We start from the raw sequence: 55,662 nt of genomic DNA on the forward strand, positions 1-55,662 counted from the left end.
GATAAAAAGTCTAAAAGGTTTGCTCAGTCACAAATTAAATTTTGGCCTTCGTTTACTGAAAATACCAACATATCTGAATTCAAGGCGTTTTTCGGGTTGTTGTATCTTCAGTCCATCTTTAAATCTAATCATGAAGACGTCCGTTCTATGTGGGCAACAGATGGGACAGGAAGACGTATTTTTCGTGCTACTATGAGTCTGGCCAGATTTTCGTTTTTATTGAGCTGTCTCAGATTTGACAATATAGAAACCCGAAAAGAAAAAGTAAAAACTGATAAGTTGGCCGCTGTGTCGGAATTATTTGATGAGTTTGTAGCTAAATCAAAGTCATGTTATTCACCGGGAATTTACCTAACTGTAGACAAAATGCTTGTACCGTTTCGAGGAAGGTGTGGATTTCGGATGTATATTCCGAACAAACCTGCAAAATATGGAATTAAAGTGCAGGTTTTGGCTGACGCTAAAACGCATTATCTCGTAGATGCAGAGATTTATGCCGGTTCTAAAATAAAAGTTGATGGTGCAAAAAAGCCTACATTATCAAATCCAACAAGAGTGGTTCTTAGGCTTGTGGAGTGTGTTAAAGGCACCAACAGGAACATCACCGGGGACAACTGGTACAGTTCAGTGGAACTCGTCGACGAACTAAAAAAAAAAAACAGTTTGACGTACGTGGGAACCTTACGAAAAAATAAAAAATCTGTACTACCTGAATTTTTACCGAACCGAAAACGTGCAATTCATTCATCAGCGTTTGGATTTACTTCTTCAACCACTATAGTGAGCTATGTGCCAAAAAAAAAGTAAAAGCGTTATATTACTTTCTAGCATGCATCATGACAATTCTGTCAACGAAACAACCAAAAAGCCGGAGATAATTCATTTTTATAATGAAACAAAATCTGGAGTTGACGCATTAGATGCGAAATGTGCATTGTCTTCAGTATCCAGAAGAACTAACCGTTGACCAATGGCAATTTTTTTTTGCTATATTGAACATTGCAGGTGTAAATTCTCGAGTATTGTACCAATTTGCATCAAAAGGTAAAGAAATAAAACGATACTCATTTATCAAAACTCTTGGAAAGCAATTAATAGATGAACATTTGCGACTCAGAATGGCCAACAAGAAGGTGCACTCAAACGTACGAATCCTCATTGCTGAACTTTTGAGGGTTGCGAATCCAGTTTCTGAGCAGCCTCAAGTACCTCCTGAAAAAAGTAAAAGAAAAAGGTGTGCCATATGCCCCACCAACAAGGATAGGAAAACTGCTATCCAGTGTGACATATGTAAGTCGCCCATTTGCAATCAATGCTGCAAGAAATTGTTCCTTAAGTGTTCTGAAAAATAATTTCAGGTTTTTTTCGATTTATGTACTGTAATATACCCAAGTAATTTTAAATTTTTGAATAAAAGTTTTTTTTATTGATTTTATCGAAATTTTATTATTATGGGTCCTAAGGACCCATCAGTAGGACATATGTAATAAAAATGTGTCGGTAGTAGTTCAGGGTTAAACCACAAGGATTTACAATAACATAACCTCACAATATGAACTACGAAAAACTAGACAATATAGGTAAAAATAAGAAACTAAACATAAATAGAACGTTAACTAATCAACCTAAAACTACAAAATACGTGCAAAACCCTTATATCCCTTTTTCTACTAAATGCAGATCAAACAACAAGCAATGGTTCAACCTGAATTGCAAAAAGGCAGTAAACACTAAAAACGCAGCATACCGCAAATGGCGTCAACATCCTTCCACCGAAAATTGGAGGAACTTTTTAACCTCCAGAAATAGCTGCAAGCGAATTATTGATGAATGCAAAGAGAGTCATAACAACAGGATCAAAAACAAATTGCTAAACTGCCCAAATGGAACAAGATCTTTCTGGTCGGTATCGAAAGCCGTTAGTCAAGGATTTGCTAAGTCGGCCTTGCCACCCCTAACAGCAGATGATGGTTCTATCGCGGTAACAGCAAGGGAAAAAGCCAACTTACTGGGTAAACTCTTCGCGTCCAATTCTACTCTGCACTCGCAAGGCAAAACACCGCCATATTTGTCAAGGGTGAATTCATCGATGGGAGAAATTTCATTTCCCCAACGAATTATAAATAAAATTCTTAAAAGCGTAGACACCAACAAAGCTTCTGGACCCGATGGAATTCCAGCCCTAGTACTAAAAGGTTGTGCAGACGAATTGACTTCTCCCTTATGTAGACTGTTCACGGCATCGTATAAACAGGGCTCATTTCCAACAAGCTGGAAAACTGCTCAAGTGCAAGCTGTACCCAAAAAGGGTAAGAAGACGATGCCGTCCAATTACCGCCCGATTGCACTAGTTCCAGTAATATCGAAGATTATGGAGAAAGCAGTCAACCAACAACTGTTAAGATATCTGGAATCATCTGGACTAATCAGCGATCATCAATACGGCTTCCGAAAGCTTAAACCCACCGGCGATCTTCTGGCTTACGTCACACACTTGTGGACGGAGGCCATGGAGAAGCACGGCGAGTCCCGCTCAGTCGCTCTTGACATTTCCAAGGCATTTGAGTGTGGCATGAGGGACTACTAACCAAGCTTTCCTCATTCGGCATACAAAACTCATTATTGAATTGGATCAAAAGTTTTCTTGAACAACGAACAATCCAAGTAGCCGTCGATGGACACCTCTCCGACAAATTTAACATTAACGCTGGAGTCCCTCAAGGATGCATTCTATCCCGCACCCTTTTCTTGATATATATCAACGATTTGCTAGGAACCACTGTCAATCCAATCTACAGCTTTGCGGACGGTAGCACACTTATTTCCACATTTAAGTCCGCAAAACCAACGACAGCCGCAACTTCTCAGAATCTTAGGCAGCAACAAGTAGCTTCAACCAACAACGATATTAGAGCAATCTTGGAGTGGGGTGGTAACAATCTGGTTAGTTTTAACGCTAAAAAAAATGCAGGCTGCAGTATTTACGATGAAGACTAACGTTGATGGCCCGGAGCTGGTTATGGCAGGGAAAACATTGCCAATTAAATCATCTTTACATCTTCTAGGAGTCGAAGTCACCAACAGTGTGTCCTGGCATGACCACGTTACCGAGATTGCTAGGGCAGCTTCCAAAAAACTCGGAGTGCTTTTCAAAACGAAAAAACTGTATACACCAGAACATCTGCTGACTCTTTATAAGGCTCAAATACGCCCTTCCCTCGAGTATTGCTCGCATGTCTGGAGCTCTGCACCCAGCATAGTTTAAAGCTGCTAGATTCTATACAGAAGAGAGCTATTCGTCTTATCGACAAACCAGAACTGACAAAGAGTCTGGATAGCCTGGAGCACAGGAGAAAGGTGGCTGATCTCTGTTTATTCTACCGTTATTATCACGGTAAGTGCTCCTCTGAGCTGGCAGGCCTGATTCCACCCAGGGCTGTTCCGGCAAGAAGGACGCGTCTAGCAGTTGCGGCTCATGAACATCGAGTCCACCAGCTTACCCCAAGGACGTCGCTGTATCGGGACTCATTCATCTGGAGAACATCCTCTTTGTGGAACGGGCTTCCACCTCACATATTTCCCGACGCATACAACCTGCAGCGATTCAAGATAAATGCCCACAAATATCTTCGCGCAAGCACCACTCCAAGAGTGACATAGGACTTTCCTCTTGTGCTTGTGTTTACCATAAAAAAAAAGTACAAAAACTATAATAACAAATTTAATAATTATTCTTATTTGGCCAAAAAACAAGGATTTGGTGGAAAAGCACCATCCCAGATGAACTAATTTTTGGACGAATAAAGATATTTCTTTATCTGTTACATTGTAAATGATTTCAGGAAATAAATTAGTTTATTACTATTATTAAATGTTCATAACAATACTATCAAGGAAGGTTATATTACTTCCCCTATCATACCTAGAGATTCTTTGCAATTCCACACAGAGCATGTGCATTTTATCTCTTTTAAGATTATGTCTGATGTAACTTATACAACAAAAAAAAAATAGTGAACTAGACACATATAATTATATATTATATTATTCATATATCCGAATAACCATAATAATAAATTTTATGTGTGGTGCAATTGATGTTGATAGTTGATCAATTTAAAAAATTGAAAGCAATTCTGTGATAACTCTGTTTGAAATAAGCGCCCATTTAAGTCAATTAATTATGAAAAAAAAACAAATATCAATAAAAAAAAACATTATATTTACAAAAAAAAATATTATAAAAACAAAAATAAAATTAATCTGCATCGGACCAATCCTCGCATTCTATTTCTATATCTATTTCCGGTTCAGGAGGAGCAGCTGTTTCATCCCCTTTTTCATTTTCATTAATTTTATTAGGCATTAAGACCGAAAATATTTCGCTCAGGTTTACTTTCATGTATGCGGAAACGCTTAGGTACTTTTCAGGAGCCTGACGTAGTTGGCTAACGGCGTTAAGTAACGATTCGTCGGAGAGTTGACCTGTAATAGAAAAAATATATTTTAAAACACAACCCAAAACCCATATGCACAATGTGGTTAAATTCGGTTAAACAAAGTACAAAACAACAACAAAAATTGGAGGTTTTTACCAGTTAAGGACCTGTAATAAAGATATTGAAAAATTCAAAATGGGAGTTATTACAAGACCCTTCAAAAAATATACATTATTATTATTAGACCAAAAATTGACTATGGAAGTATAGTTTATATGTTTGCAAGGAAATCATATATAAATACAATACAAAATCTATGCTTTAAAGTGTGTACTGGAATTTTCCCAACCAGTCTAACTACCAGCTTAACGACTGACTATGAATCAAATTAAGTATTTTTATTCAATAAATAGCTTTTTCTTTCTTTTCAATTTCTATATTCAAATTAAAGTTAGTTAGGATTTTAATCGATAAATAAAACCTCAGCTCATGGGTGTATAAAAAAACTATTATACCTCAAGTAAATTATGGCATTTAAGATTTATTGGCCTTAGATTAAATTAAATATAACGAAAGTTATCGTTAAAGATTTCAGTTCGTATCTCTTCTAAATACGTGAATAATTCTTTATGTTTCTTCTTTTCAATAATTAAGCGTATGAGATAGTATTTTCTAAATTGATTTTCACTGTAACAGTTACATAATACCCAATAAACTACGTAACTCATTAAAATTGTACGGTCAGAAATAATGATATTATTATTATTAGGTCAAAGAGTAAGGCAACAATTTTAAAAATATCGATTAAAAATAAACAAATTTAGTATTTTAATACCTACCCTTAGCATAATTCTGCCCGTCAAACAAATAAGAAAAGTAGCTCAGCTGACTATACAACTGCTTCTCTGTATATGCCCTCAATAATCTATTATTGAGGCATAACATACAAACGGAATGCCCCTCTCTACGCATCACCGGAACACTAGTAATCTCATTTCCGCAAGTAATATCCTCGCACACCAACTTGTTTTCATAATATCTCTCCACGTACTCACCACACCTCAAATACAGTTGATTCTTAATATTATAAATGTAGCTCAGAGGTTTCACGTTACACTCAGAATTACTACAGGCGACCAAAAACCCCACATCCGGCTTGGATACCGTATTTTCAGACTTGCAAGCCATACAAAGAAAAGTAAACTGGTCAACGTCACGGAACTTCACCTCGGGTCGCCTAATATCCTCGCCAATAGGCAATGTCGGTTTATTAGCGGTGGATCGTTTAAATGACGTGGGGTCCAGCCCTAAGTGTTCCGCGATAAAGTAAGCGTCCAGTCCCTCGATTGGTCCGCATATACGAGTTACGACCGGATGCACCTGATTGGCCAAGTAGTATTTAGAGTCGATTTTCAGTTGTTCGTTTAGTTTTAGTTCTTCGGGGTGATAAGCGCGTTGAGTGGCCGATTTGGTGGTACCGTCCTCGCAGATGACGTAGGAAACGGTGTCGCCGGCACGGAAGTGACCGCCGCGTTCTTTGTTGTATCTAAGGAAACGAGAAAAAATTAAAATTATTTTAATATTATTATGAAAATGTAAATACGTTAATTATTCTGCTAGTTTTTGTACAATTTTATTAGTATTGTGTAGTTAAAGTTGATTCGTAGGGTTTCTTTAGGGTTCTACTTACGTTTGGTTTATTATTTTCATCTATAGTGTTTAGTTTTTAGGTAGTTCATCTTGTTTGAGAGCCCCATTTTGGCCCCAATTTAGGTTATTTAGGTTATATTATTGTAAATCCCTGTAGTTCTAATTTTCTAGAATTTGTATACTTGCTTGCTTTGACTGTCAGTATTCTCCTAAAATTATTGGTCTCTTTGGGCAAAAACAATGAAGATAATTCTAAATATTTCGAAACTGTTCCATCGGGTTTTAAAAAGGACGCGCTTCGTGACAAATCATTCAGTTTTAATTGTTTAGTCAGTTTTTACCTTGGAAACAATTAAACGACAGTCAAAGCGAGTTAGGTTAGTGTTTTTTGACGTTGACAATAAAAGTGTGTTCCCGAATTTCGTTACAATTGGTGTCAGAAGTAAAGGATATTTGGAAGCTCATTTTAGTGGATGCCTTTAACAAGAAGTCAGGCCAAGATGGAGACCGAGAAATTGATGGAGCTGCTATTAAGGAAGTTTGACGAGCAAAAAGTAGAACAAGAAGAACGAGACCGTAAACAGAAGGAAGAACAAGAACAACGAGACCGTAAACAGAAGGAAGAACAAGAAGAACGAGACCGCAAACAAGAAGAACGAGACCGTAAACAGAAGAAAGAACAAGAAGAACGAGACCGCAAACAAGAAGAGCGAGACAAGAAACAGGAAGATTTACTAAAGACAATTAAATCTGACCTGAAGAAGGAAAATGAAGACCTGATAAGGACCATGAAAGATGACCTAAAGAAAGAAAATGAAGACCTGATTCGAACCATGAAAGATGACTTACTTAATTTAAAAAATAATCTTAAAAAGGAGCAGGAGGAACGAGACAGAAAACAAGAGGAACGAGTTTTACAACTTAAAGAAGATCTGGAGAAGAATCAGAAACAATTAATGACTAACTTTGAAGCAACAGTAGAAGAAGAATTGGGGCAAGTACAAAAAAAGATCCAAGAACTAGAGATGAAAGTAAAACGGACTCCTTTTCATCCCGATCCTGGAATGCAAACAATGATGAAAGTAAAGCCACCAAAATTCGACGGCAAAGAAGCTTGGAGTACCTATTTGAATCAATTTGAGGCCGCTGCTAGGGGAAATCGCTGGGATAACGAAGAAAAGGCAATCAATCTTAAGCTAAGCCTTAGAGGAGAAGCTACAGAAATATTAAGAATGGTGCCATCTGAGGATCAGCTCAATTTCGACGTACTGGTGCGTACCTTAGAGATGAGATACGGTGAAGCCCATCTACAACAAGTATACCAGGCTCAATTGAAATCTAGAAGACAACAACCCGAGGAAGGACTCCAACAGTTTGAGGCCGATGTTGCTCGATTTGTAAATCTGGCTTACCCTTCAGCCCCAACAGAGTTCCGAGAACAAATTTCTATAAATTGTTTTATTGACGGAGTTTGAGATCCAGATACTAACCACGCTCTAAGGATGGCTCATCATAAAAGTATATCAGAAGCTTTGGCCCATGGACTAGAGTATGAGGCAGCTTTTCAAGCAACTAGAAGGCAGACACGAATAAGACAAATCAGAACTTCGGAAAGTGATCTCGAAGACCGCCTAAAGAAGCTTGAATCATTATTAGCGAAGAAACCTAAAAGACCATTGCAATGCTGGAATTGCAATGAGGAGGGGCACCTTAAACGTCAATGCCCCAAGCCTTTAAGAGATCCAAGGAACCAGGAAAACTTCAACTTCAAGCTGGCTGGGTGCTACCAAGCCCCACGTATAAAACTAAACCGGCTGCCACATCCTGGAGAGAGCTTGGTAGTACCGGGAAAAATATGCGGCCGTGAATGTGAGATGGTAGTGGATACAGGATCAAGTCATACTATCGTGAAGCCGAACATCGTAGCACACTGTAGGCTCTCAGCACCACCCAATTTAATTCTGGAGTCTGCAAATGGAAAAAGGATCCCGATTCTTGGATTGCACGAAGCTACAGTCACCATTGGCTTAACAACATTCCAACAGCCAGTACTAGTGGCAGAAATCATGGATGATGTCATATTAGGATTAGATGTTATGAATGCTCAGCAGTTTAAAATGGATGTATATAACCGGATATTGACGACGAGAAATGAAGAGATTTTTATGCACCACCTATATGAAGATAAAGTAAATACCAGAGTCGTTAAGTTATTCAAGGATGTTACTATACCAGGAAATTCAGAGGTGGTGGTTTATGCTACAACTGGAGGAAAAGAGGGAGAAACTGTTTTGATTGAGCCCATGGAAAAATGCAAACTATATGGTCAAGGAATTTTTCCAGCCAAGACGTTAACTACGCAGAAGAAATCTACTATTTTGGTTCGAATGGTAAATTTAAAAGGATATGATCAACACCTGAAACAAGAAGAGAACATTGGCGTATGCTCTGAAGTAGTGGCAGTCATGAAAAATGCTGATAGAAGTCGTTATTTAAACAGACCTCTTCCTGTATGTTTACAAAATCTATTTGAAGAATCTTCTGCCAATTTAACCATGGACCAGTGTAGTAAATTGCGACGTCTTCTTGAAGAAAATCAAGATGTGTTTTCCTTGCACGATAAAGACTTGGGAAGAACTGACTTGGTGCAGCATCGAATTAACACTGGAGACAATACTCCGATTAAACAAGCACCTCGAAGAATTCCGATAGCTAAACAAGGAGAAGTTTCCTCAATGCTTCAAGAAATGAGGACACAAGGAGTGATAGAGCCTTCTCAGAGTCCTTGGACATCTCCAGTTGTGCTAGTGAAGAAAAAGGATGGATCCACTAGATTTTGTGTAGACTATCGGCGACTGAATGATATTACCAAGAAAGACAGTTATCCCCTACCAAGAATTGACGACACCCTGGACACGCTATCAGGTTCACAATGGTTCTCAACACTCGATCTAAAGAGTGGATACTGGCAGGTAAAGATGCACCCAGAAGATAAGGAAAAGACCGCATTCTCGACTGGAACAGGACTTTGGCAGTTTACAGTAATGCCCTTTGGACTCTGCAATGCTCCAGCTACCTTTGAGAGACTTATGGACACAGTTTTACGTGGAATGACTTGGGAATCATGTTTAGTTTATCTGGATGACGTTATCATACTGGGGAAAACATTTGAAGATCATTTGAAGAATATTCAAAAGGTATTTGTTAAACTGCGAGAGGCCAACCTGAAGCTAAGTCCTAAAAAATGTTGCTTATTTCAAAAAGAAGTTCGATACCTTGGCCATATAATATCAGAAAAAGGTGTCAAGACTGATCCAGATAAAGTAGAGGCGATCGAAAAATGGCCACGACCCACTGACAAACACCAGTTAAGAAGCTTTCTGGGCCTTTGTACCTATTACAGAAGATTTGTAAGAAATTTCGCTAATCTTGCAAAGCCTCTACATAAGCTCACGGAGGACAAAGTGGTATTTAGTTGGTCAACAGACTGTGAAGAAGCATTTCAACAGTTAAAGAGAGCACTATGCACATCTCCAATTTTAACATATCCGATTCCTGGACAAACTTTTATTTTGGATACCGATGCGAGTAATGTTGGAATTGGGGCCGTTCTATCACAAAAATATGAAGATGGTGAGCAAGTAATAGCTTATTTCAGTAAAACATTATCAAAACCAGAAAGAAACTATTGTGTCACTAGACGAGAGCTATTGTCAGCAGTAAAAGCTATTGAACATTTCCATAAATATTTGTATGGTCAACGATTTATCCTTAGAACCGACCATGCTTCGTTGAAATGGCTGTTTCAGTTTAAAAACCCCGAAGGACAAATAGCAAGGTGGCTTCAACGATTACAAGAGTATGACTTTACAATAGAACATAGGAAAGGCGCATATCACCAAAATGCCGATGCTTTATCGAGAAGACCCTGTATTGAAACATGTCAACATTGTTTTAAAAAGGAATCAAAACAGCATCCAGAGATATTTACTTGTAATCGTATTGGCCTTCACAGTTCTAAAGAGCGGGATGTAGCTAGTTTAATCCAAGATCAGTGTGATGACCCAGTATTTGGTCTTATTTACGAACTGAAATCTCGAGAAATTTCAAAACCAGAATGGAAAGACATTTCTGACAAATCTCCAGAACTTAAAGCTTATTGGTCTCAATGGAATTCATTGGTTATAAAAGATGGATTATTAAAAAGAGTCTGGGAGAGCGTAGATGGAAAAGAAAAGACATATCTGACAGTCCTTCCTCGAAAACGTATTCCGGAAGTCCTTGAAGCTGTTCATGGTGGTGTCGGCGGAGGACATTTTGGAGTTAGTAAGACCTTGGCAAAAGTGAGAGAACGGTTTTACTGGCTGAACAGTCATCAAGATGTTGAACGCTGGTGCCGACAGTGTGAGCAGTGTTCGTCAAGCAAGGGCCCAAAAACCCGGACAAGAGGAAAGATGATGCAGTATCTTGTTGGTGCACCTTTTGAACGAATTGCCATAGACGTAGCAGGACCCTTTCCTACTAGTAGCTCCGGAAACCGATATGCTCTTGTTGCTATGGATTACTTTAGTAAGTGGCCCGAGGTTTATCCGATTCCAAACCAAGAAGCAACGACAGTAGCTGAAGTGCTGTTCCAGAACTGGATTTGTCGATTTGGTGTACCCAGAGAGATACATTCAGACCAAGGAAGGAACTTTGAGTCACAAATATTCCAACAAGTATGCCAGTTGCTGGGAATCAATAAGACCCGTACAACCCCACTACACCCTCAGTCTGATGGAATGGTTGAAAGATTTAACCGCACATTTGAAACCTATTTAAGGATGGTAGTAAACTCTAAGCAAACCGACTGGGATACCTGTATACAACCATTCCTATTGGCATATCGTTCTTCTATCCACAAGTCAACTGGAAAAAGCCCGGCAAAAGTTGTCTACGGTGATGAACTTCGTTTACCTTTGGACATTATTACTGGAAGACCCCATAAGTCTGAAACCCTGGAGGAGTACGTCGACCATTTACAAGAGCGTTTACAAATTGTTCACGAACAAGCACGGGATAAACTTCATCTAGAAAGTAACAGAATGAAATCACGTTATGACATAAAGGCAAATTCTACCGGTTTTAATCCTGGGGATAAAGTCTGGTTATACAATCCACGGAGGACGAAGGGCAAGTCACCAAAGCTCCAGAAGGATTGGGAAGGTCCATTCAATGTGGTCACCAGAATCAACGACGTGGTGTACCGTATCCAGCGACATCCGACAGCGAAGATGAAAATTGTAAACATCGTCCGGCTAGCGCCCTATCATGACTCAGGTGGTCCCATGTTTGATCGGGACGATCAAACTTGAGAGGGGAGCAGTATTATGAAAATGTAAATACGTTAATTATTCTGCTAGTTTTTGTACAATTTTATTAGTATTGTGTAGTTAAAGTTGATTCGTAGGGTTTCTTTAGGGTTCTACTTACGTTTGGTTTATTATTTTCATCTATAGTGTTTAGTTTTTAGGTAGTTCATCTTGTTTGAGAGCCCCATTTTGGCCCCAATTTAGGTTATTTAGGTTATATTATTGTAAATCCCTGTAGTTCTAATTTTCTAGAATTTGTATACTTGCTTGCTTTGACTGTCATATTCTCCTAAAATTATTGGTCTCTTTGGGCAAAAACAATGAAGATAATTCTAAATATTTCGAAACTGTTCCATCGGGTTTTAAAAAGGACGCGCCTCGTGACAAATCATTCAGTTTTAATTGTTTAGTCAGTTTTTTCCTTGGAAACAATTAAACGACAGTCAAAGCGAGTTAGGTTAGTGTTTTTGACGTTGACAATAAAAGTGTGTTCCCGAATTTCGTTACAATATACTCATTACAAAATTAGTAACTGTTTTTGAATATTTGGCAACATTACAAGTACAGGATGGGGGCAAAAGTCACGAAGGGGTTTGAATAATTAATATTGTTTTTTTTCAGAACTTGTTCCGTTCAATTGATAGCTCTGCTACGAGGCAATTTGTCAGCACGTTTTGGAGATTCGGGAAAACCGTCGGGTATGTACCCTGTTCCGCGAATCGACACTTTCACTATATTAAATTATCAATAACAATGGAGACGTTTCAATGCACGATGTCGCCTCCCCCACGATGCATCCGGCATCATCCGGCCTGGTTATCGGCGTGAATAGGATCGGCTACCACCGGCAAGGGGTTGGGAAGGATCTGAGAAAGGGATTTAAAGGTTAGGAAGGACGAACAACCACGTGTTGATGGGATGAAGTATAACGCGGAAGTGGGATAGAAACTTTCATAAAGTTTAATTCTGAAATGCACGTTGTACTAACGGCAAGGGGTGAGAAAGGGTCAAGGAAAGGAATCCGTAGGATAGGAAAGGACGAGAACAACCACGTGTTGACTGGGTGAAGGATGATGCAGAAATGTTTTCAGAACTTAATAAAGTAAATCCGGGACATTAATTATGGAAAAATATAGCATTAACCAACGGACCAAAATCACAGAATTTTATTCTGAAGTGTTCTTGCCTTCATTAGACATTTGCAGAAGTAGCATAAATATAGGGTGAGTCTTCCATTTTTCTACATGTAACAAAATGATAAACCAGGCTGTTTTTACCAATTTTAAGTGGACAAGTCCTGTATGGTCTCAAATACAATAGGTCGTAAAATTCGGAACAATGGTTTCGAGTTCATTTTTATGACAAACGACATGCTAGTGTCGTCCCGACTATGGATATTTATTTTAATTTTTAAGTTAAATAATCATCTGTTATGAAAAATTTATAAATAATGTTGGATTTTACCTATTATCTATTAGATAAAGATTTTTAGAAAAAGTATGGTTGGTAGGTATAACCTATATTTATTAAATTAACAAGAAACATTTCTTAAAAGCGGAAAAGTCTCATTATAAAACTATGGCAAATAAAAGGAAATATAAAAATTTGATTAATACCGCAATTTGATTGTTTTTTAAATGTTTAAAAAATTGTTGTAAAATTTCATTTTTTTAATACCAACCAATAAAAAATGCAACTCTCCAAACATATCTTGTCATTTATAAGAAAGGTACATTCATTCTAAAAGATTATCGAGGGTCCACATCTTTTCTTCTTTTATAGCATGATTCACAGCATTGCTCCAGTTTTCTTGGGTAACGTTATTCACTGCTGCTTTCAGAAGTTCTCTCACATCTTTTAATTTAAAGGTTTTATTATTTCTAGCCACAAATCCTTCTACTTAAGCCCAAATTAACTCTATAACACAATGGTAAGGTGGCAAACGAAGTACAGTTATATTGTGTTGTTTTGCCATTTCGTCAACAACGTGTCTTTTATATTTTGATTTATTTTCTGTAACTATTGTCAGAAGCTCTACTTTGTCATCTCCAAAAGGTATTTCTTTTTCGGTAAGCCAGTTTTTTATTTCCCCTTTTCGCCAGCAGGATGATGGTAATTTTTCTATTAATCTTGAATGGTAGCTGGCATTGTCCATAACAATAATTGAATTTTCGGGAATTGACTTGATCATTTCGGAAAAATAATCTTCAAAAACATCAGCGTTCATTTCTTCGTGGTAATCCTTAGTTGACTTCGATTCGAATTCAAACAGACCGCCATTTAAAAATCCTTTATAGCTCCCAATTTGTGTAATTATTAATCTGTGGCCTTACCAGAAGGAGAGTTCAAGCCAGTCGATAAACCTTCGAAAAAAGCCTGACGGGAGCTTCCAACATTTTTATCCTGCCAGCACTTCCTCACGGTGTGTCCTTCGTTAAGCCAGATTTCATACAAATAATAAATGTTTCTTCCTTCCTTTCGATACTCCTTAATTTGCCTTAAATACTTTCTTCTCCAACAGACTATTTCTTCTTTATCTATTAAAATAGATTTTCTATTTTGCTTTTGCCAAGAAAAATGTAATTCGTGTAAAATTTTCCATAATTTTTTTCTTCCCATTTCTGGTACATTTTGGTCTTCTTTTATAAGTGTCAAAATTTTGTCGATAGTTGGAATTTCATTCTTAAAATAAAATGAATGTACTGTCCTCCTGATGATATGCTTTGCTGTCTCATCAACTGCTATCGGCTTCCTACCGGCAGTTTTCTTTACACTCTTCTTTGGCAAGTTCTCACGGTTTTCACTTTTTATGTCACTAAGAAGTCTGTAAATTGTTGCTTTACTTATGCCTGTCATATTGGCACATGTAGAAACTAGATTTCTAACAGTACTTAGAGGCATTTGATGCACAAGTGCATCATGTACGTTCAGTACTATAGTCCTTGCTTTAAAATCTAAAACACCTTTACACACTACGGGGCTAAACTTTGACATTCTTACAACAAATGCGCAACAATACTGAAAAATAAATTAAGTTTTTAGGATATATCTACATTATATACCATAAAATATAACTACCTGTTTGCATTTAAGATTGCACAATTTAGATACCTATAATAATATGCTTATACCTCCATATTTACCTACCTAAAAATTATCTACTTATAAGGGTTAAAAAGAACTTGTTCATTAGGTACTTTAGTAATTCAAAGAATGTATGGCTAAAATTGGCCTATTTCTTGCACTATTAAATAAACCCAACAAATGAAAACATTCAGGTCTTAATGTACTTGAAAAGTGGGATGCCAATGGTTTATGACCGTTTCATGGCTATCGACCCTTTCGTGTGCTCCTACGGATTAAGAAATGGACTATAGCAATTTTAGTTACGGCTACAACATTGTTTGACTATATTACTTTATTCAAGTAATAAATCGGTAACTGGTATTACAAAATATCTTATAAGTTTAAATAACTGCCAAGTAAAAAATAGTAGTAAGAAATACGTAATATTAACTTAATACTTGACTATATAGTAATTATTACTTTGCGGTAACTCTGATGGTAGCTGATACCGCTTAGCGACCTAATTACCTTTACAACATCGTTACTATAAAGTAGAAAATATTGGTCGATGGAACGATTAAATGGGAACTTTTAAGTAAGCGCGATTACAAAGTTAAATTTCAAGTTCTTGCGACTACATAGGAACATCAAAATATTACCACGCAGTAATACACTTTGAAGTAATATTATCAGTAACAAGACCGAAATAGTTACCCTTATTTCTTCTTTAAAGTAATATTTACCACTTGGCTAATAAAGCAAATTACCTTTAAGTAATTATTTCTACTATGCAGTAAAATATACTTTATAGTAGCATTTTTTTGAAATAATTTACCTATTCCTAAGTCATTTTTACTTTGAAGCAACAAAAAAAACTTCTTGGTAACTCCATTTTGTGAAAAGGTATTGCACGATTTTATGAATTTGCTAAAATCGGAATACTTCTACATTTTATGCAATTTTTATTAAATTATAGACTTCTTATATTCATAGGAGTAAAGAGGAGCGAAAAAAATTATCTACCTTCTTTAAAAAATTTAATTTAAATATTTAGACTTGGTATATTTTTTTGTTAAAAGTCATTATTTTATGAGGCGTTCTTTATTTTCGTCCTATATTGCCTATGTTTAACAGTAAAATTTGCTTCGTTTACATTTTTCCACTCCGGTAAGCGATAATATCAGCTATATTAAATACAATATGAAGTAGATTAACCCCGATACAACGCCATCACTTAGAATAAAGGCGGACATATAAAATTATTTGTGTTGACAAAGAAAGAGAATAAAAATGTTTGCATAATATTGTCTCAGTAACTTCTTAGTAACTAGCACTGCACAATTACTACTTTATGACATCCCGAAAACCACTATGGGAGGTTAAAAAGAAGTTTCCTGGACGATAAAATTACGTATTTGCTACAGCAAAATCATTCCCAATTTTGGTAAAAAAGTGGTAACAGAACGGTGCCTAAACGGTTCCCGCGACTAGTAACCACAACTTTAAAGTATTCTTTATAGTCGCGATTACGTAGCCAAAAATGCTAGTTGGGTTTGTACCTTGGATGACAAAATTAACAGCCATTAACTTAAAAAGTTTTTGAGGTACAAAAAATGTATATACATGAAACTGTTTAAAAATAATTAAACGTTATTTTCAATAAAAGGAAAAAATTGATAAAAAAAGTGGTCGAACAAAAAATGCCCTCGATCCAAATTTTTAATCGAAAGTGACGTTTCTACGCTCAAAATTAAACTCAAGAATTTCACTATTTTGCTGTGAAAAAATTATGAAAATACTTGCAGTAGTTCCCAAATTAAAACTAAAAATGTGCGCAAAAAAAATCATAAAATTACAATTTGGTGGCTTTTGTACCTTGGATGACAAAATTAACAGCCTTTAACTTTAAAAGTTTTTGAGGTACAAAAAATGTATATACATGAAATTGTTTGAAAATAATTGGACTTTTTTCTGCATAATTTTTCAAAAAATATTTTCAATAAAAGTAAAAAAATTATAAAAAAAAGTGGTCGAACCAAAGTGAAATATCTCCTCTTAAATTTATCCTCGGAAATCCTATTCTTTTTTCGTGAAAAAGTTTGAAAAAAAAAATGCTTCCAGTAATTCTCAAGTTATGATCAAAAATGTACATCAAACTACAATTTGATCTTGAAATCTACAAAGATCTACAAGACCTTAAATGATAAAATCGCCTTCAAACTCAAAGGTTTGTTTTGAGAAAAAATACTTTAAAATTACAAGAAAAATTAATCGATTTACCGTAGAGCCACTTGCACATGAGGTAAACTATCAGCACTTGGGTAAAGACGTGGATCTTTAGTCAACTGTTTCGTTATCACCAACAAATCAATCGGGATCTTATTCTCCTTCATATCATCTTTGATTTTGCTCAGGTAACTTTGAATATTACTTATTCGGTCATCTTCTGACTGGCTACTAAGAATTTGTTCTGAAAAAAAAAGTCAAATTACTCAAAAACAGTTTATTTACTTCAGCTTGGAATGGCATGCATTTTTATCGTTACTTACCCAAAACATATTTTCCAGTTTCAGCTGCCAATTGGGACCAATCCCTCCTCACAATATCCAATCCTTTATACTCGTTTTCCTCTCTCAATGTCCCATCTTTGTTTTTACTTAAGATAACTGCTGCATATTTTTTCTTCTTGAGCAAAAGCAAATACTTGAATACTCCATCAACGTCCAGCTCGACCATTTTGTACATTTTATTAACTTCCTGTTTGATTTTAATGCCAGTTTTGAGCACCTGATCGTAATCGTACATGTTGGTGTTAATCATAATTGAATCGGTATCGCCGTATACGACTTCGAAGCACATTTTTTCGACGAGGTCTTTTGTATTGACGAGAATCTCGCGACCCTTTAAGGTTACGAGGGCTGCCAGGTTCTTAGCGTAAAATCTGAAAGTTATATTTTAATAATTAGTTTGTTAATTTACTTTGTTGGTTGTCAATTAAAAATAAGAAAAATACATTGTTTTCTAAAAATTAGTTTGTTTTTAAACCGATTTCATTGTATATTTGCGTGATTATGTGAAATAATATGTAGGTATTGAAAGTAGTCATCCGTTTTCTTCTTAAAGAGACTTACAAAAAAAGTCTTGAAGCTATATTCAGATTTAAAATACGTTACACGTGTTTCGCCTCTAAAGGCGTCATTAGACCCAATCAACATCTTCACGTTCAAATTACGGAACTATTTGTAATATTCAGCGATTAAATTAACCAAAAAAAAACATCTTAGGCTACTATTAAAAAGTGAAACTAATAAATAGACAACACTTAATACCTTACCTAGAATTAGCAAAACCCAGACAACCATACATACTATTGGCCGTCAGTTTTAAGGCCATTTGTCGAATGTGATACTGCATTTTTAAGTCCGGACTAAGATCTGGTTTCGCCATAAGACTTTTTACCTAAAGCGGTAAAAGATGATGAACCATAACAACTTAAAAACAAGAGTAACTCCTGTACCTGTTTTCTACTGTCAACAAGCTTCCGAATTTCCACCGGCAATATACCTGGTGCTACATTTTTATCAGGCAATTCAACATTTTCAAGGGTCGTCGTTTTTTGTCCCACCGGAATCGTCGTAAAGCAAATGTTGTATTCCTGAATAATACTCGGATACAAGGAATTGAAGTCCATGAGGAGTAGTAGTTTGTCATAAAATCCTACTTTTGGGTCCAACACGAGACCACCTAAATGTAAGTATTAAGTAAGAACATTGGTAAAAGGTATTTAGAAGTCCCAAATGCGAGCCAACGTTTTTAATTTAAATAACGTTTTTGGTTCTATGGTTCTATTCTGGTTTTCATATTTGCAATATTTTAGAATTTTTACAACATACCGCATTAAAAAAATAATATTTTATAAGAATTATTGTTTTATCTAAGAAGCTCGTTTTATACAAATTATAATCTGATCCAATGTAATGGTTATATATACAAATTTACCTGAATATGTGGGCTTCTTTTTAGAACCTTTAGGTTCTTTAGGGTCTGTTTTAGCCTCCTCATTCCCTGGATCTTTCCATTTGTTCTCTTTGTCGGGGTTAATGTAGCCTTTTTCGTGAAACGCATGTAGTAATAAATATTCATTTCGTTCCGATCTGCCGCCCATTAGAGTTCTTGACATCACATTACCTAATATTTATATTTTTTTGTTATTATCAATGATCAGTATTAATTTTAAAATTTATTGAACTGTAAAATATAGGTAGTAAAACTTTATTGTGCAGAATGACACTCATTTCCAGTAAATTATACCAATGTCATTTTACACTAAAAAATTTTAAATAAATAACTTTTCTCCTATATTTGGAGTGTATATTTGACCATGTGGGTAACGTATAGAGCGGGTAAAGTATGTTCGTTAGCACCAGGAAACCCACATGAAATTAATGTTTTTTTATTGTGTGGCATTAATCCTCTATTAAAATAATGTTTTTTGCCAAATTTTGCCAAAGAAAGCCTAAAAAAATATAAATTTATTAAATGAAAAAAAACTAAATCCCAGAGTGATCAGTCCAGAAAAAATGATTCATAAAGATCTTCCCTCCACCAGCAAAGATGAAGTATTACTATCACAGATTTAAGTTAATTAACGTATACGAGTGTGGGACTCGACAAAAATGTTCTCCGATATTTTCAATCGTCGTATATGTAAATATATGTTTCTTAATACTTGTAGCTTGTTCTAATTGTAAATTAGAACTAACAACTGACTATGATACTGTGATACTTTGACATTAATTGAATGTGTAAAACAATCAATATACACATATTCACTAAATTTGATAATGGTAAACCTTCTATAACTAATCGTTTAATAATCGCCATGTACGTGAGAAAACCGATACTCCGATATACATTATAAACTTTAGCTCGCCTTGAACTGAATTCTTAAGTATTAAAATGGTCAAGTTAGCCTAAGGAGCTTCCTATCTATGTATCTGGCAATATAGTTTTTGTTTGGTGGACAACTTTACCTTTCGTAGTATTATCAGTACTTCATCAAGTAAAATTAATAGATATGTTTTGCTTATTTCAATCTCTAAAAAATATAAGTAGTTTCAAAAGAATTTTATATTTACACAAGGTTTGAGTCACTTAAATGACGCACCAAGCATTCCTCTCACTCGGAGTTAAGTGAACAAATTTGAGGAAACTGATTCAACACTAGATAAACCAAAATCCAGACGAGCAATTTTATCTAGAACGTGGAATAAATTAATCAATCTGTTCGTGATGATTCCGACTTCTCCATTCGAAGTAAGTGCTCGCTATACCGCATTTTGAACAAAGACCTAAAGCTGCACCCATATAAAATTAAATTGGTACAAGAATTAGAACCCCAAGATGCAATTCAGAAGCTAGAATTCGTAAACCAAGCAATTGAGCGCTTACAAACGTTTACCAAGATGTTATTCTCGGATGAAACTAATTTTCATCTTAAAGAACGCGTAAACAAGCAGAACTATTGCTATTGAAGAGCAACCAATCCCAAATGTAAGCATCAGAAACCCAAAAGTGACATTGTGGGCTACGATTTGATCGTAAGGAATTCGGTTTATACTTTTTGAACAAGAAAGAAGACGCACTCTTACAGTGAATTCAGAGCGTTATGTGAGGATGTTAAATGAGTTTTTACGGCCTGAACTGCAGAATTTTCCGGACTATAACCAATACGGTTCCATCAGGAGGAAACATCGTCACAAACATCCAAATGGCAGAAAAATGTTTTCCTTCGTAAAATATTTACAGGAAAATTAACCTCGAGAAGAGGATAAATTAGCCCGCACGCAGTACTGATTTGAGTCCCATCGAATTTTTTCTGTGGGGTTTTTGCCTCAAATCTAAAGTCTAATTATTAAACCAACTTCCCTGATGTAATAAATAAAACATCATCATCAGGGCTTAAGACACTAGCAAAGCAACGACACTATTTGAAAAAAGTACTTAAGAAACTATAGGCAATAAGTTATATACGGTTTTTTTTCGAATAGTGTCGTTGTTTTGATTTCTTAAGCCCTGATGATGGCCTACGGCAACAATTTTTAATTTATTAAATACGCTGAATACAAATAGTTTGCTTTATTTATTAATCAACCACAGCTTACTGATATACTGATTATTGCCCGATGTAGTTAAAACAAAATACTCGCTACGAAATCAGAGCTACCACGGAGCCTACCTGCCCATTAAAAATTTTAAAGTTAGATTGAATAAGTGTCGAAAACTCAAGGGAAACATTTGGTCTTTAGATTATCTTTTAAGAAATAAATTCCCAAAGAATGTATTTTAATAATTATTAATTTTTTTTTTCAATAAATGGCTTATTTTATTTTTTATCAATGTTTGAACATAACATTTCTTTTGAAACACCCTGTATTACATACGTTAAAAACCTACTCACTCTAGGTAAATGCATTAATTACATAATATTTCAATAGCATACACCGCCAGTATTGGTGATTACGTCATAAGGTGTCAATATTAACTTAGTTAATACAGGATTAATTACGCTTTAGACGGGATCTGGAGAATTCTAACTTTTATTCATTTGGTTAAAATATTTAAAAATGACTTGTTCTAAATTTTTCTTTCAAAACTTTATAAGTACGAGACTGCTGACTGAGACACCCACCATAATTACAATTGCCTTGGACTCTTAATAGAATTCGTCAATATTTTCAGACGTCTTTTGGACTACTACTTAAGCAGGGAAAGACCAGGCAGATTGTGATGGTTCGATAATGTCGAGTTGCAGCATGTTATCAACCTCCTCATCGATAATCTTTAGAGTGGCGGGTGAGTATCTATAAGGGCGCAAACGAATGGGTTGGGCATTACCAGTATTAATCTGATGCTTCACTAAATCTGTTCGACCAAGCTTACCACCCATTAAAGAAAAGTATTTTGAAGTAAATTTATCCAAGGCGGATCGCTGTTCTGGGGTTAAAGTTTCCCGAGGAATAATGGCTTCAGTGATACAGATTTCCTGAGACGGCACACCAAAATACCAACAACCATTTTGCAAATCAGGAACGACACCAATAGTTTTCCAAAAATCGGTACCCAATATCAAAGGACAACTCAATTTCTCCACTACCAAAACACTGCAAACCGCTACCTTATCATACAAAACAATAGGTAAGTTAATTGCGCCAATCACTTTACTAGAATTATGATTTCCAAAATTGCACTGAGAAAAAGGTGATGATAACAATTGTATGTTTGAACGTTGTAATATATGCTATATGCTTAAACCAATAGCAGTAACATTTGCTCCAGAATCCAATAAGCCAATAAATTTAATATCGAGACTTCGAGATAATGACGATCATCACCATTGCACTGTGCGAAGGCGTCGAACTGATCTCTCAACTAACTAACAGTTCGCCCTTGGGTTTCCCGACCTACTACAATTTGGACATGAACGGCTAGTCACATTTTCCCGACCGCAACGGAAGCAGTGTCGACGAAAGGGTTGTGGACAAGTACTACTCAAGTGGCCAGTACTACGACAATTCCAACAAACCACCGGACCACGAGAATTCTGAAGGTGCGGTGAAGAATTCATTGTATGTACACGAGGGTTTCTTGGTCGCTGATACATCAACTCAGGCTCGGCGACATTATTAGGGTTTACTGGAGGAGGTTGCATGCGTTGAGTTCTCAATTGGATGTTCTCAATCTCTTGTGCTGCAAGTTCCAGCTCTGTGATGTTGGTGAAATTGTGAAGTGCAAGTCGATTTTGCAATGAGGGGAGCAAATTTCGGCGTATAATGCGAAGTTGCATTTCTTCGGATGGAGGTTCATGTCGAACTTTCGAAACAAGTTTCGCATTTGTGCAATAAATATTACCGACTTCTCCACTGGACCTTGTGTTCTATTCCTTATATCACACCAAATATCCTCCTCATATTCTGACGATAAATAGGCAGACCTTTAAGTTTACATTTCAATTCTTCCCATGACCTGATATCACTGCGTATAGATCTATACCAAGACAAGTCTGTGTCCGAAAATAAAATTACTGCACAATGCAGCAGCTGATTCCAAGATCTTCCACAAGCAAAACCCAACTCCTTTACACGCTCAATAAAATTGGTAACACTACCAGAACCATCAAAATGTAACTGCCATTTTGAAATTGTTGAAAAACTCTTCGCCAGCTCATCAAAACCTAACGGAAACGTGACATCATTGGCATTAGCAGAAGTAAACACGGGTACATTCCGCTTCAAGGTGGAATTAGATTGTGGAGGAAAGGAATAGTTCCTTAATGGGGAATAATAAGAACACGTTATTGGGTTGTCTGGATCCTGTGAATTAACGTTTGTAGAAGGAATGGTGTGAAGTGACTGAACTAAATGTGTCGAAGTGTGGTCACAAAAAGTTGGTGCTGTTCGAGTGAACTGAATTGAAGCAGGCCGAAATGAACAAGAGGAACCTGGATTTACAGATACCGTCGAAGGAATCACATTGGGTGAAAGATGGTGTCAGACTTCTGTCTGAGCTTGAGAAACAGGAAGAGGATGATCCAGAAGGGAGTCCTCTCCAGGGGAGAGGACTCCCTTCTGGATCCTATTATTATGAATTATGAATTTGTTACCGTAATATAGATTTTACGTCAAGATGATAAACCTCTTAGAATCGAAAAAGCTGGGGAATAAAAATAATCATGTAACTATTATCCACAGATATTAACTAAGAAAAATTGGAATTTTTGTAGCTTCAACTCTGTATTTTCCCGGTTGCTATCAATTTTTGATCTTCAGTTAACCCTTTCAGTCACTGCGTTGTCATTTGACATTAACTGTAAAATACAAATCTAACTACGTTAGATTTTTGCCGTTTAGTCACGATGTAAGCAATTGGCGACAAGGTATTTAACGCATTTAAACACTCAATGCCATCTGTGTTATTTCATCCGAATTTTGATCGCGCTTGGCTTATTAGTTGTTTTGAATGTTTGCACGTGGGCACGCCGAGCCGTCATAACATTGACGATTATTCAAATACCAAATCGAGTTGAAGTTTATTTTACATACGTTTTTGTTTTCAAGGGTTGTTTGTTTGCTTAGCGGTAAGTATTAGTAAGTAAATATTTATAATGGAGTGAGGGTATTTTTTTTAAATTATGCGTCGTCATTTGGCGACAATGTGACTAACCGGTATAACATTTTTCAGAATTTGGAAAAAAAAAGGTTGTAAGAAATCAGACATAATGAGCAAAAATAAACTGTTATCTTATGAGAAATTGGTCGCTCTAGCAAAGGAGATGTCAGACATAGAATATCTAAGCGATGACAATGGGCAAGATGAGAATGAAGATATAAATGGTAAAATTTGTAAACTAGTAATGATTTATTTGTTATAAAATAAATGTTTTTCTAGAAATTCTGGACAATAATGATATGAACGAGCTGCTTGGTAGACAAGAAGATGAAATTGTTGATGGTTTGGAAGAGCATCAAGAAAATACAGAGAACGTAAGTGAGCAGGTAATAGTCGGCGAATCTTTTGTACGTGTCGTAATAAATGTCCAGAACAAGGAATCTACTACTAGTGTGACAGAGTTTTTTCTCGAAAATGATCTTACGATGAAAAAAAACATACGTTGGAGAAGAAATGTCACCTATCTTACTCCCCCATTACCGAATTCACATAATTATGGGAAATTTGCACTATCCCCGGGTTCCTTTCTATTGGGATTCAAACTTAAGAATACCTCGTATAGCAGATTGTATGGCTCTCAACAGATTTTTTAAAATTCGAATGCATGTTCATTTTGTGAATGTCGAGTAAAAGGATCCACAAAACAATGATCGTTTCTGGAAAGTAAGGCCTCTTTTCGATGCAATAAGACAAAGATATATATCTCTGCCTTTAGAAAGTGAGCTATGCATTGATGAATAAATGGTCCCCTTCAAAGGCTCCTTGAACGTCACCATGGGGTATAACAATTTTCGCTCTGTGTGGAAAAAGTGGGACACTCTACGATTTTATTATATATGAAGGATCAACAACCAAATTAGAAGATATATAAAAAAAAGTCTTCGGCCTTGCAGGTGCTGTTGTAGCAAAATTATCAACAAGAATAGACGTACAAAATATTCAGTTGTATTTTGACAATTATTTCTCCAATTATAATTTATTGCAATCTCTTAGGCATAAAAATATATATGCCACATGCACAGCTAGAAAAGATAGATTCAATAAGCCACCATTCACCTCAGACAAGGAAATGCAACGCGGATCTATGGAAGAAATTATTAGTGAAGATGGTGAGGTTATTATGACCAAATGGTATGACAACAAGCCTCTGTTTATGGCCTCAAAATTTATGGGTTCTGGCAAAATAGATAACTGCCGTCGCTGGAATAAAGTCGGTAAAGAGTACGTCATGGTGCCGAGACCAGAAGTAGTAAAAACTTATAACCGTTACATGGGCGGCGTTGATAAGTTAGATTGCATGATTTCGATTTACAGAACATTCATTAGATCACGAAAGTGGACTTTGCGAATGTTTACACATGCCATCGACATGGCTTGTACTAACGCATGGTTTGAGTATAGACAAAACGCACAAGAAATGGGCATTCCATCGAAAGAAATCTTGGATTTGATACATTTCAGGAGCCACGTCGCAGAAGTTTTTGATCGCGTGTAATGCTGTATCAAGAAAAAGAGGAAGACCTTCAAATGAATCACTTTTAAGTCCACTTCCTAAAAAGAGAAAGTACCAAAAAACTAGACCCATAGATGATGTGCGCTTGGACAATACAGGACATTTTCCTCTTCACGAGGATAAACAATCAGCTTCAAGATGCAAACTTCCGGGCTGTAAAGGTAGTTCTTGGATTTTTTGTGAAAAATGTACAGTGCATTTATGCTTGACAAAAAATAAAAACTGTTTTGTAGCTTTTCATAAGCAATAATAAAATAAAGTTTGATTTTATATGTAATTTTATACATACTTTTATTTCATCGTGAAGCAACCCTTTGGTCACAATGTGGTCAAATGACAACATTCAAAAATTATACCAAAAACAAAAAAAAAACAATTTTTTAAGATAAAATGCCTTTCTGCTAAGCATAATAACATCATTTTTAAAATATCAGAATTTTTAAAGTCCTTACAAATAATTGTGACTGAAAGGGTTAACTTGGCCTAATTTCACTAATTATAAAAGCAAATGGTAAAATGTTGTACAGATTCATCAGAACCACTTTTCTTTGTAACGATAGTATCTCCACTCCTATCATTTATCACATTTCTAACAAAGACATAAGAAAAAATGAATTTGTCTTTATTGCCATTTTTATGTTTTTATGTTAGACAGAAATCAATTCACGATTTCTTTATCAATAAGAAAATCTGAGAAATTAATAACTTCTAAACAAAAATTAGAAAAAAAATCTTTTTTTTTGCCATTTTTCAGTTATATCTGAAAAATCAATAGTTTATGAGAAAAATCACAATTTTGTATTTTTGCAATTTTCGTGTTTCATAGGATTTCTAAAAAAACACTTCATAACTTCTTTACTGTTAGAGATAGAGACGTGATTCAAAGACTGGCACGTAAAGAAACTTCTATGCATCAATACAAAAATCTGAGAAATCAATAGTTTTTGAGAAAAATCATAATTTATATATTTTTTACTTTAAAATGTCTTCACTCTTAAAGATAGAGACGTGTAACAAAACTTACCAGCAATATTAGTAATCTGCAGCGCCAAAGGCACAATATTCAAATCGTACATCAACTTCAAAATATACGCCGTATCTTGCATGGTCAAATTAATAAGCTTCACGATATCTTGAGCGTTATCAAACATTTTTATCACCTCATCTGGTTCCAGTTCAACTGTTAGGTCCGCGGGGATTTTTAACACTTGCTGACACAGAGTAGCTAAATCGTATGACCTGGCTTTAATCAGTTCTTTAGCGGATATTTTCACATCGGCAACTAGTCGACCAGTGAACAGTTCTCTGGCTAATTTTTTATTTTGGGCCCGTCTTAATCTGCTCAGTTTGCTGAAGGTGCTGATGTTATGTTTTATTAATCTATGAGCCAAAATGTCTGCTTGGTAGCCGTGCAGGTTATGGCCAACGACCAGATCTGGATCGATTTTATGAAACTGGGTGATAAAGTAGTTCAAAAGGGCTTGTTCGTTGTTCATTTTTTGCACTTTGGTGCCTTTGTAGTTGGTTAGAACTTGATGAATCGTGGGGGGTAGTGGTCGGTTTGAGGGTGCAGTGAGAACTAGAAAAAAAAACCATTTAAAAAAAAATAAAGAAACAGAATCGAATTGACTATTTAACATAAAGGAAAACGGTTTTCTGGATCAAAAATTAAATGTACTCACCACAAAAATGTTGATCAAAACATGGCACGGGTTGTCGCTTATCTACCGCATAATTAGACTGTACCACGCAAGTGATCATCAAAATTTCACTCTGATTGGTCGGCTTATTCATGTGACTACGGAAATTGACCGTTAAAACGGTCAGGGGAGGCGGCGGCACGTTTTTGTTCACCTTAACGACGTCGTTTGGCGAGTTACAGTTGACCTCGATTTGACACCAGCTGAGCGGATTTTTGTTAAATTCCGGATTTTTGATTTCCAGCCAACCGGGACCTTTGATCTTCATATTTATGAGGAATCGTTCGATGCTACTGGAGTCCGACCCAAAGATCCGCGAGAAGGTTTTCGGCGGTTTGGTTAGGAGGTCCATTTTGATTTTTGGGAAATTGGCCTAAAACCGTTAGTAGTTTTAAATGTTGATCTTTTATTTAGATTAATAGAAAAAAATTAATAAGAAGTCCATGTTTTGTAGAGCAGTGATCAATATTTAATAGTTCAGGTTCATCATATTCCAAAAATTAGTGATCACAATGCTAAACAAAATTTTACCTACTACCATCGGTTAATGAAACACTATAATTCTGAAACTATACAAAACTTCTTGACTGACAGGTAAATATATTAGCAGATTCTTTAATTTTAGATCTGGAAAATAGTTTAAATATAATGTGTCCATAGTTCAAAATATCTCTTAGCCTAAAATATAAAAATAAAAAATGGATAACCTATGATATTTTACAGTTAATGGAAAATAGGGACAAGTTATATGTAAGGGCAATTCATGAGGGTACTCCAGATCTATGGGAAAGCTATAAAAGGGTTAGAAACCAAATAGTTAATAAAATAGGTATAGAAAAAGAGCTTTGAAAAATTCTTAAATCACTTCTACCAGGTAAAAATTCCATTTTATCAAATGGGGTTGTATTTGAGGGATAGACATTTACTGATGAGTTTGATATAGCGAGTAAATCTGCTAAATATTTTATTAATAGTATAGGTCAAATAATATATATTTTACCCAAATTTTCAGGGTTAAATAATACAGTTCAAAATATATTAAGATATAATATGAGGGATAAATTTGAAAATACTTCTATGAATAATAGAAGATCTCTGTTAAAAAATATGAAAAATGTTATAGGAGGAGAAAGTGGCATCTCAAAAAACTGCTTGTAGATGTATTTGAATTTGTGGGTAACCGTGTGTTAGACATAATAAATACATTGCTGCAATATGGTGAATTCCCAGAAAATTGGAAGGTCTCAACTATTTTACCTAAGGTCTCAGGCACAAGACTGGCGAGTGAGTTTAGGCCTATTAATACTGTACCAGTTTACGATAAACTTCAAAGTGACTGTGATTAAAATAATATTAAGATAGATAAGAGTAGATAAGAGTAATTTTGTTTTGGCAATTTTCTTGGATTTTAGAAAAGCGTTTGAGACGGTAAATCGCTTATTTTAAATGACATTAGAGTTAATATTACTCTCATAAAAATTAACAAGGTCATTTGAAGTGCTATCAGGTAAATTATTACAATGAGCAAAGTAGTATATTAGCATTATTTATATTAGGAGGAATTTCAAAATTTTGCCATGTACAATATTTAGTTTTCTTACAGTATTTTAAACTCGATCTTTTATGGGCTTGATCGGGGCCCTCGGGAATTACGGGCCAAGGTGCAGCGAGCGGTTGCCGCTGTGACGTCATCCTAGACGTCCAATTTTGCATTAGGTTTTACAGCACGCCATCAAAATCACAAGTCCATCACAATACTCGAGGCACGTTGACAAAAATCGCGGTATTATATTTTGGTTTATAATTTTACATTCTTTTGCTGTGTTAATTAAAGGTAATTCGTTTTCCATCTTTCAAAAAAGGGAATCCTATTAAATATAAATGTTTTTTAGGTAGAAGTAGATCGTTAAACCAGGTTTTATTTTTAAAAATGCCAGATCTTTGCTGTGTACCGGGATGCAAATCGAACTATGCGGGGGAAGACTACGGTATTTCATTTTCCACATAACGATCAAATAAAGCAGAAATGGCTCCGAAATATCCACGGAGACAATTTTGTACCCACCAAATATTCTGTTGTATGTATCAAACATTTCGAAGAAAATTTCATTATGCGTGAAAGAAAAGCGGAAAAGAAGGACGGTTCGGTATTAGCATTAGCAAGGGATTGAGTAAAACTCATCGCTGATGCTGTACCATCTATATTTCCAAATCAACCGAAATATTTTACCAAACAAATTGCTCCTAGAAGAACAGATCCAGAACAAAGATTAACCGAACAGAAGCGCAGGGAAATAAAAAAACGAGAAAAACAAGATGCAGCCGATAATATTAAAGATTATGAAAATTTTAAGGTTTGTTTTAAGTTAAAATTTGGTAGCAATTCAGGGTTTGTAGTATTGGAAAGTGATAGTTCTACTTATTTTTGTAAATTGAATATTTGCGCGGGCGTGCCAAAAGTGGTTTGCTCCTTCTCAGTCAATAATAATTTATTAGTAAAATTATTTGTGCGTAATTGTGAAATAAAATTTTCACCTGATTATCTTGGTAAAGATTGTATTTTAAAACAATGGTCCCAGTTTTTTAAATTACTCCAGTATATGGACCAATTATGTAATGAGAATGCTAAACCTGATATGGAATCTGTGATAAGTAACGTTAAAAAAGAATTAAGCTTAATTGTTAAGAGCGATTGTGATATAGTTACAGAAAAAGTGATTGGCATTTACAAAAATGCCTCGATATTCTCCAGATATATACATTTGGGCTAGTACTCTACAATTAACTTTTCCTAGTGCCTATAAAATGTTAAGGGACAGCAATGTGTTAACTATCCCTCATCCGGATAATATAAAAAAACTTTCATTAAGAAGAGGTGCTAGTACTGTTATTACGAACTCGCATGTCAAATATTTGCAAGAAAAGCTAAGACTTTTGAACGACAATGAAAAATATGTAATTTTGATGATGGATGAAGTATATGTTAAAGCTGATATAGGGTATAAGGGAGGAAAAATTATAGGTGTATCTTCAAATAATAATTTAGAAGCCGCTACTACAATTCAAGCTTTTATAGTGTCACCTTATTTTTCAAAAAATAAAGATGTAGTGGCGCTACATCCTGTAAAAAAGACTCTGAAGCTGAATATTTAAATGAACTCCTTATAGATGTAATTAAGATTCTTTCTAGCTCTGGGTATCATAGCAATTGTATCAGATAATAATCGGGTAAACAGAAAATGTTTCGAAATTTTATGTGGTGGGCAAATAAAAACTAACATTGCAAATCCATTTAATAAAGACAATAAAATTTTTATTTTATTTGACACGGTACATATTTTAAAAAGTATTGGAAATAATTGGTTTAATCGGCACGATAGCAAACAGACCCGAAACATATGTGGTTTTAATGTGGAAGGCGGAATTGTAAAGCATTTACGTGCTTCTGTCTCTGATTTAAAACAAATTTATACAATGGAATGTGACAAAATTGTTAAAATGGCACCCTCTTTGTCTGCCAAATCTTTGTGGCCCTCTTCAACAGAAAAACAAAACGTAAATCTATGTTTAAACATTTTTAATGAAAGTAATATTTCTTACTTCAATCTTAGAGCAAAATGGCGAAGGAACCGTAGAATTTCTTAAAATAATGTTGAAATGGTGGAATATTGTTAACTGCAAAAATAAACTTTTGGCGCTGACAAAAAGAGACTCCTCCCGCGAAGCTACATTTAGGAATAATGACGAAAATATTGCATTTTTAAAAAACTTTGTTCAGTGGATAGAAATTTGGAATGAAAAAAACAGCGAAAAGTCTAGTTGTAACCTTTTTTTCCCTTATGCATACTACTAAATCTTTAATAGAATTAGTAGACTACTTACTAAACTTTTTACAATTCGAATATGTTTTATTTGGTAAAATACAATCAGATGACATAGAAGGCAGATTTGGGAAATACCGTAGCATGTCTGGTGGTAACTATCATATTACTGTTACCCACATTTTAGAATCAGAACACAAATTAAAATTATTAAGCATTTTAAAACTAAACTCATCAAAATTTGGGGAATTTCATGTTAAGGATTTCTTGAATACCTATACAGAAGAAGATTCTTTTGTAATAAAGCCTATTGATACTTTCGTCTTTAGAGATTTAGATACCGAAGAAATTAATATTACTGAAAATGAAATTCAAATCTTAATATAATAATGCCCATGTTGTCAAAATTTACTATGTTCTGGAAAAGGTATGGCGTTTGAGGATACAAATAATCTTGACAGCCGGTATGAATATCTAAAAATATCTGATCGCGGGGGATTAAAATATCCTACGAATTTTTTAATACAATTCTTACTGAAATGCTATTATACCTGTTTTCAAGTTTTAATTTCAGCAAGGTATGAAACAGAGTTCCTAAAAGTAAATTGCCAAAAATCAGTTAACTATTACCTTAGTGCTAACAGATTTTGAAATATTAGACGAATGTGAAGAATGCGGAATAAAACAAAAACACTTATTAGAAATCTGCATTTCATACCTTGCAAATGTACTTTTAAATAATTATTCAAAAAAGCTAAATAATGATCTCAGAGAACAAGAGCATAATAAAAATGTTGAACGAAAGCTTAAAAAATTAGACAGTAAGTAAAATTAAATTTTACTTACCCACTTAAAATACATTTTATAGCAGTTTTTTAGAATAGGTAGTATTTTTTAGTTACCAAAAATGTTTGTGATATCTTAGAATTATATTTTTATTTATCTTATGAAAAAGAATGTTTTATTTTATTTTTTGTTATAATGGTTACAAAATCAGAATTTATATTTAAGTGTTGTGTGTTATTTATTTCTTTGTAAAAAATGTACTTGTTTGTGTTATTATGAAATATAAAATATATTATATCAGTACACCACATGAAAAGTCATTATTATTCGAGTTATTATTATTATTATTAAGTTAAGTTATAAATACGTTTATTTTATTCTAAAGCAAAAAAGTTCAAATCGCCCATAAAATAATTCACACGGTCCTCGGAACTTTGGCACTTCGGACGTCTAACGATGCAGAGCAAAACCTTCGCCACGGCCCGATAGATTACGTGGGCCCCGGCTTGATCCCTTAATTTAATATCACTCCATGAAGTATATGATCCATGAAGTATATGAATTTCCCGTAATTTTTTGCTGCAACTGCAATGCTGCATATTTATTAATTATATTTTTGATATGAGTACTAAAAATATCTATTTTAATCTTAATGTTATTGGTTTGATAGGACATTTCCATAGAAACTGAGAAGCTTCTTGTTCAAAGAGAGGATTTCTGATAACATTATTATAGTTTCTATACTTTGGACATTGTTGCCACTACAAATATTGAAAATGCAGAAGCATCCATAATAAAGAACAGATATGTATTGTCATCAGTTCTTGCTCAAAGATCGATACAAATGAACATTTAATACCACCAGTGGTAATCAATATCATCGTCTCGAAATTGGCCTTTACACCTAGCAACACCAGCAAAAAAATATAACCAATTAAAAGTGCAGTTCTGACATTGAAGTTTTTCTTGAGAGATCAAAAAACTCAAAGAATCAAAAGCCAAAAGAGCACCTAAATAAAAAAACTACACTTAAATTGCCAGCTTGAGAAAAAAACGAAGCGTTCAAAGAGATAATCATTAGTCGAAAATGGTAACTTTTGTATTATTTGTTAAAACAATTTAACACAAAAATTTGCATCTATGAATTCAATAAAATGCTCTGCATGTCAACTTCGTTCACTTCGAACGCATCAATTCACATAGTGACTATTTTACCAGCAAACACTCTGCATCTGATTATGAAGAAGAAAATGGTGTGTCAGAAGGCTGATTTTTACAATAACATGTAAGATAATAATTGTAAAACATTGGAAAAATAATAAGAGTAGATTTATTAATGCAATCACCTTAAATGGTGGTGTATTAAAATTTAAACAAACTTTCTCTCCTGTTCCAACTTATGACCTTATTGAAAATTTTGTTATTCTTTTAAACTCCTTAAATGTATACTTGTAAAAAAATTCCTTAGAGTATTTGGAATATATGTAATAGTTTAGAATCTATTAGTGAAAATCCTAGCCCCTTCCAACTTACAAGCCTCTCCCAGATTTCTAGCAATTCTGTTTAATTTTAATTTAAAGTTAAATTCTAATTAATAATTTGTACTTACCGAGTATTTAACTTCCAAATAATCTGACTCTTCAGGTACACTAACATCAAACGCGTATTTCTTCTGTGTTAATCGTGCCTTAAAAGTCTTAATGCCGAACGTATCGGCGATTTCTGAAAATTCACTATATAAGTCCTTGTATGTTACAGTTTCTTCTGTTGGCTTCCCTTGATCATCCAAAATCTGCACAATTATCAAACGTTTAAATACTTATGACATAAAGAATATTAAAACAATACCGATTGAAACTTACGTGAGGGGTGGGAAGCAGAAAAATCTGCCTCTCAACGTTTTTAATAGCCACACAACAGCTTACATATTTTTTTTGTTCAGTGGAATAAGTTTTCCCAAAAAGAAACACAGTTCCCTTTTGCTTTTCAGGATCTTCAAAAGCGTCCCACCAGAAAAACCTAAATGCCTATAAAACTGAAACATTTTAACAGTCTAAAACTTAAAAAAAAAGGTCAAACCTTATTGTCGTCGCCTGAAAACGGCGCATCCATTTCAACATCATTCGCCTCGGTTATTTCATTGCAAGTAGTAAAAAGGTCACTTTTCATCAACAGATCCTCAAAACCATCATCCATATTCTCTAGTTCTAATTCAGTATTATTCATTTCTTTTATTTCTTCTTTTGGCTTAATTTCACAACTATTTTTGCTTTCTGACTTCTTTATTATTTCATCACAGTCAATTTCATTGAAATCATCATCAAGAATATCGAGATCTGGATCAGATCTTTGAGAAATTGTGTTGTTGCTCAGTTGTGAGTCTGGCTCTCGCTTTAGTTTGATTTCTGAGTCTTTATTTGTGGAATCTGAAATTATGCAGATAGAAGTCTAAATGAACAACTCTTTGAATTATAAATTACAAACAAAAGCAGCATTATTATATATTTTTTTAATACCTGAATCATTCTTTTCTGCATCATCCATCTCTACATCATCAATAACTGTGCCCAGAGAAACCTTTTTAGACCCCTTAACATCCACAGGTTTATTAAACTGCTTAAAATAATTCTGGACCACTTGTTTCCTGGGTACAAACACCTTGGTAGGCTTTACAACAGCTTCCTTGGGTTTTTCATCAATTTCATCCAAAAGTTCCGACAGCATATCATCTCCTTGAATTTGTGTCTCCTAGAAATAGGAAAAAATAGTGTTTGAGGTATTCAGACATATGAAGGATTTACCTCCTTTTTCTTGGGATTAATTTTGGCCAACATGTATTTAATGTTGCCCTTTGGACCTTGGTCAGAGACATCCCTCCTCCTTTTGCCAGACTTGGTTTTGCTGCCAGATGCCTTTGTAACCGACTCTGCATCTAGATCGTCATCGAAAATGTCTCTGCCATCTTCAACATATCCACTGCCATCTATTAAAGAATTAATATATGATATGTATATACAGACTCAGAATTCATCTAATTTTATTATACATGTTGATGGATGTGAGTACAATAGAATCTGCTCATGTGTATGTGGTACATAAAGACTGTGTTTTTTGCGTCACATATTTATATCGGTTATTATATTGAGAACCTTGAATTTATAAGTCGGTTTGCTGCTAAAACACTAATTGGATGCTGTAGTGACAATATTACTAAAATATTTGAGAGAATGCAGATGTCGCTTCAAAGAATTGATATTTTTTTAATATTAATAAAGAAAAGCTAAATTTTCTACCCCTTCCAGGCTTTTGACATAGTTCATTATATATTCCAGCCATTCAGAGTGAACAAGTTCGTAAAAATAGCAAGGATTTCTCTCCTGAGACGTTACTTTATATTTGTTCTTATTTAAAGTATTGCTTGATAATATGGTGTCCCAATTACATTGTTTTTTGTCAAAGTGACTGTCTGAAAAAACTAAAACAATAGATTTGCTGAATTGCTTCATTTAAGAAGTGGAAAGCTTTTGTGGGAATTTCTTCAGGTAGGCAACAAATTAATTTTTTTGTAATAAAATAAAAACATTCTAAAAGTAACAATGAATAAATATTGAATTATTGAGCTCAGTCGATGCTATATAGCGTTTTTTCCAAGGGGGTGAAGTACTTTTTGTTTTTTTTTTTTCAGAAAGGTATTCTGGATTTCTTCTAGGCAGTTAATAGTCAATTAAAGTCGCTTTCAGTTTCTTTTAGGAAGTCTTCAATACAATAATGTTTCAGAACAATAATGTCTACTTGTCATAAAATCTAAACATACAAAATATTAATCTACAAATTGATAATGAAGATATTGAGTGGGAAAATGAAATGGAATATCCTAGACACACTTTTCTTAAAACATTTTGTGATCAAACAAAGATATTTAAGAAACTATGCTTTTTTAACAGAATTATTTTCTGTAACATTAATCTTTATTTGGAAGAATATCTTTAAAAGTATAATAGAACCCCACTCGATTATTTTTCAAGTGTCTGATACTTGGGTATAATTAGCTCATAATAGAGGCATGGGAATAATTCAAGTGATACAATCTACATTGGGATGGTTTTCAGTAAGAGAAACTTTAGACTACCTAACAATAGTTTTTGCTTACAACTTTAAAAAAATATTTTGATGAATTTGTTTACTGAAGAGCCAAATTCACACATATAAGACAAGAAGTATAAGTTTAAGTGCATGAGTGAATTAAGCTGCTTTTCCTTAAAAATCAAAAAAATGCTGTGTCAGTGATACATTTTACAACATTAAAGAATTAAATTTTAGAATGTTAAAGTTTAACTTGATAATATCAATATTTATAATAAATGTATAGTTAGTGAGGTGAATTTATACACTGTTAATAAAAATTCTATTTCAATAAACCATTTCTTTTCAGGTAGAAACCAAAAGAAAACCTTTACAATTTATTCTTCTCAGCATAAAACTAATAGCTGGTTAATATTTTCTAAGCTTATAGTGTTTGTTATCTATTAATAAATGTTTATAACCTGAAACTGACTGTTTCATTTTGGTTTTCTCCTCACAAAAGGGAGTGAGGGAATCTATAATACTAACTACATTATATGAAAATAATCAACTAATGTGAAGTAGTTTTATCAATGAGGTACATTAAACTTTAAACTAAGGCAATTTTTTATTGCATACATGTTCTTTATTAAGCAATATTAAATAGCTGTTATTTATAATTCTGAATTAAACTATCTGCCCTTTTTAAAGAAGCCTGTAATATAAAAATAAGTCATGCCATTTTCATGAATTTATAATAGCTTATGGTTCTTAATATCACAGGGTTTGTTAAAATTTTCTCTTCTTCATGGCATATTTTTTTTATTGAAGGTTCAGTAATATTGCCATTCTTTAATTAAAATACTAATTAAGGTCCATTACGATTTATTGGTAGAAATAAAGCCCATTTCATGCCCTTTAGAACAGTATAATTTCCTCAATGTAACATTAACACATTATTTTATTTAATTTATTTTTATTTTGGACACAAACAGATTAGTTTACTACAAAATTGGCTGTTTAACAATCCACTACTACTATATTTTACATGTTAAAAGAATGAAAAATAAAAACATTGTTTTAATTACAATATCAAACCACTAATAATAGACCAAAAAGAAAGTCTACAAGAAACTCTACAATTATAAAAGACACCTCCTCAATATAGCTTTCAAGACATGTTAAGATTGAAAAAAGAACTCTATATTGTGTTTGGTACTGTACATATTACTAAATTAACCTTAGCATTCTGCAAATTGGTGAAAATTGTTTACTGTTGGTTAGGCAGAATAGTATATGGAAAAGATATCTGTGCCTAAGTTAACTATGTAAAATACTGAACAATATATGTTGCACCAACTCAGGAGAATCAACCCTATTAGTTAATATATTATGTAAATATGTAATATATCCACTAGTTTCCTTCCCTCATCTTTTCGAAACTTCATATTTTCAAATGAATTCTTATATTCTCTGTACATGGACCACTACTTTAATTGCTGTATGTTTTACAAAGTTTAAAGTAATCATAAATAACAGCAAAGTATTTTAAATTTCCAGATGACACTGTGCTAATATATTCTGTGGAAAGTGAAAAACAATTTGAAGAGAATGTCAATAGTGATTTGGAACTGTACTTTGGTTGGTTGTCTAATTATAAATTGTCTCTTAATGTGCAAAAACAGTATTTATGGTAATTAAACCATATAATCCACAAATCAAAATCAATGGGACAAATCTCTAAAAAAATACTGAATATAACTACTTGGGACTAACCATAGCACAGAATTGTAGTTAGATTGATAGAATTGTAATTAGATAAAATTGTACCTATGCTAGGAGCTATAAGAATAGGAGCTCATCATCGGAATGAGAAATTAAGACTGCTTCTATGTAACAGTTTTATAGAAGTGCCCATCTGCAATACCTAATGCCATGCTGAGGAAATAAAAGACTTGAAAATAAAGCAATTAAAGTGATTTTTGCACTAAACTAGTGCATTTCAGGTAAGTAGGTACATTTATAAGAACATTCCATCATTGTGAGTAAATGAGTCAAGAATACTAGAACAAAAAAAGCTTATATATAACATCCAAAATAACAATCTTAAAACAAATATTAAACTTCAATACAATAGAAAAATTAATACATACAGCATAATAAATCATCAACTAAGGAATACATATGCCAGGACCAAAAAGGGACAGGACTCACCAAACTATAGAAGCATTCAGGTGTACAATAAGACCCCACAGACAATATTTTATGGCTATTCAAGAAACCTGGGTAATAAACTTAAAAAAATTATAAAAGACAATAGACAATAGTTGTGAGTGTTCATGCTACTTAATCTTATTCTTGTGCTTACTCCTTATTTCAATGGGATTAAGAAGAATAAACTAAATTTGTTTGGTTTTTTAGAATTTAGAATAATTTTATGTATGTTAATTTTTTATATATAGACTCTATGGGCCTCAGTACCAGTTTTGTAAACTGTTTTGAGGTCAATCATAAATTCTTATTGAAAAAAAATATACATATTCTATATTATTAGTTACTAAATTTAAATTTTGTTTGAAAGCTAAACTTCAGTAAACAGGCCTCCATATACTTGACACAAAATACTTGGAGAAATATCATTGATATATATGATAAGAAATAGAGGTCCGCAATAAGGACACTTGGAGGAAGAAACTCCAGGTCTTATTGCAAATGTGTTAGAAATAGTTAAATAATATAACCTTACTTACCATCATCAACAATCCAGTCATCATCCTGCCTTTCCAATACTCTTTTAGTGTATTCCCTTTCATCAACCGTTTCAAAAATATTATCAACTTCATCCACCTGATATTTGAGTTTTTTATTCTTCAAGTCCTTGAACTTTTCGAAAGCTTTTGCTTTATATGAAGAGTCTCTCTTATTCCTTCTCGATCGGTCATTCCCAGCTAAAATTAAAGAAAAATGTTGATGTGTTAATACAGAAAAGTTATTATAAAGTTAACACGTTTATTATGCTTACAGTCATCATCCATTTTTGGGTAATTAATGCAAAATTAAATTTAATAATGGTTTTTGAAGATAAAATCACTTAATTAGAACTAAAAAAATTGGAGGATTTCAATTTTCTTTGGCTCAAAAGAAGCTCATAATAACTGAATTTTTAAAAACTTTATCCTTAATAAAATAACTGTTTAGGCAAAATTAATAAAACCCCTAAAACATAAGCAATAAATTTAAAAAAAAGGGAAATCACAATCTAAAAACAATAAAACACTTTCAATGCAAAAACAAACTTTGGTTTGGCGCGCAAATAAATGACATTTTGTCAATGTCAAATTGTGAAATGACAAGTGAAGCTGTTGCTATAGGATAACGGGGGTCACGCTACTATAAGCCGCATTCAAACGTGCCCGTTTTTTATAGAAAAAATAGTAAAAACTCGATTAAGTAGACAGCATTAAAGTATTCACTATTTTAGTATCTTCTTTATTTAGTAATTACAGTATTAATAGCCAAAAACCATACAGACACAAACCTAAAATAAAACGACAAAGTTTACTAAGCTAATAGGGGAAAAACAACTAAAAATTAAAGTAAAATGTACCAACTAAGTCATATCGGATATCTACATAATGCACATATTAAAATGGTGGGGTACCAATGAATAAAATTTTAAGATTAAAGGTGTTAAAATATTAAAACAAAAACACAAAACATATCACCACTCGAAATTCTCTTACAAGAGGAGAAAAACCGAACAAAAACAAGAAGTTATGTTGATTCAAGTTTATTTGTCATTGAGGAACAATTGATTGAGGCTAGTCGACTCTATATCAATATCTGAGGCATATAAATTAAAATAATAGCAGAGTTTATATACGGTGAGTGATTTATAAAGATTTGTACCTGGATACGCTAAATAAAACATTTTGGAATTACAAGAACTTGATCTGTTAATGGCAAAGGGGAGTTGACGAAGAATGTCAAGGTAATCAATAATATTTTGCAATATTTTATAAGTAGTTAACAAGAATATCTTAGTTCTCCTCTTACTCAAAGAGTAGAGCCCGTCAAACACCGACACTATAAATGTTCATTGTCGCAACTTCTAGGGGGATTAACACCAAATTTCCTGTATTACATACGCTTCAGAACCTCCTTTGCACCCCTTCAAACAGAGTTATTTAAAAATTATATAGAAGAGACCAATTGATGAAGTCATATTACAAGATTGGCAACAGCAAGCTATTAAAAAGATGGATGGCTTGATGGTTCTAGCAATAAAGCCGAAAATATTTTGGGCACTCTCAACCTTGGAGAAAATGTGAGAAGAAAGTGATAAATTACAATCAAAAATAACTCCTTAGTTTATTTGTTCGGTTACTCTTTCTAGTTCCACATCATTAAAACATAGCTGAACGCAATAGGGTTACTATTGAGGGTAAATCACATGCAAGCACATTTACTGACATTAAATTTAAAACTATAAATGTCACACCAGTTTCATAAGTTGCGACAATCTTCAATGCATTCAACCTGTAAAAAAGACTTGAAATTAATTACAAGCTCTTTGCTTTTTTAATGTTACATATTATAAGCCGTTAATGGCCACCAAAAATAAAAGGGACAAAGAGTGAAACCCTGTGGAATCCCGTAAGGTGCTCTTATAAATGACCTAGATCCCTTAATCTTAACGTATTGAAATCTCTAATTTAAGAATGACCTTAATCATTTTAATAATGTATGTAGGAAGTAGATATACCTACATACATTAATCAAATGATACAAAATCCTTTTCCATGTCAACTTGTGATTTTTTAGAAGTAGCTTCATGAGCATATTGATAAAATGCGGTGAGATTTGTCAAGGTAGATTTTCTTGGTAAAAACCCACATTGACATGTAGTAATGCGACTTATCATGAAATATCCTAAAAAAAACGCTCAAAGATAATCAAATCAAAGACCTTTGATATGGAGAGCTGATACTAGTGTTTGGAGAATATTTTTTTATTCCATGTGAAGAGCCGGATTTGTAAATAGGAAGAATTTTACTAATCTTCTATCTATCTGTTAAAGTTGAGGTTTTCATGATTAGATTAAAGGGATGTTTAAATGATAACGACTTTACGATATATGGTGAAATGCGATCAGTGTCTATTGTTTTAATTGCTTTAATCCTGCTAATCACTGTTAGAATTTCATACTCGGCAATTATCTGGATGCAGAAAAATGATATGGGCATCGTTGGTGAACAGTCAGAAAGTCCGTGCCAATTACAAACACTGACCTGAAAAAATTAGCTAATCCATCAGCAACCTTTTAAGAACCTAAATAGGTTTTGTCCTCAAAAGTCACTTTTTCAGGAATGTCGGTGGAATCACGTAAAAATTTAACAAAAGACTTTACGTTTAGCAACTTATGCCAATAGAACAACTTCTTTAGAATTGTCATTCTCATTTCGAACAAAATATATGATAGTGATTGAAAAACATAGCTACCTATGAAATTCTGTGGTTGTAAACTGATTGGTGATCAATTATCTTGCCTTGTTAATTGTATAGAGAAAGACTTTACAACTTGAATTTACAATAGATATCCCATTGACTTTAAATGCACCCTGCGTAATATAAATATGGGTCAACAGAGAATGTTAATTATCCCATTCACTAGATTTCTGAGACTTACTATAAATATTAATAATAATAATAATAATAAATAAATTTATTTGCCAGTAATAGTACAAGTTTAAAATGCATTGTTGGTATACATTCTTCATACATGATAAATGTATTACTGCAAAATGGAGTTTAAGGCAGTAAAACTGATATTGAATAAACTCCGTAAACATTTTTTAACCAAATGTTTCGGGCCTGTTTATAATATATGTTTAATTACTTAAATCAAGGTTATTTCGATCTTAAATATTTACCATTTATCAAGGCCAGACTGTAAAGAAACAAAATAAGAAGAGACACAATTTAACGTAAAAGAAAAAAAAATTACTCGACTTACCCTAGTAATAAATGATGTAAAGGATGTTGATCTAAGGAACACCCCAATCAGCTTTCATTAAATCGACAAAGACGTAATGCACTTCGGTATTATCTCGCATGAGACTTAGGTACTGATTCAATAATTGCCGTAGTACTAATAGAATGAAGATCTTAATTTAATTCCCCATATATAAAGACTCTCTTCAGGATATTCTGCTGCTGAGTTAGGTAGTACAGTCTACTATATATGCCTATAAGTGAGTCGCAACAATCGCAGTTAAGATATATATGGTATTCCTTTCTGGGGTATGTGTATTCTGAGAGGGTATAATGCCATATTTATTTGAGAGAAAGGATCAGTCAGTCTTTAGTAAAAAAGAGATAAGTAGTTTTCTGCCATAAATGTCTAACACTTACTTTACACGATCGTTATATTTAAATTATTGGATGAGAATTCAGCCTAGGGTATAATTAAACGCTCTGTTAGTTAATGTCTTGGGTGCCGAAATCAATATGCAAAAACTTTCAATAACAATCCTAAGTTACAAGTCAAGAAGAGAACTATATAGTGTTCCTCCTTTTCTAACTACAGTTTGACCCAAATTGAAGGAATCCATGTGTTATCAGAAGATAATTTTTTTAATCATTTAGTCAAAATTATTTCGTGCGAATTATGTGAAAGACTGGGAATAATACATCAAAAGACACTTTTTCCAAACAAATAGTCGATTTATTTATAAAATAAATTCTGACATCTCCAACATGAATAAAATCACCTAATTAATACACGTGACGACATAATTATTATAAAATTGGTAAAATAGGTTCAGAGTCCTGTTCCTTATATCCTATACACTGTGATGTACCAAATAATTTCAGTCTAACAAAATATGTAAAATACTCCAGCAATTATAGTACATTAACGTTTATCTAATACATCCATCACATCTGCCTATACCTAAGTTGTTCAGATCGAATTACCTATTACTTATTCTAGTTTTTTTTTTAAACAGTAAATTATTTTTTATATCAGTATCATTACATACAATAAAAATCATTACTTTATAAATACATAAAAATATATCACCAGTAAACTTTAATGATGACAATGAGGTTCTATTAAAGCTTACATCAATAAGATGGCTGTAGAGCGCACCAGAAATATTAACCTATGCCACAGTTTCTTCTTCTACCCCCTCAAACGAGCAGTGTGCTTGAAAAATACTATCTAATTGACTAACAGTTTCATTGTAAAAATTATACCCCACAGAATTATTACCACATTCCCCATTCTTTTTCTTAAAAACCTTTAAGGAGCTAAAGTCGGATAATGAAGCTTCTCCTACTGGAACTAATGAAACTTGCTCCTGCTCTATAAAACCTTTGCTGAGTATTGGTGTACTGAACTGATGCTCTACATTTGAGAGCGTCGATGGATGTACTTGTCCTCCAATTTTAAAGTCTACATTATCAGATTTCTTTGGTGCTTTAGGAGTCTCTTCGGTGGTGATATTAGTTGAGGTTTTTATTAACGAATACTTATCACTCAAAGCTACATTTTCTCTCTCGTATGTCTTTAGAATATTACGATACATCTGCTGATTTTTTGTCAAAAGTTCGTTAGGTATTTCTTCCTCGCCTAAGATTTCTTCTATACTGGACAGTTTTGGAGCTGATTTGGAACATTCTAGGGGTGGCCTGTAATAAAAACATTATTGTTTAGACTTGTATCGGGTGAATACAAGTAATTGTTACCTATAATTGTAAAACTTAGCGTTTGCACTAGCGGGCTTTTTCTGAGGCAAACTCTGAACATCGGTCACAAGATTTACTAAACTAAGTCGAGCATTCTGTCGAGAGATTTTCTCCTTTTTGTATTCGATAAGGGCTTGCGTCAGATATTCCTTGAGATTCTTTGCGATCTGTGCTGCCATTTCTGATGAGGAGCATAGAGCTGCGTGGCAACGAAGTTCGTGCTTTAATCTACGACCTAAAATTGCATATTCGGTGAAAATGAAAATATTCTAAATGTTTTAATCAATTGTAAAAGTTTGAGAAGAAAAGATTTATAACCATCAAAGCTTTAGTGTAGCAACAATCTGTGATCAACACAATGAAATGCCTTTGACAGATCAAAAAAGCACTGAGGTTGTAAAACCAGACCAACCTGGAAATACCATCGGTTATGTAATAGATGCTAAATTGCATCATAAATACTAGTGTCCTCATAAAACCCAAACTAGCAGTGGTTTTATTTTTTGTTTTGAAAAATGTATGTTTAATTGAAAGAAGTAGCATATGTTCTGTGTTCTTAAATCTATAGACTTATTGTGGATAAAAATACACCACCTTAATCTCGATCCATTTAAATTAGAAAACGATATGCGTTAGTTGCTTTATTTAAGGTACGTTTCACACGAAAATTTGTATAAAGCAAGAAGCCAGAGAACGTTAGAAGTCTAAACCAAAACTGAACTATGGCTACCATAGTATCTTAGTCACTATGGGTCGAGACTTGGGAGTTCATTTTGACCAACGTCTTACGGTTTTCAGGGTTTGGAAATACTGGATATCTTATGCAGATTAGACTCCAGTTAAATTAAATCTAAAATGTTGGATTGAAGTTTTTATTTGGTTATGGATTTTATTGCAACATTTAAGTTAAGAAACACTGATGTACATATTTAAAACGTCCGCTTTACGTGAATGAATAAAAGTACATTCAGTCATTTGCAGCATCCCTTATAGTGATTTAAAGTCTTTAATTTCCGTCTTCCCACGATCAACACCTTTTTTTCTTTCAATTTTCCCTTCTAATATTGGCTGTGGAAACTCATATCTGACCCCTCTCATTATGTGTGCAAAATATGCATTTTCCTCTTTTTGATTGTCTCCAACAATTATACTCTGTATTCTAGTTTTGCTATATTCTCATAACTTTTTCGTGTCTAACTCTCTCAACTCATTTTAGGCGTTCCAAAAGGTCCATTTGTCGAAGTCTTTTAACAAACTGCTTCTATCATTTACTGCATTAAATAGTGACTGATCATCCGCTGTGTCAGCTAAGATCACAGTATTATCAGCGTATCTAATGTTGTTCGTAGGAATGCCGGTAACTTTAATTTCGAAAAAGTGCTTGTGAAATGCTGTTTCCACGTACATATTAAAAAAGCATTGGTGACAAAATGCATCCTTGCCTTACTTATTTTTGGAAATTCTTCTGTTTCACTTCCATATGAGACGTACTTCGGAAATTTGGTTCCAATAGAGGGTGCGGATTATTCTCACATCTAAAAATAGCTCTCTGATACCAAATCGAAAAGGTTTTCAGTTTTTTTTTATTACTTATGATGGGATGAACTACTTCTAATTTTAAGATACTTGGATCCATTGGATTCTTTTCTATTAATGGTGGCATCATAGATCTATTATCATTAAACAAGTCTGCACTTTTTCAAGACAAGGTATATACTCTAATAATGATAAAAAATACATAAGTAACACCATAATGATTTTCACAATTCAAAAAGGGAGAAATGTCAACTGATGATCAACTCCATTAAGCATCAACATCGAGAAGTGACGAAAACGTTGACAAGATCGATGCTCTGGTACGCGAAAACCGTCGTAGAACCACTGATAAATTCTGATCATGGAATTATGATATTCCAATCATCTTATAGAGTTCAATTCAGAGGATATAATTTGAAGATTTGCCCATGAAAAGGGTTTCAGTCACAATTATTTGTCGCCTACTAACAAGCCAGCAAGGAGCGCTTTGACTTTATGTTTTGAGCTTCAAAATCAGCTGCAATATCACATCTTATTAATAATAGAGATCAAGAAGATCCCTTGGAACTATCAATCTAGCAAACTAGAACATTTGGCTGAAGATGTACACTATTTAATCTAAAACGTAAAGTACATAAATCAATTAAGCACTTCCTTGATGATCTTCAGAACACACTAGATCAGCTGTCAAAAGACCTCTTGAAAACTGTTGACCTTTTGGAAACTTGGCATTCAGAGCCGTTGATTTAAACAAAAAGAAATTGTTGGTAACTTCATGTCTATAAACCTAGCAAAATAACTTCGGAAAACCTGTCCTATAAATAGTTATTTGACGCAGATAGGTTGAATACTCAACGAGTAATGTCATTAATATAGGAAAGAACCTTTCCTATATTAATGATCTATATTAATGATCTAAACCAAATGATATGCTGGTAGTTACAGAATTTAGATCCTATGCACAAACTCTGTTGTCGACCAAGAACAGGTGCCTTTAAAAATATAACTATCAAGCTTCAGCGTAGTCAAAATCTGTGATCAACACGATCAAATTCCTTTCATAGATCAAAAAAAATTGCAATCGTAACCAGACATTGACCATTCATCTGGGAATACCAGTCATGGAATAGATGGTAAATTGCATCATAAGTACATTAGTGCGCTGACGAAACCCGAACCAGCAGTTGTCTTTGGGAAAAAAATACTAAGGATTGTAAAACATTCACACCATATAGATAAAAAAGAAGTTTTGATGACAGCTTAATCACTGATTAAGATTTGAATTTGTTTCACTACTTAACAGTCTTAAACTAGAATTAGTATAGTTTAAGTCTTAAATTCTAATAATAAAAATAGTTTGCCATAATTAATCACATTTCCAGGCAGTTGAAATTGTGCCCTAAGTACAGAAAAGTCTGAAAGACTTTATGAAATTTCAGGAGAACCACTCCAATCAACTGCATGAAATTGTTAAAATACTTCTATCTCTTTCAGGCACACAGGGAAGGTTGAAAGAGGTTCGTTTTCTGTGCAATTTAGAAAGGAAAAGTGATTCCTGGAAGTAAATAATTATTTTTATCATTTCCAGGCAGTTAAGATGGTATCCCAAGTCCCGAAAAGCCTAAGAGACTTATGGAAATTTTAGAAAAACGCCTCCATGAATTGCCTGGATTTGTTTAAATATTTCTGTCTCTTCCAGGCACACAGGGAAGGCTGAAAGAGGTTCGTTTTCTGTGAAATTTAGGAGCGAAAAGTGATTCCTGGAAGTAGTACTTTATTTCCACCATTTTGAGGCAGTTAAAGTTGTATCCTAAGAGTAGGAAAGCCTAAAAGTTTAAATAGAGAAGAACTGTTTAAATATTTCTGTCTGTTCCAGGCACACAGGGAAGGTTGAAAGAGGTTCGTTTTTTGTGAAATTTATAGGAGCGAAAAGTGATTCCTGGAAGTAGTACTTTATTTCCATCATTTCCAGGTAGTTGAGATTGTATCCTTAGTCCAGGAAACCCTAAAAGACTTTTGGAAATTTTAGAAGAACGCCTCCATCAATTGCCTGGAACTGTTTAAATATTTCTTTCACTTCCAGGCACACAGGAAAGGTTGAAAGAGGTTGATTTTCTGTGAAATTTAGGAGCGAAATATGATTCCTGGATGTAGTACATTATTTCCATCATTTTGAGGCAGTTGAGGTTGTATCCTAGGAGTAGGAAAGCCTAAAAGACTTATGGAAATTTTAGAAGAACCACGCAATCAACTGCCTAAAATTAGTTAAATATTTCTATCTCTTCTAGGCACAAAGAAAAGAGTGTTCTGTAAAATTTGGGAGAGAAAAGTGATCCCTGGCAAAAGTATGAGTAGATGATGATTATTCTTATTAGTAGCACATCTTCGAACAATATAGATACCAAGAATTTCTCTAGGAACTAGCCACCAAAAAAATCGTATATTTTCACTTATGACATTCATGAGACCACAAAAAGGAATAGGGGCTGCAATCCATGAAAAACTAGAGCATTTAGTTAAGGACATACACTATGTGAACCCAAACATAATGTAGATATCAAAGAAGCTCTAAAAGGATACAAAAACATCTAGAAGGTGTATATGCTCTATACATCAAAAACAATTTTTTTGATGATCTACGGAGTACTATCAAGATCATCTATCAAAGAACCAAAAAAAACCGTCAAAAAAATGTTTCGTACCTTCATGTCTATAAACCCAGCAAAATAACCTTGGAAACCCCGCAGGTGCTTCACAGGTGGTAAGTCGATGAGCCCAATATTCAGTTAGTCCATGATTTTTTGTGACCGCCTTTAACCCTCCTCCACAAACGGTCAGTGTCATGGACACATCCGGTCCCGAAGACTTAATGTAGTTACGCCATAACGTTGTCAGTGGTTTTTCTATACAACCTTCACCTGGAAGAAGAGGGAGCGTTCCAGAATAATTAATATTTAACCTCAGGTAAGTAATACATACCTTTGGCCCATCCAGTAATGACGTTGCCCAAGTACGCCACATGGTAAGTGGGAAACGGCTTCGATATAGTGGCGGAAACGCATTTTTTCAGTCGGATTTTGCTGAACATGTATTTAAAACTTTTTTTCTTTTCTTTCTGGATACTTTTTCTGGGTTCGTTACATATTGATGGCAGGGTTAGCTTTCTCATGAATTTGTCTTCACAAATTGTACGAACTTTGTTGTTGGCGCATTCCATCGTTCTAATTTGATTACCTTATTAGCTGAAGGGCTGCAATCTAAAAATATATGAGTAGTTTACAATAAGTTTACGTACAGATGTACATACATCATGTTTTGTTTTTTTAATGTTCACAAATTTACTGTGACAAGTATATATTTAAGGCCAAGGACTCGTAAGATAATTCATAATTCAGACTAGTCCCATGTATGAAGGGAAAATATTATTCAATTTAGCCATAATAGGCAACAAATAATGTTTTACAAGTAGTACCCAATAGAAAAATACAAAAGTTCGGTCGGATTTGCGTTGACATTATCATTATACTACATTTCTATAAGTTGTTATGTACACGAAACCTCCATTATTTACGGACGTAACTGCTTCAATAACATTTCTTAAGTTGCCTTGAGTTATGGATAAACAAATTTTGCTACGTGCTAGGAAATATTTTGAATAAAAAACAATTATAAGGAGGAAAACACTGCTTAGATATGCCCTTGATAAAATTATGAATATACACGTCTGGCAAATATCTGTTTTGAGTGCCCAATAAAGTATAATCCTAAAGAAAATTAAAAACCCTAGAACTAATTAACTACCTAATGACTTTATTAACAGGAAATTAAATGGCTTGTAAATTATTATTTAAGTTGTTGTAAATTATCGTATAATTTGGAAAATAATGTCATTAGCTACTTATGACAGAAAACGTAATAAAACAAGTTTAAAATCTAGATTTTTTTTGTATCTATTTTACTGTACATTAACTCTATGACATGTTATTTTGTTTTATTTTTAAAATTATTCACGAGTAAATTAATTATGAATAAAAAGCGTTTCTTCAAAATACATGTGACGTATGTCACACATTTGCAGATGAGACGTTAAGCAATAAAAACGATAATGGTTGCTAATGGTAATTTCCTAATTGACTTATCTGCTTACCAATTAAAAACCCAAGTAAGCGACGTACAGTTTTTTGTTGTTTTCGATAAAATAAGAATGCTGTTTCGATGGTACGATTAGGCAAGCTTATATTCAAATTAATTGCCTAATTGTTTTTAATAGTCCGTGAAATGAATTAAGTGTTTTTTTTTATATTTTGAAAATAACAAATATACTGACAACCGTTTTGTTCTGACATGACTTTTTGTTGTAAATAAGTAATTTATCACTAATTAGCTTAGGTTAACGACTATTTGTTTTCAATTTTATAATCCATGTCGCCCGGTATAATATGTAACTTAACAATTTGCAAAAATTAAGTAAATAGAATTCGATTTGCGGTTTCAATCAACATAAATTATAAGGAATTGACGCTTGACATGAAATGTGGCGGTAGATGTGTAAATTGTTTTTCATTTAGCAATAAAGGTAGCGGGCAGAAAGGACATGTAGATGCATATATTAAGGAAAAATTTATTTTACCGAGGACATTTTAACGCTTGTTTGCATCTTCATCAAAGCTTGCTTGCTTGATAATGCTGTAGCGCTTTTACCGTGCGTTAGGTGTGAATTAAAACAATTGATGTACGAAAATAGACAACTTATTTATTTACACAGTTACAATACTGAAAATATTTATGTACTATTTATAAGTTCGATTTAAATATTGCGCCAATATTCCTAACTTCACTTCACTGAACTGTCAACTGCCTCCTAGCGGCGATGCGGGTCCTTAATATATACTCGGCTGACACTTGTGTCATTCCGGAATGATGAAAAACAGCTGATATTTTAAGTGTTTCCAATATCGTTATAATAATACTCTGTCCAGTTTGACCTATTTGACTTTGCTTGTGGATTTTTTGCAAGAGTATTATTTCACTGTTCAGAGGGCGTCTACTTGCGCGTCTTACTTTGCGCATTTTTAATATTTTACTTTATGGTTTTGACGATGACGTTCTCGTTTAACTTTTCTGACTTCGAATCTAACGACTGATGAGTTATTCCTTCTATTAGCTTAGATTATTTTCTAATCATCGAGATATCGATATAAATCTTGTAACGAATTGCTGAATACCATTGACTAAAATGCATCTCCAAATGTTTAACTGGTTTTTCATTCTCTTTGACTAAATGCAAAAATTATTTGCAGGAAGCTAGGTGGAGTTGCACGATGAGTAAGTGATACTAGGGATGACTTCAAATTTAATCTTAAAGCACCATATTTCTAAGTAAAATTCGAAACACATTTATTACAGTTCATATTTGCTTTTTTGCACTGGCATTAGTCCACATTTTTAGCATTTCTCAAGTTACAGTGAATACTAATTCGATCAGCTACGAAAACTATGGAATCCCTTACTAATAAAAATTTTTGCTATTCTGCATAATATGATTCTTTCCTTGTTTGACAACTGTTGGTTTACTTATAGGAGTAGTTACACTAAAAATCAACAGATCACCAGTTACAAAAACCAAGAATACAGATATTGAAATTCAGCGCAACCCCATCACAATGCCACCAGACCCAAATCCAAATTGACTACAACAAAGCCTGGACAAATAAAAATGTATGTTACTTATACTGCAACCAATCGCAGATATCCAGATTTGTAATAACAACAAATACAATATTCCGTTGAATGAGACCTACATTCTGGAAATTGATGCTAATTGTGAACTTTACGTTGAAAACATAGCTATAAAAAATTACAGAGAATTAAAAACCCTGTACAAAACATATTGACCTGCTACAATTGAACTTCTACTAATAAAGAAAGCCTCACTCATCCACTTCAACAATTTAAAATAAAAAAAAAGTTCATTAGACCTAAATGAATGACCATGGCTTAAACGGACCAGAGAAGCAATATTTACCTTTGGATCGTACTACTGTAAAGCAGGACATATTCAGCTCCTTCATACTTCAGAAGCTAGTAAACTACCCAGACTAGAGAACCAAAGAAAATATCCAGAATGACAAGCTATAATGAACTCTTAGAAATTGTCATATGACCTTGCCATCCATAAGTTAATTTCTTAAGAGGGATGAGCACGGAACCTCTTATTAATATATACTTTTCTCTATTCTTCATAACAAGTGCCCAGAATTGATTGATAAGTATTCTAAATTTTGTGCTAAATGCGGAATTACTTCTGATGATATTATTACTGCAAGCAAGTCTTGGTTCATGATCCCAGATTTGAAAATTACTCACCTATATCAATCATTTGTATTTTTTCTGAAATTATCGAAACCATTCTTTATCACGAATCATTTATCTTAAATCCCAGTTGATCAGCATGGATTCTTATATGATAGCAGTTTGCAAAGTTCTAAATGACACAGGTAAACTGGATGCTATTTACACTGACTTTAGCAAAGCCTTAGACCAAATTGATCACTACATATTACCACAAAAACTCGCCAACCGTTTTGGATTTTCGCGCACTATGGTAAAACTGCTCAACTCATACCTTATCGATCGAAATTGATCGCAGCTTATAGAAATTGAAGAATTTAAGTCACACAGCTTCATCCCAATTCAGGGTTCTTCAGGGTTCTAATCTTGACCCACTTCTTTTTAAACTATTTTTTAATGTTCTTTTAAACAAGATTGATCGAGGCTTAAATAGGGTTCTATTGTTTGAAATTCTCAGTATCAGTATTTTGATAGCAACATCAATGATCAGCGGGACCCAACTGTGGAGATCAAAACGAGAATAGCGGAAGCTGGAGCTGCTTTTGTAAAAATGAAGGGAGTACTGACGACTTGATGCTGAAGTATCTAATGAGGATAGTCCACTGCCAGGTTTTTTCAGTTCTTTTGCACGGCATAGAAGCATAGACTCGCTAGAATCATTCCAGACGTGGATATTCCGGCGATTACTAAAAACCAGTTAGGTAGGTAGAATTTGTAGCAACACTTTTCTCAATCGCATGGCCGAAGATTTTGAAGAAGTTAAAGGTATCAAACGATGCAAATTAGAGTCATTTTATCAGTATAAGATTCTTGGAGAAATATGAAATCTTACACTTTATTATAGGGGGAAAAGTCATAGACAAGTGCAGTACAGGAAGTCGAAGAACCTCCTGGTTAAAGAACTTGAAGCAATAGTACAGTCAAAATTTCTCCGAGCAGCTGTCAATAAAATAATAGTTGATAACATGATAACCAACTGGAGTTATCACTGAGAAAGGACTTTACCATGCTCGTTGGCTAGAGGATTATTGAATTTTGCACTGTAGAAAGTTCATCTTTTAAGTTTTTAGATATAACGCCAACGATTTAGATAATCAGTAAGACAGTGTCAATCTTGTCCATTTCTTCTCTCAGAGGTTCATATTTTTGGACTTATTCTTCTTTCTTTAGCTTAATGTTGTGATTATTGGGGATAGCGTCCATCAGGAAAGTTGTTTTATTGTTTTTGTTACAGTCATATCTGCCTGTAGTGTTGTATTGTTTAATTCGTTAGTATCCCTTGGTCTCAGTCTATTTTAAAATTTTACAGGTGTGTTTAATTTTTTACAGGTGTATGTACTGTGTTTATGTTTATACTGACTCTTCGTTTTGCATTTGGCACGCTTTGAGGAGTTTTAGATATACGATATATTCTACTTTACGTATTTTGTTTCTGCAAGTTTACCTGATCTTATATGATTTATCGTTTCGGGTTTTTCACCACATTTTCTACATCTATCATTTTAAACCTTCCCTTTTAGTAGGTACTTGCTATAGTCTTTCGTTTTAACAACTTGGTCTTGTAAGGCAATTAAGACTCCTTCATTTTCTGACCTTGGATATCCCCCTGCGTCAGCCATCTAAATGAAGCTTGCTTATCTATAGACGCATTATACAGACTTCTATAAAATCTACCGTGTATGTGCCATGGAAATTTATGTTTTCCTTTAAATGAAAGTATTTTCGTAGCTTCTCTATTTGTTGTTGATCGAGCTTTCTTATGCCTACTTGTAGTAGGGCAGATTGTCCTCTTGGGTGAATCTTAGGGGCTTTGCCAGCTCTTGACGCAGTATTTTTCCGACTGAATCGTGCCTCTCTTTTTATTCTGTCGTAGCGAATGTCTGGCCGGCTCCAGTCAAGTGTTGTATGGTTTCTTGCACCTGACATCCATAGCAACATTTGCCACTTAGTATAGGTGGGTCCTTACCAATGTACTTCAAGTTTTTTTTAGTTTTTTGTTGGTATGACTTGATGTTGAGCAAAATACCCTTCATTTCTAGTAACAACTTTCCTGACGTCGGCTAGTCGTTCGACACGATACTGCCGACATAATCCTGGCGTTAGAAGTCATGTATACTTATTCTTCACTCAATAGCAGAAGTGTTGCATAGTCTACCTGGCAAGATACAACAAAGATATATACCGAAAAAGTTACCAAGCAATGAGCTAAATGCTTTGAACTATTTTTGTTGTTATGATAGATTCGTAATACCTCTTTAACCCTTTTAATGTATAACTAATGAACTTCAGTTCCATAGCTATTGCAGCAGCTGCACAATAACCCAGTGCAGTATATGCAGGCTGTCTAGTGTATCAGCTTCAACATAGTTTGGCAGTATATGGTTATTCACAATCCTTATTATTTTGCCAAGTTTTTTGTATAGGTTCACTTTTGGTAGCGATTGTCTACTAAGTGCGTCGGTCCAGTATATTTCCTAGTCCTGTTGTGTGTTTTCAGGTTGAGTCGAAGTTTCTTCTACATTATTACTTACAGTTGCAGACGCCGTTGTCATTGCTTTCAAGAGTTCGATTATTACAAATGTCTTGCTCGATTTCACCTCGACATTTTCAAAAGTATCCATTTTAAACTAGTCAAACTTGTTAAACAGATTTAAATAAAATAAAATATTCTACCTTTAATTTAAAATTTTAGTCAAATCAATCTTTTGACCACCGCCATTTTAAAGATATTTTTAAGTACTAAAAAAATCGAATAACTTTTTTCAAAAATTTAATGCTTTTTTAGGTAATTGAATTTTGAGACCTTGAATGCTTTTAATTTTATATACCTGCATTACCTGCGAACAGCTAATTTTTAATACCTATTTCTCATTAACTATCGCATTACATCAATAAATTAAAGGTAATTTTCTTGCTTTTTTATAAGCTTTAATTTTAGTTTTTTTTTAAGTGCAAATTTTTTGAGTTATTTGTCACAACCGCATCGAACAATTTTCATTTTGGAAATTATTATGATATTAAAAGAAATCATAAAACAATTTTTCTTATTAACGCAAAAATGCACATATTAGCGATATATGTATAACTTATATTGGTCTTCTAGTTCTTGTGAAATTTTCACGAAATAATTCATAAATAAACCATACTTTGAACTTCCACAACTAAGTTTAGAATTATTTCTGTCTGAATGCTAAAGACATTTTTAACGATATTTTACTAAGTACATTGTGTAAAAGATTTTTAATGATTATTGCACTTTCTTTTTACATAATTAGTTTGACAATTGCCCAATATTTATTTATATGAATACACATTGTATAACCATGCATGAATAAATAAATAACATTATTAATAATTTATTAGGCATAATATAATCACAAGCTCTATTTTTAAACTGTTTCTTTATTAAACAAACTACCAACCACTTAAGCTACAATAACCTACAATATGATAGACCTTATTGTTTTAATACTTACCAGAACCATTGCAAAATCAGTTATATATTACAAAACGAAAACCGTCACTTCCTGTTTTAGCTACTTTCCCTCCCGAAGAATCCTTCATTCACTGATCATAAACCATCCCCGAAGAACCAATTTTCAAAAAAACATTTTACCAGAAAACGTTAAAACATACAAAACAGATCCGGAACGCTTTTGTTCTCGCGAATACCACGAAATTAAAACAATTATTGCCAGTGTGAAGAAAGGTCAGTCGCTGCAGTCGTTCGTTTGTTTTCTCATCGAGTTCCACACAGGTAGTACTACCTGTTCCTATGGTACCATTAATAGGTACCAGCGGCTTGCCTGTGCGCATATATGATTCATTAAGCGTTTCGTCGAGTTTCAGTTGCCTAATCCGCCGTTGTATAATCAATGAGAGCATGTGGAAAGAGCCGATATTTCATGCTGTAAATTAATTAATAAAGGTCTAGTATATGTGTAGGTTGAAATTTAATTGAATACCGCGCCACAGTAGATGATAATGAACATGAAATTGGTAGAAGTATTTATTACATGGTTCAAAAAATAATTTATCTTCAAATAATTAAGTATTAGGCATTAAATATTACTAATAGTCTAGTATTGTATGAATTGTTATATTGTTAAGTTTCTTATCACTGGCACACCGGGTTGTCCTTAATACCTTGGGTGAGAATACGGCGTAAATTGTGCCAGTGACCGTTTCAAAAACCAGTCACTACCTGGATTTTGAACCTCTTTAGACACAGAAGTAAGACAGATAGAAGGCCTTAGTCAGGTGTTTTATATTCATATAAGGATATCGGAAACGCCGGGAAACTAGTTGATTCTCTGTCATTTCGGAATGTTAAGTGGCACATTGCACGACATCTTGAAAGTCAACGAACCTTCCAGAATTATGGTCAGCTGAGTATATAAGCAACCG

At 33.9% G+C, this 55,662-nt stretch overlaps 2 protein-coding genes across 2 annotated transcripts; both read right to left on the reverse strand.

The window, feature by feature from the left end:
- Nucleotides 1–4,203: 4,203 nt before the first annotated feature.
- LOC126745088 (DNA polymerase alpha catalytic subunit) lies at nt 4,204–38,904 on the reverse strand. The gene is made up of 16 exons (XM_050452783.1): nt 38,639–38,904; nt 38,367–38,564; nt 34,356–34,537; nt 34,071–34,302; nt 33,634–33,980; nt 33,417–33,581; nt 33,164–33,346; nt 26,930–27,320; nt 26,272–26,826; nt 18,506–18,694; nt 18,024–18,250; nt 17,841–17,965; nt 17,056–17,447; nt 16,787–16,976; nt 5,279–5,985; nt 4,204–4,485 (listed from the first exon to the last, which is right to left on the reverse strand). Exons 1-16 carry the CDS (start codon nt 38,649–38,651, stop codon nt 4,259–4,261), a joined length of 4,323 nt encoding a protein of 1,440 aa, XP_050308740.1. The 5' UTR covers nt 38,652–38,904; the 3' UTR covers nt 4,204–4,258.
- A 3,417-nt stretch (nt 38,905–42,321) lies between these two features.
- On the reverse strand, nt 42,322–55,027 carry LOC126745212 (protein FAM43A). The gene is made up of 5 exons (XM_050452956.1): nt 54,732–55,027; nt 47,884–48,161; nt 47,607–47,822; nt 43,369–43,603; nt 42,322–43,311 (listed from the first exon to the last, which is right to left on the reverse strand). The coding sequence occupies exons 2-5, from the start codon at nt 48,119–48,121 to the stop codon at nt 42,783–42,785; spliced, it is 1,218 nt and encodes a 405-aa protein (XP_050308913.1). The 5' UTR covers nt 48,122–48,161; nt 54,732–55,027; the 3' UTR covers nt 42,322–42,782.
- Between the last annotated feature and the right edge of the window lie 635 nt (nt 55,028–55,662).

This window comes from Anthonomus grandis, chromosome 15 (assembly GCF_022605725.1).
Source record: "Anthonomus grandis grandis chromosome 15, icAntGran1.3, whole genome shotgun sequence".
Lineage (NCBI taxonomy): Eukaryota > Metazoa > Arthropoda > Insecta > Coleoptera > Curculionidae > Anthonomus > Anthonomus grandis.

Coding starts and splice junctions, on each gene's coding strand:
- LOC126745212 (XM_050452956.1), bottom strand. CDS start 48,121: ATGGAATGCGCCAACAACAAAGTTCGTACAATTTGTGAAGACAAATTC. Junction 43,604..47,606: donor CTGGGTTTATAGACATGAAG/GTACGAAACATT, acceptor ATGCAATTTTAG/GTCGTAGATTAAAGCACGAA. Junction 43,312..43,368: donor GCTAAGTTTTACAATTATAG/GTAACAATTACT, acceptor TTTTTATTACAG/GCCACCCCTAGAATGTTCCA.
- LOC126745088 (XM_050452783.1), bottom strand. Junction 33,582..33,633: donor TTTCAGGCGACGACAATAAG/GTTTGACCTTTT, acceptor TCAGTTTTATAG/GCATTTAGGTTTTTCTGGTG. Junction 16,977..17,055: donor AACTGGAAAATATGTTTTGG/GTAAGTAACGAT, acceptor TTTTTTTTTCAG/AACAAATTCTTAGTAGCCAG.